Source organism: Phyllostomus hastatus, unplaced genomic scaffold (assembly GCF_019186645.2).
Source record: "Phyllostomus hastatus isolate PE091 unplaced genomic scaffold, TTU_PhHast_1.1 phas_contig_308, whole genome shotgun sequence".
NCBI classification, from domain to species: Eukaryota; Metazoa; Chordata; class Mammalia; order Chiroptera; family Phyllostomidae; genus Phyllostomus; species Phyllostomus hastatus.
Window position 1 is genome coordinate 1,678,594 of NW_025333848.1, and position 72,089 is coordinate 1,750,682.

Consider the following 72,089-nt stretch of genomic DNA (forward strand, 5'->3'; position numbering starts at 1 on the left):
CACCCACTCCTTCACCATCACACAAGGACCTCGCCCAAACTCACTTTTTGACCCAGATCCCGGTGTCTGTTGCTCTTCTCTTAGGGTATCAGGAGGGAAAACAGACTGCTTCACCTTGGCAGAAAAGGTTTTCTTTTTTGTACAACGCCCCTGAGATTTCTACTTCTGGGGCATATAGTGGTTGCTGAAGGAACTGGTTCCTGAGATGGGTGTCTGCAGCTCATGACAGCAGCCTTGAGTGAGCCCTGGGTGGATGGTTCAACCTGCCCCTCACCAGCTGTGAGAGGGGTGGGTTCTTCTCTCTTTGGCCTTTCAATGTGTTCAGGGCCTGAATTTTCAATAGAAGAAGTTATCAATTGCATGCCTACATCCCAGTGGTCCAACAAACAGAGAACACACCCTGAGGCTTCTAGAGTGACTGGTCATGATGTTTCCCCACAGTATATCCTCCTGCAAACATTCCAGCCTATTTCTTAGGAAGTTCTGTCTTTGCCCATGCTACCAGCTCGAACTCTCACTGTGTGTCTGGCATGCACCCTTCCTGATAGGCTGGCCACTGCTTCTTCACCATCACAAAAGGACATCGCCTCAAGTCTAACCTTTCCACCCAGAATCCAGTTTCTCTTGGTCTTCTGATATGGCATAAAGAGGGGAAGCAGCCTGTTCCACCTTGGCCAGAAAGATCTCTTTTCTTTGCACAATACCACTGAAACTTAGACCTGTGCAGAATATCATGGTTGGTCAAGGGTTCTGATTCTTCTGATGAGTGTCTGCAATTCATGACAGCAGTCTTCAGTGAGCCCTGGGGAGATGGTTCACCCAGCCACTCACCAGTTGTGATGGTGCTGGGTTCTTCACTCCTCGACCTTTTAATGTGTTCAGGGGCTGCAGTTGCAAGAGGACAAGTTATTGTTTTCATGACTACATCCCAATGGCCCAGCAAAAAGAGAACACTCCTCAAGTCTTCCTAGCAGTTGCTAGTGATATTACCCCCCAGCACACACCTCAGGTATACAGCAGATTTCTCGGCTGAGGTCTGCTCTTTGCCCCTGTTCACTGGCTCGAGATCTTGCTGTGTGTCTGTCACGGACTCTTCCCGATAAGCTGGTCACCCACTCCTTTACCATCACACAAGGACCTCGCCCGAACTCAAACTTTTGAACTGGGATCCCCATGTCTATTGCTCTTCTCTTAGCACGTCAGGAGGGGAAACAGACTGCTCCACCTTGGCAGAAAAGGTCTTCATTTTTACATGAAGCCTCCATGATTTCAACGTCTGGAGCATATCGTGGTCGGTCAAGTATCCTGGTTCCTGAGTTGAGTTTCCCCAGCTCATGACAGCAGCCTTGAATGAGCCCTGGGGAGATGGTGCACCCTGCCCCTTACCAGCAGTGAGGGGGCTGGGTTCTTCACTCTTCAGCCTTTCAATGTTGCCAGGGGCTGTATTTCAAGAGGAGAAGTTATCACTTGCATACCTACATCCCCATGGCCCCACAAAGTGAAAACTCAATCAGAGCCTTCATAGAGGCTGCTAGTGATATTACACCCTGAGGACACTGCACACAGTCCAGCAGATTTCTTAGGCTGAGGTCTGTCTTCGCCCCAGCCTACCAGCTCACACTCTTGCTGTGTGTCTGGCACCTATACTTCTTGTTAAGCTGGCCGCCCACTCCACCATTCCACAAAGAACTCGCCCCAACTCTAACCTTTCAAGCTGAACTCCTGTCTCTCTTTCTTACCTGTTATGACATCAGGAAGGGAAACAGCCTGCTCTACCTTGGCCAAAGAGTTCTTATTTTTTGCGTGATGACCCTGAGACTTCAACTCTAGGGCTCACTGTGGTCAGTCAAAGGTCCTGGATCCCCAGTTGGTTGTCTGTAGCCCATGACCACAGCCTTGAGTAAGCCCAAACTGGATGGTGCATCCTGCCCCTCACCAGTGGTGAGAGGGCTGAGTTCTTCACTCTTCAGCCATTCAAAGTGTCCAGGGGCTGCAGTTGTGAGAGGAGAAGTTATCACTTGCATGCTTACGTCCTAATGGCCACAGAAACATGGAGAGATTCAGAGCCTTCCAGAGATGCTGTTTAGAAGCCCCATCTCAGGTGTCCTTTAGGTAGGAGGTGTAGTAGTTAATTGTTTCTAGGCATTCTTTGGTTTTTGGCCCTGTATGTTAGTGTTCATTTTTTCTCCGACCTGTTCTCCTCACCACAACTCACCTGCTATACTCCTGTGCACCCCTACCTCTCCCACCTTTATACCCTTTGACTCTGTCTCTTTGGATTCAAGGTCATCAGCCCCCTCCCTTTTTTTTTCCTGTAAGCAAGTTGCTCCATTGTGGGACTGTAACCCTCCTTCTGTGGAGCCTGGGCAGTTTCAGGCAACATGTTCTTTTTTGTCCATGAAAGGGCCCTGGGACCCCAGAGTACTGGGTGGTGACAGGGATTTCAGGGTCACCTTGGGTGTTCTTGGTTTGGAGCTCTTTGCTCTCGATGGAGGAGCTGGGCCCTGCTTCTTCCTCCATTGCCTCTTTCTGTAGATCTGTGGTTGAAGTCTGTAATGACAGTGACTGGTAGCCAGCTGGGAGGCCTGTAGTGCTATCCTGCCCTAGTCGCTGCTGCTTCTTCCCACCGCACTTTCTGCTTCAGCTCAGGCCCAGCCCTGTGTTTGCACACACCTCCACCAGGAAAGTTAGATTTACCACCAGGGCTCAAGATAGACCTCGTGCAGAGGACCCCATCCATACTCCACATCCACCCCGCCTGGCTTGACCTGGTGTGTGAGCATGAGCAGCCCACCAGTGTTCTCATCAGCTCCTGCTTGGGGCAGGCTTACCCACATGAACCTCCTTAAACACACACACACAAGTAAGTGTCTTAGGGCTGCTCAGGTGTGATCTGAGTGGTGGTCTCGCCTGAACAAAACCACCTTGGTCCTCCCTCTGTTACCTTTTTATTGCACCTTGAAAAGGCCACATGCGTCTGGTGTGAGCCCTCCATCAGCTTCATCCATTTTTCTCCTCACTGCCTCTTCTTGTGAGGCCATGGCTTCGGGACATCCCCAAACAGCAGTAGAACATCCTTGCTGTTAAAACATCCCTAACCAAGTGACCAGGGTAGGGGCAGCTTTAGAACGTGGCTGCCTGGTTACCAGGGTCACAAGTTCTGGTGGGCTCTGTCATGAGGTCACTGCTCAGGTTCCTTACCCGGAGCATCTCCTCAGACAAGAGCAGTGATTTCACTTCCTAATTACCAGTGACCTTACTACACCGGTCAGGAACATTCTAATACTGCCCCTATCCAGCTCTCTTGGCTAGAGACATTTATACCATAGGCTGTCTTCTTGCTGCCTGCCCACCTCCCAGGCTGCTGGAGGTTCAGCAGCTGGTTGAGGAACACCCCGGCCCTGTCTCTATCAGTGACAGGCAGGAGCATCAGAGCACCAAGGGCCAGAGCAGGCCAGAAGTGACTGTATCCACCTGGGGGTCTGGGAAACCAAGGCCCCTGGATGGACAGAGGAGGATTCCTCCTCCGAAGGCACCCAGGATCTCTAGGCAGCTCATGCTTTCCAACTGCAACCTGGAACATGGTGCCCCTGTTAAATGAACTGAACCAGATGACCTGGAACCCAAGGAGGCGGAGCCCAAGAGTGAAAAGGGGGGAAGTGGAATTGGGTGGGAGAGGGGAGGAAGGTTGATGTGTGCTTATGGGGATGGGTCAGTGCCAGACACTTAGGGAGCATCTGTAGAGGTTGATCAGGAGCAAAGACTGGCCTCAGAGCACCCATCTGCTGGACTGCTGGTGGGGAGGTCATCGTGGGGCGGGTGTTGGGCTGCGGCTGCTCTGGAAGGCTCTGGCTGTGTTCTGTCTGTGGGGGCACATGGAAATGCAGGCACATGGGTGATCTTTCCTCCTCTTGCAACTTCAGCATGAGCCCAGGAGACAGAGCTGGATCCTGCTTTAACACCTGTTGTATATGCCGAGGAGCTGGCTGGCAGGGGGATGCTGCAGACCTGGAGGGTGTGCACCTCCAGAGGTCATGCCACCTCTAGCAGCTGCTCTAGTCATAGCTCTGGAGCCCAGGTCCACCTGTGCAGCACCTCCTGACCTGACTGAGGCCCCCCCCAGCCCTGCCTGAAGACCCATCCCTCAAACCTGCTCTGGTTCCTGCCCCAGAGGAGCGGCTGCCTCTGGAGAATGCAGCAGGGTCACCTCTAGAGCTCTTGTTGACCGTGCTATCTCTCTCCCATCAGAAGAATTTGTTTTACTTTCATTCTTTAACTTTTGTCTTTGATTTTTCTTTTATTGCTATGTTTTATTTTTCCTCCATGGCATGATTCAGTGTTTTATTTCATTATTATTCTTTGGGGGGTTGGGGACTACATTTTTCCTTCTTTCTCCTTCTATCCTTCATTTTTCCAGGGTGTGGTTCATTTTATGTTATAAATAAAATTTATTGTTTATATTCTAAATTGTGCCATTCCTGAGCACGGTGGTACCTTCATGATGCTGTGCCAGTGTCACCGCTGTCTAGTTGCAGGGTGTTCTATCTCCCCAAAAGGAAACACTGCATCAAAAGTGCTCACTCCCTGCTCCTCCTGCCCCTGGCAACCCCCGATCTGCTTCCTGCCTCCGCTCCTTTACCTGTTCTGGACATTTCCTATAAATGGAATCTTACATTAGGTGCCTTTTTGTGTCTGCCCACCTATGTGTGTTGTTTATATCTGAAATAGCATTTTTGTTATTTGAAAAGGAAGTCCCAGAGACATTAGAGATCAGATGTAAAAACAAAAATGAAGATTCTTTGGTAATATGTGCATAGTGTCCAGGTAAAGACCTCTTTGCTAATTGTGTCTACAATCCAATTAAAAAATGGGCAAAGGTCTTGAACAGACACTTCTCCAAAGAGGACACACAGAGGGCCCAGAGACATATGAAAGGATACTCAGCACCACTAGCCATCAGAGAGATGCAAATCACAATGAGACACCACTGCACACCAGTCAAAATGTCCATCATAAACAAATCAACAAACAACAAGAGTTGGAGAGGATGTAAAGAAAAGAGAACCCCAGTGTGCTGTTGGTGGGATTGCAGACTGGTGCAGCCACTGTGGAAAACAGTATGGAATTTCCTCAGAAAACTAAAAATGGAACTGCCTTTTGACCTGGCAATTCCACTGCTGGGATTATACCCTAAGAACACCGAAACACCAATTCAAAAGAACCTATGCACCCCACTGTTCATAGCAGCACTAAGCAAGTCCTTGGAGCTCTGTGACTTCATCATTTATCACCTGAAAGGGAAAGGAATAATGAGAATATAAATCAGACATGCTAGTTGCATCTTTAAAAAATAAATATATTTAGCTGCTAATATCTTTGGAATGTATAGGTTAATGTTGTTAGGATCCTTCACTTCTAACTTTAATTCTAAAATGCTAAAGATTCTGCTACTATAATGAAGATTTTTAAAAAGATTTTTTAATTGTTATTCTATTACTGTTGTCCCAATTTTTCCCCATTTGCCCTCTTCTGCCCATCCCAACCCTCACTCCCACAGTCAAGTCCCACACCATTGTCCATGTCCATGGGTCATTCATACGTGTCCTTTGACTAGTTTCTTTCCCTTCTTTCCACTATTATCCCCACCCTTCTCCCCTCTGGTCACTGTCAGTCTACCCCATGTTTCCATGCCCGTGGTTCTATTTTGCTCATTAGTTTATTTTATTCATTAGATTCCTCTTACAGGTGAGATCATATGGTATTTGTCTTTCACCTACTGGTTATTTCACTTAGCATAATATTCTCCAGTTCCATCCATGCTGTCACAGAAGGTAGGAGTTCCTGCTTTCTTTTTCCTGTGTAGTATTCCTTTGTGTAAATACCATAGTTTTTTGTTTCACTCAACTACTGACGGGAACTTTGGCTGTCTCCAGCACTTGGCTATTGTAAATAAAGTTGCTATAAACATAGGGATATTACACTGGGAAAACAAACAAACTGACCAGAAACCCCACATTTTCAATCACTTTATACATGCCCAAACTGAAACTTCTAAAAACAATCTGTGTTGTATCTAGTGTGATAACAGTATCTAGAAGTATCAATATCTACATCACTGGAGACATGCCTCAATGATCATTGCATACTAGTCTCCCCAGGAAAATACAGGCTCCCTTTTTCTCCTGTGGGGGAAGGTGAATCTGAGAGCAGATTGAGCTCTGATGCATGCTTTTATCTGTGGTTTGGATGGAGGCTTGAGTTGGCCTTAGGGGTATAGCCTATACACCTTTATTAGAGGGTCTGATTAACACATTTAAGTTTACTTATACATAGGCATATGGAGATAAAGCAAAAAATGGGATTTATGTAACCAATTTAAGAGACAAGCAAGAAAAATTGCAGAGTCTGGGAATAGCCAGTTGTGTTTTCTTTTCCCTGCGTAAACAGATTGACTGGAAGGTAATAGGGAGGCCATGATGGGAAGTCTGCCCTTGAGCAGGCTGACCGACTGGCAAAACAATTCCAGTGATTTATGGACAGTCCAAGACACACTGAGAGTTCATCTGTGGAAAGTATTTTGCATGCTGTCTCTGAGTAATGTTGGCCAGTGTTCTATTGGCACCTTCACCCTGGCAAAGCCAGAATTACACTGTTTCCTACCTCAGAATTTCCCTTGATTTTCAGAGTTTGGAAAGGGTATTGTGAAAGTGGCATTATCTGAGTTGAAACCTGAGGGATGATAGAATTTTAAACACCAAATAAACAGTATAAGAGCATATTCTGTCTTTGAGCAAAAATAGAAATAATGAGATTATGAATCATGGAGAATGTTAAAAATTCTAAGGGGGTATAATAAGAGTGAATCTGGAAAGATAGGTTGACATTTTTATCGAAAGCATCACACAGGAGCTTAAGCAGTTTGATCATTATCCTCTACAATATGAAAGCCATTGTTAAGTTTTTGAATAGGGAAGATCATGTGACTTGTAAGACGCTTGGCTGTCAGGAGAGGATGAATAAGAGAAGTGAGATGTAGAAGACAGGGAGGCCGTTATGGCCGCTGAGCAACCCCACAGACAGTACTTGAACTTCTTTCCTAAAAGCTGTTATAGGCAAAGTTATGGGAAAAAGTCAGGCTAAATTTAACACCTCTCTTTTTTATCGCAGCTCCTTAGTACTCATCCTTTAATTGCTAATGTTGCCCTTTAGTTATTGCAGTCCTTGTTTGACCAATGATATCAATGGTCCAAGTATCTAGACCTTTTTTTTTAATTTATTTTCAGAGAGAAGGGAAAGGAGGGAGAAAAACATTGATAGGTCACTTCTTGCACACCCCCAACTGGGGACCTGGCTCACAACCCAGGCATGTGCCCTGACTGGGAATCAAACCAGCAACCTTTCAGTTCATAGACTGGTGCCAAATCCTCTGAACCCCACCAGCCAAAGATAGACCTCTCCTGAGTCCTCATTTGTATATCAAAGTTGTCTGCACAGGATTTCTCCTATACTCCCCTGTTGCATAAGAATTTGCTCCCCGCTGTGATGTTCACACTAATTAGTATAGGTGGTAATGCTGAGTACTGCCCTTTTCCCTCTCCCAAATGATTCATACATTCAAACTCAGAGAATACCAAAGTAGATAAATGCAAATCCAATTCAAAGGGGACAAAAGTTCATTGAAAATCAAATAAGTGTTAAGTAACATTACCAATCAAATGCCTACAGTGCACCATTAAATTCCCCAAACTGTGCTCTCTTTTATCAGCATTGGAGGCTGAACTATAGAGAAGCAATGTACTGTGCAGGGAGCTGACTGTTGGAGCTGGTTTTATACTCAACTTCCTTGAACTTCAAATACCAAAAGGGAAAACATGTTGCTCTTATTTTTAAATTTAATTTTTATTCTTTTTAAATCAAATGAATACGGAGCACCTTCCCACCACACACTCTTACAAAAACTGCTTTTTAGATGACTTTGTAAAATTTACATTTCTCCAACTACCATGCATATGCTGCTATTCTTGATTTTTATTTTCAGTTTGCAGCATCAACTATTAACTTGCCATTATAAAAATGAATATTTAGCCATTTTTAATTACAATGATTCCTACCTTTACTACTGTGGAAAACGGAAAAAAAATCTTTTCCTCCTCTGGTTCTTTTGGCTGGCTTAAGTAATCAAATAAATAGGACGCAGATTGACAAGAGAAAAGTTAAATTTAATTTGTTGTGCATGGGAATCCCACATACACAAGAGAGTTAGAATCCTTGCATACATGAGAGGTTCAGAGAAAGAAAGGAGGCTTGAGGTATGTGAGACTTCCTGAGCTAGGATTGAGATAGCTGTCTTGGGGGCTTCACAGGATGATAAGGTCATTGCAGGAAGATAAGAAGAGAAGATATTCAGTTAATAGTAGTTTGTCCTGATGTACAGATAGGTCAAAAAAGTTCTGTCTGATATTCTTTTATGGATAAGGTCTAGTTCAAATTCTCCCATGGAGTCAAAGCAGGGGGCGGGGGGAGGAATTTCTCTTGAGTTTAAGCTTTTTATTTTTTTAAATTGAATTTACTGAAGTAACATTGATTGGCAAAACCATGCAGGTTTCCAATGTACAACTCAATAAAGCATCATCTGCACACTGCGTTGTGTGCCCACTGTCCCAAGCAGTCTCTTTCCGTGCCCATCCTCCCTTCCCCCTTTGCTCTCCTCCAACTAGCCCACACCTGCCTTTTCCTCTGGCTATCGCCACACTCTTGTCTGTGTCCATGTGTTACATATATATGTTATTTGGTTACTCCCTTCACTTCTTTCATCCATCCCTCCACCCCTTCCCTTGACAGCTCTCTGTTTGTTCCTTGTAACCATGCCACTGTTTCTATTTTGTTTGTCAGTTTATTTTGTTCCTTAGATTGCACATATACGTGAGAATATATGGTATTTGTCTTTCTCTGACAGACTTATTTCACTTAGCATAATAATCTTTAGGTCCATCCATGCTGTTGCAAAAGGTAAGATTTTCTTCTTTTTTATGTCCATGTAGTATTTCATTGGGTAAATGTACCACAGCTTTTTCATCCATTCTTCTACTGATGGGCACTTGGGCAGTTCCCAAATCTTGGCTATTGCAATTAACACTGCAATGAACATTGGGGTGCATATATTCTTTCCAATTGGTGGTTTGAGATTCTTAGGATATATTCCCAAAAGTGGGGTTGCTGGGTCAAAAGGCAGTTTCATTTTTAATTTTTTGAGTAAACTCCATAGTCTGCCATAATGGCTGTAACAGCCTGCATCCCCACCAACAATGGATGAGGGTTCCCTTTTCTTTACCTCCTTGCTAGCACTAGGTTGTTTGTTAACTTAGTGGTGATAGCCCTTCTGGAAGGTGTGAAGTGATATCTCACTGTGGTTTTAATTTGCATCTCTCTGATAATTAGTGGAGTCAAGCATCTTTTCATATGTCTATTGGCCACCTGTATGTCCTCTCTGGAGAAATGTCTATTTAGGTCCTTTTTCATTTTTAATTGGATTGCTTGTCTTCCTGGTGTTGAGTTGTATAAGTCCTTTATATATCACCTTTAGCTCAAAGTAATCTGCATACCACTGTGGCATAACTTGGGGTGGCTTCTTCTGAACCCCTAAAATACCATGATACATCTGAACCTTTCTTGTGCCCTCCTAGCTTCTAAATATTACGATTTTGATTAATGAGTATAATGGGAAGCAGGGTAATGGGGTAAAATTTTGGTATTTTCCCTTACTACTTGTCCAAGAATAGTGTAGTCACTTAATCATTCTATGCTTCAATTTCTTGTTGTAAAATGGGGACAAAATGAGTAAATATACATTACACTATTTTATGTGAGGATTATGGGGGTTAATATACCAAACTATTCATAAAGCTTGTAAATTAAAACAGTAAGAACTATCAACCACTTACACTATATCGGAGATTATCCTCATCGTGTGTTAAATCCTGTTTCCTACGTCCCATGTCTTTTCCTTTCTTAGTTTACGTTCTTATTTTCCAGGTGTTTTCTGAAAACAGATGCACAAGAAATGAATTTTTGGAGTTTCCATGTCTAAGGAATGTCTTGTGTTACCCTCTTACTTTAAATGATAGTTTGGCTTCTCACAAAATTCTAAGAAGAAACATTTCCTCTTAAGATTTCTAAGGCATAACTAGCTGTTACAAATAAAATCTGACCTCCCTTCCCCATTTTCTGAATTCTCTGTCTCTGAGACTCCTAGAATTTGAATGCTCAACCTCTAATTTACATCCTTTGCCCCCTTTCCATCTCTTTGTCTTACTGTTTTGCTTCCTAGGAAACGTCCTCACCTTGTTTCTAATGTTTCTACTGACTATTCCCCAAAGACTACAGAGAATTTATCACCATTGAGTGATATTGACACATGAAAGAAAAGAAATGACATGTGAAATATGATTACATTATATTTAGTCTGGCTTCAGGGGGCTAGCGCACGCTCTGTCTCTCTTCTGGAAACGATGAACACAAAAATCAAAGACTAAGAATGGGTTTGCCCTGGCTGGTGTGACTTAGTGTATTGAATGTTGGCCCCAAAACCAAAAGGTCACCAGTTTGATTCCTGGTCAGGGCACATGCCTGGGTTGTGGGCCAGGTCCCCAGCTGGCAGCATGCAAGAGGCAAGCAATTGATACATCTCTTGCACATCGATTGATGTTTTTCTCCCTCTCTTCCTCTCTCCCTTCCCCTCTCTCTCTCAAAAAAAATAAATGAATACTTTTTTAAAAATGAAGAGTGAGTTTGAGTAGTAGCAGTGGTTTTAAAACATGCTCACAAATTCTCTAATATTCCTCCCATCTGTGGGTTGGGGCCAAGATCCATTCACCTACTGAAGGACATTTGGATTGCTTTTAAGTTTGGGCACCTATAAATGAATGTGCTTAAAACATCCATATGCAGGTTTTTATGTGGACAGGAGTATCCAAGCTCTTTTGGGCAAATATGAAAGAGGATGATTGCTTGTAAGAGTATGTTTTCTAAGAAACCATGCAAGTGTCTTCCAAACTGGCTCTACCATTTTCCATTTCCATCAGCAATGAATAAGAGTTCCTGAAATGTGAGCTTTTTAATATTTTCTTTTTTAATTTGGTTATAAAAGGAATGTTGAAATATTTTATCTGATGGAATGTAGTAATTTATAAAGTTGTCTTCTGTACAATATTTTAAATTTTATGTTGAAAATGATAGCAAACTTTAGAAGTTGACAGATTGGGTATTTTGAAGAGACCTGAGGCAGAAAGATTAACTGAAATTTAATCTCCAAATGATTTTTCGTGTATAAATTGTCACTGTGCTTAGGTGTTTTTTAAAATAAAAGTTAAAACCAGCATTTTAACTAGCTAGGATTTATTTCCAGTAGATTTGATCAGAAAACAACAGTCTTAAAATACCAATCTCCATTGTAATTACTTTTCTCAACTGGTTGTAAAGTACCCTTTTGAAAGATTTTGCTATATTTGGGTCAAAGCTAAAATAAGCTAAAATTTTAAAATTGAAAATAAGGACTAAAAACATGTAAATATACAATGTGATAAAGTAACTATTGGATTGCCACACATAAAAAGAATTGAAAGGTGCCATCAAGAGGTATGGCTATGCAATTCATTTTTCTTGTTTCAATAATGTGACTTACTTTCTTTTATTTTGTGGTTTATTTTTAAAATCAGAGAACCTGGAAACTTGATACAAGGTAGGTGCCTGGGGCTGCTCTTTGTCTCACATAGTTTTCAGAACTTCCTAAACTTATTCTGGGCAAAGCAGCCCTTATTCACCCCTCTTTAATCTTTCACAATTTCTACTGCTCCTCCCCAGTAAAACCCTGAAATCACTGTCATTAACAGTGGTTGGAAAGGCCTTAGACCATTTGCTTCTTGGTGAGGTAAGGGGACGGCCAGAGGGCAGCAACCCTGGACCCTGGCCCACCACCCTTTCCGGGGGCGCTTTCTGTTCACACTGGGGACACGACCAGTAGTCCTATTCGTCAGGTTAATTTTTGCGTAAGAAAAAAGAATGTGTGGGAAACACTACTGAATTAATCACTTAAATCTCTTGATCTTTTCCATAAGACAGGCCCAACTTCTGAGGTAATAGGAGAAAGTGCATCATTTCTATATTTGAGTATGCTCCAAGCCCTTAGTAGTCATGACAGACACCCATTCTCTGAACCTTGATTACATCTGATGCCCTTCACCTAACAGTCCCTTCGAATTCCTGAGTCACGTTTTGTTTCTGTTCCTGCTCTAGGAGCAAATTGCAGCACAGACCCAAACAAAATGACGCCCACGAGGTGAAGGAGGGGTCACGGTCGAATGAATCCAGACTAGTTTCCAAAGTGCCAGGCGGTTGCAATTGAAGGAGCAAAGGCCAAAATACAAGCATGGGTCATTTCTGCACTGGCCTGACACCCCTGGACCCTCAATCCCTCTTTCCCCAGATTCCAGATCCCAGGCAGCTGGAAAAACCTCGATTTTCTCCTCCTAAGTTTGTTTTTGGGCGAAACCAAGAAAAAGCGATGGAGAGGGAAGAAAACATCTTTAGAACATATGTTTTGTTTTAAAACCATCTTTAACGTTCCATTTTTCATAACATAAGACGTAAAAACTGTTTCCGTTTGCAATGAACTCTAATGAGCGAAAAGGTTAGATAGGAAAAAATCACACTGAAACCCACAAGGTGCCTGCCCCCCGGGTCCCCCAAGGTCCGGAATGCTGGGGGCGGGGCGAAGGGTGGGGCGTCGTGACATCACCACATCGACGCACCGCCCTGTTGTTTTTGTGTTCCCAGCTCCTGGGAAAAGCCACCGGAAATTCTTTACCTGGACACCCTCAACCTGCGGACGGTGGGACTGGAGATCCCTTCCGAAAGCTCTGCCGAGCTGCGTGGCGTCGGGAGCTTCTGTCTCCGTAGCGAGTCTGATACCCGTTGAAATTTGGTGGAGGGAAGCGAGGCGGGAGAGACGCAATCATCAGCGAGGAAGGCAGGCCCCGTCCGGGGATCTTAGGAACCCTGCGGTCCATCATGAAGTTCCAGTATAAGGAGGACCATCCCTTTGAGTATCGGAAAAAAGAAGGAGAAAAGATCCGGAAGAAATATCCGGACAGGGTTCCTGTGAGTTTCAGGGGAGCGGGAAGGGGGAGGGCAAAGGGGAATGTGGGAAGGTGGGGGAGTCGTGATGGCTGCCTTAAGGCACAGAAGGTCGCTGGTCCCTAAAATTACTTAACCCAGGGCGTCCTCCACTGCGAGGAGGACCACTGCAATGGACGTTCTGACTGCGGGCCTTTTAAAACGCATACACTCAGGGCCCGTACCCATCTTTGGAGCTGACCGCATCCTTAGAGCGAAGCCTACGTTTGAATGACTCAGCAGTATTCAGAAGCTCTGTGGGTTGGGAGGTGCTTAAAATGTGGCCCTTGTGTACATTTGCTCCCTTAAAGACTCAGAAAAATTATTTTGGGAATAATCCGTGGTTCGCCCCCATAGATTTATGCCTCAGCTGGTTCTTCCTTAATTAAGTTGACTTTGGTCCTCACTGGACCAAAGCATTGGGTTTGGGTGGCTAAGATTCGGAAACCAGCTTTTACTTATTTATTTACTTATTTATTTATATGTTAAATTGTGTGAAGATAGGAGGGGGGATGGGGAGTGCCACAGGACAGGCCTGGCCTGGAAAACAAGGTCACGTTCTCTGCGCCACAGCCGGATTGCCTCATTCTTGGCTCCCAGGGCGAGTGTGGGGCAGCCAGCTCCGCTACTTATTCTGATCAGATTGTAATTGGACACAATCAGGAAGGCCTGAGGCGTGTTTCTCTGCTTTTTGGACCCTGGTTAATGTAATAAAACTCGTCCAGTCACTGAGGAGGAATTGAGAGGGTATCTTTCTGCATCCGGGCTTTTTTCCTGTCACCCCTCCCCCGCCACTTGCCTGGTTTTCCTCTCACGTAGGCTGCACAGCAGGATGGGGAGGCAGAAGACTTTTGTGTTAGAGGGAACAGTAATCGTTGGATTTTGGAGCTGAAAGAACATCATCAGGCAGGGAGGGACATTAAGATAAAGGGATTGCGATGTTATGATGTGCTTTCTTTACCAGCAGGTGCTCTTGGGCCTCCTCTCCAATCCTTATCTAATTGTCCTGGTCTCATAGCTACCAGAGCAATCTGGGCCTTAAGCCAGCAGCAGAAACCGCGAGCGGTCCTTTTCCTCTAAGAAAGAGGAGACACGAGGGCCATTTATTCTCTGGAAATTGTGCACAAAAAGGGGTCCTTCACTAGTTACTCTGCTGGTCTCTCAACATTGGATGACTGCTTTAAAAGTTTCTCCCAATTCTAGTGGTGTTATACTTTCTGATAATAACATATAAGTGTGACAATTAACTTTTATTGGTGGTTTACCATGTACCTGAGCATATTCTGAGTGCTCTGTAGTCACTCACTCTGTAGTCATCTTCACACCATTATAATCCACACTCTGCAGAAGAAAACTCGGGAGCACAGAGGAATGATGTTACTCCCTAAAGGCTTCACATGGTTGGTCTGCGGAGACCTTGGATTGCAGCCCTGCTGTTGGGTCCTTCATGATATATTTCCCAGTTTCTAATACAATTCTATTAGAATGAAGTGTATACTCTGTACCTCACACCATGAGGTATTGGAAATAGAGAAATAATCTGTTGCTTCTATCAAGAGTTCGCAGAGTAGTATGAGACTCTGTTCCAGCAACTCTGTATAAATTACAAACTCTGAAATGTCCCTGTTAATCTAGTTAAAACTCCTATGTTTCCTTAAAATCAAGCCCATCACATTTCCCTTTGCAACCACCCAGAACATTTCAGGTAATTCTCCCTATTCTCTTCCTGCTAGGTTTAGTCTTAAATGATTTACAAAATTGTATAATGTGTAAACTCAGGACCATCACTCAGAGCTTGTCCCTCCAGTTAAGTGTTAACTAGTGTTAAGCCTCCCAACTGCTCCTTAGGTACTCAGCCTGTGACCTTCTTTGTAGTTGTGACGCAGAAAGAGGAGCTCTGCTCTCTGAATTCTGAGATTTGATTCCAGTTTTGCGCAGGACACTTAATCTCGCTGAAGTGTTCTGTTTACACAAAAGGTTGGAGTAAATGATTTCCAGTGCCCCTTCCAGCTGGACTGACCGTTGGCAGTGTGAAATTAGTCACGCACTGACTGCTCACGTAGCTCAAGCTTAGCGCCAACAGTGTCTCCAGAGCTGCCACACCTGGACAGGTGTGCTTGTGCTTTGAGGGAGGAGGGTTTCATGTGTTCTTGAAATGATCTTAATAGCTACAGTGTATTGAAAACCTGCAACATTGCAGGAAACTCTTAGGCAAGGCAAGGGGTTGTCTATTTTTTTTAAATTCGTGAATGGCTCCAAGGGGTATTAGCCACATTTCACTTCACAGATGAGAAAAACAGGACCAAACAGGCAAAGCCTCTGGCCCAGGGCCCACTATAAGTGAGTTGGGATTCTTTGAAACAGATACTTTCTGGTAAACCAGTGGTTTATCCTTCTCCTTCCTCCTCCAAGTCTTTCCCACCCAGTCTCGCCCCTTCCTCCACACTGCGCCATGGATGTCTCCTTTGCAGTTGGTTTTATTGCTCTTTTTCTGCTCCCTTCTTGTGGTTCCTTCATGTACTGACCAGAGCTGGAAATTCCAGGCTTCAAAGTTCCTGCTGGACACAGTGCTATATGTCCTGTTTAGCTTTGAATTTATTACCATGCTGCCTCCTGGCCCTCCTCATTGTTGGACCTTCATCGGTCTCTCCCTGATGCTCTTCCTACTTTTTCTTTTTAATTTCTGATTCACATGTCACTACTCTAGTTTTTTTTTTTAAGATTTTATTTACTTATTTTTAGAGAGAGAAGGGAGGGAGATAGAGAGAGAGAAACATCAATCTGCAGTTGCTGGGCATCATGGCCTGCAACCCAGGCATGTACCCTGACTGGGAATCGAACCTGCGACACTTAGTTTTTATTTTTAATCGTAAGTGTTATCTTGCTCTTCTAAATGGAATAGTATTCTTTTTCTCTGTATATATAAACTAAACTTTCCACTATTTTAATTGGTCCCCTTAAATTTAAAAGCTTCAGATCCCTCCCTCTAAGCCAGTTCTTATGTTTAGATACTTCTACATAATTTACAGGCATTTCACATAGAATTTTACGGATTATTCTAGTTCACCGTATCAGTACCATAACTTTCTAAAGGAGGTGTTGAAAAGTTACCATCTTTTACTCATTGGAATGCTGAAGCTCAGAGAGGTTGAGTGACCTGTTGAAGATCACACAGCTACTAGGGAAACTTGTCCAGTGTTTATATCTGCTTCTTTAACTTTCCATACCTCCCATACCCTCTGTCTAGGATGATGATATTTTCTAAATGAAAAATCTAAAGCTCATGGGTTTATAATAGAATTTTAAATATTTAAATTGTAAACATGTAATATAATGCACATAGTTTATAAATCTGTAAATACTGAATATATTTTTGTAATGTTATTTAAATATTTTAAATTATAAATGTTTTCTATTTTATAAGTTTACATGCATAAAAAGTCTTTAATTTTTACATTGCTTTATTTTTTCTTTTCATTACACAAATATATGATCTTTCTAAACCTTTAAGTGTTATAGAAATATTTAAAGTGTTGAAAATCCCTTGAAATTCTAACATACTCTTGATAAATAGGTTATTGTACTGATATTATATTGCAGAATATCATACTAAAGAAGTACTTTACTACTTTTTTATGTAAAGTGTCTTAACAATTTTTTGTGGTCATTCTCAAAAATGTTGACAAAATACAAAGTTTAAACTCTGTTTTCTGTAGCTTTAATAAATGGCATTTGCAAGATAGGAAACTGATAGGGACTCTGGGCCATTCGGGAACGTCCAGACAATCTTAACGCTCTAATTAAATATCAGAAAACATGTACCCTAGTGTATACTTTACAAGTAACTTATAAATACTTAAAATCAAGGTTCTTTTTCCTTTTCATCACATGCCCGCTCCATTGTTACTGTAGTAATAAAACTACAGCCTTTCTAAGAAAGCCCATTTCCCCCATACACTTGTAAGGGGGGAGGGAGAATAAGAAATGGAACAGTGTTATTGGCATTCGTCACACTCACTTCAAATAGGGTAATTGTAGGGTGCGGAAGGGAAAATACTAGGTTAGATTCTGTAGTTTTCACTCCCTACTCTCTGCCCCCTCCCAGGTGATCGTGGAGAAGGCTCCTAAGGCCAGGGTGCCTGACCTGGACAAGAGGAAGTACCTAGTGCCCTCTGACCTCACGGGTAATGCTCTCCTTCCCCTTGACCCTTCCTCCCATGGCAAAGCATTCCCAGTCCTTCTTGCAAACATGAGGTTGTGAGACTGAGGAAGGGGGGTTGAAGAAAGGGAGTTGTGCTTCCCAGAGAATTAGGTGATTCAAAAACGGTGGAATAACTCTTCCCCGTCACTGCTTCCCTCAAGTATTTCCATCATAGAGCCTCGTGTGACTTAAACATTGAAAGAGAAGATCAAATGTCTGTTAGTGAAACCACTTAAAATCAGCTTTGTCACTGATGTCAGTTTATTCCAAAAGAAAACCCAGACCGGTTTCTTGGTGGAGGATCACATTTTAGAGATTCCCAAGTGAATAACTTTTTTCCTCAAGCTACGTTTTCTTTGTTTTTGCGTTTTTGTTTGTGTTTTGTTAATGTTTTATAGATACTGTTTGAAATTGCTGAAGATATATTCATTCTTCACCTTGATCCTTAGTGGAATCACTGCATCCATGAGAAACTAGAAAGTTTTCTAGATGTATTTGCTTCAGAGTTCCTGGATTTAAATATCAACCTTCTAGAACTTTTTCAGTCTTCTTGGTAAAAGGGAAAGCTGTGAACTCCACTCATCATCCCTACATTGAGTGATGGTACTAAGGTTGATTACTGGAGTCCAGAAGACCTCTTCCCACGGCTAGTTTGTCTTGAGATGGAAGTGTGTTTCAAATCACATTAGATGGGGATGGGAATGTTTCAGTCTGGACATACATGGCATTCCCTCAGAGCCGTCCTCAGGCTTGAGTGGGTATGCTAACATTAGGTCTGAAACTGAGTAAAGCATGGGAAGTGTCTGTTTTCTGAGGAATAAGCTCCTCAGCAGCATGTTGGGAAATGCAAGACTTCTTTGAGTTTCACTTTATTTCTACAGCTATAGGACAGTACTGGGTTCTGTCCAGATAGTATGTAAAGCTGGTACTTTGAAGGGATGAGGTATAGGAGAATTCTTTTCTGGGTGTTACCCTTCTCCTAATCCCTTGTGTTGTTCCCTGTTGCCGTTTCTAAAACCTTCTTCCTTCATCTAGTTGGCCAGTTCTACTTCTTAATCCGGAAGAGGATCCACCTGAGACCTGAGGACGCCTTATTCTTCTTTGTCAACAACACCATCCCTCCCACCAGCGCCACCATGGGCCAGCTGTATGAGGTAATGGTCTCGGTCACCACAATACCGACAGGTCGGCTGTTCTTCAGCTCTTGTTCCAGTGCCTTTTGATAACGTGCCCGGGAAGTGGAGCAGGAGGTGTTGTCTGTCAGGATCCACTTACCCGTGGCCGTGTGAGGCTCTGAGAGATTAGATACCACTTGTCCTTTAGGAATGGAGCAGCTACTGGATTCAGTGCCTTTGAATTATTTTTTCAGTCTTGCCTTGGTCGAGTATTTTAATACGAAGTTATCTTTATTGAAAGCAGGAAATAGCTTCTGATTGTGAAAATTTCAAGTAAACTGAAATTTATAATTGAGGCAAAAATCTTTAAATTGTCTTCAAAGATAAACTCAGCTGGAAAGATTATGTTATGTGATTTTGTTTGGCTTAACTGGTAAATTGTCAGACTCTATTACGAAAAAACTATAGTAAAGGACTTCATCATGTTGTATCACCTAAGAGTGTAGCTGTGTTATTCCTTCAAGGATTTCACACAAGATGCTGCTGCCTTCTTGTGCTTCATTAGTGAGTGCAAAAACTTCTAATGCTGCTAACCTAATTTTTATTCCATAGCATATATACCCTGTTGGCATATATTTCATTATGTGTGTTTTGTTGTATCTCTGTCCCCCTTGCTAGAACGAGCTTTTAAAGGTAAGGACTATGCCCTAGTCTTGGTTGTATCCCTGATACCTACGTGTATGATATTCTCCATGAAGGTTTTTGTGCATTCAGGGTTGAATCGCACCAGTTCTAAATACTCATTGTTCTTCCTTTTATTGGGTTCTATAATAAATACACCTTCCATACTTACTTTAGAAGGTTATGTGAAGATCACAGTCCTGGAGATAAAGAATGTGATTATGTTTGTAACCTGTCCTCTTCTCTCTTGCCCTAGGACAACCACGAGGAAGACTATTTTCTGTATGTGGCCTACAGTGATGAGAGTGTCTATGGGAAGTGAGTGGCGGAAGTCCAGCAGATGGGAGCACCTGGACTCGGGGGTAGGGGGAGGGGGTGTGTGTGGGACTTGGGGGAGAGAAGGGGGGGCTCCCACGACGGAGGAGACAGAAGGTGAAGACATCTGGAAACACTACACCGCACACACCGTCACCATATTTTCACCTGCTCAATTGATATTTTTTGCTGCTTCCTCGGCCCAGGGAGAAAGCATGTCAGAACAGAGCTATTGGATTAGCTTTGCTTGAGGAATGGAGATGATGTAATTTCACAGCATTGCTGCAAATTTTTGTGTAATTTTTTTTTTTAATAGAAGAGTCAGGAAGTGAGCAGGTTGGGGCCAGAGATGATTGTGGACCAGCATCAACTTCCGGCTCTTCCCTTCTCTTTGGGCAGAGATTCTCTTTTTGACATTTGCACAAGTTAGCTAGAAGAAGAGGATGGGAATGTTTTAGGACTACTGGTAGTGGACCATTCCTGGGGACCAAAGGAGACACATTGTAATGAAAACATTGTGTCCCGTCTCTCCTGTTGTCACACCTCTTCTTCTCCACACCTCCTCCTTTCCACTCCCCATCCCAGTCATAACCTCACACACAAACGTCACAGTACCGCCCCAGTGGTGGTGGTAGACATCTGACAGAAACTTAGATAGAGCTCTCTTACTTTAGGAAATTAGGGGCCAGGCGTGAAGGATACGTGATTATGAAGATAGTTTGGATAGCATTTAACTGGAACTGATGAAGTATTGAACATCTCTGCCTAACCTGCTGTCTCTCTGGTGCCCCTTATTCCATACCTACCGTGGAGTTTAATGAGCCTCAGCCATTTCCAATTACAGACTCAAGGGATGTCCTCCCTCCCTGCTGTCCCTTCAGTCTCACATGCACAGAAACGCTAAGTGATGGCCAGCTGCCTCCCTCTGTGGGTTTTCATTTACTGCAGCTGCTAGTTAGAAAAGTTTGAGGGGATGACTTTTAGTAATTTGTGGGATTCTGTTGATTCTGATTATTTTCACTGTAGGGGTTATGGGTGGGGGTGGGGAGCAGGAATTGCACTTGGACGTAACATATCAGTTCATCTCTGCTAATGAAACGGGTCCTTCCGCTGGGGGGGAATCTGTGTTGATTCTGTCAGCTGCAGGCTCTTGTTTAATGAAGTTTATACTGTCAGGCCAAGGAAATAAAGTAATTGCATACCTTAAAAACCCGCCATGAGTTCAGGACTGTTGTCTTGATTTAGTGTGTATTAGAATGGATGACAGATGGAACCTCTGAGCAGAAAGTTTTGAGTGACTGGTAGAATGTTTGCTCGTACGTGGTTGGACATACACGTGTCTACTGACCAGAAGTTACATCCACAGGTGAATGTGGACATGGGGCAGTGTGTCTGGTGCATAGGTGGTGTGTGTGTGTGATTCCCCCCTGAAGGTCACTGCTTTATCACTGCTTTGTGTGATTTTCAGAGGGGAAGGTGGTAGACCACCTACATCAGAATTGTGGGGGTGGAATTGGGGTTTGCTTCTTACATGTGTAGATGTCTCCAGCTTTAGCCCACTCAGAATCTCAGCGTATGTGCCTGTGTTTTCAATCTCATGAGTCTGTTGCATACTGAAGGTGGAGAGGTGCTACTTTGTATAGTTGGTTTTGCTCGAAATCCCAACCAAACATACTCCTTCCACACCTTGGTCAGCAGGAGAGACACCTACGTAAGCCTCGTAGAGTCACACAAGCTCGGTGTCTTCTGACCATTTGAGTCCTTCAGTCAGTTATGGACATATTCTATCCACATTGTCTCCACATCTAAAGCAGGAGAGATACCTAAGTAAGGCTCCTAGGGTCAGACAAGATTGGCATCTTCTGACTATTTCAGTCCTTGAGTCAGTCAGGAATCATTATGTGGGTAGGAAGTTGGGGTGCAAGTTATGAGACAATGAAAAACAGATTAGTAGAAACTGCACTAAACTCTTGACCCTTTAATCTCTTGCATCTATATCCTCAAGTGGCGTCTATCTCTGTAGAGTATTATGGAGAACATTAGAGTCTCTGGAAAGGAAGTAGTGATTACTAAAGATCAGGGCGGGATTCCACCCATCACCGAACCATGCCCAGAGTACTGACTGAGAAAGATCAGGATTAAGAGGGATGGAAGAAGCCCAGCAAGCACCAGAGGAAGGAAATTAAGCTCTAAGGGCCCTGGCCAGGTAGCTCGGTTGGTTAGAGCATCCTTCTGATACACCAAGATTGTGAGTTCAGTTCACCTGTCAGGATACATATAGGAGTCAACCAATGAATGTATAACTGCATAAAACAAATCCATGTTTCTTCCCTTTCTCTGAAATTAATGCCTTAAAACTAATTTTGATATTGACATTAAAGCACTGAAAATGGACATTTGTCATTACTGACAAAAATACTGAGGTGTTGCTTCTGATAAGCCAAATGGAAAATTAAGATACATTTTGAAGCCAATAAACTTAGTCACTGCTTAGGAATGAGATGGGATGAATGTTCAAAATAAACACATGTCTGATCCCAGTCCTCCAGACACATGCGCAGCAGTCCCTGTAGTGCAAGGGTTTGCAGGTTATCGCTAAACCAGAGAGGGACTTTGAATGCACAGCCTCTGTTTCCCTAGGAGGCCTTCACTCATTTCAGTCTGACCTGTCTCTAGATTTTTCTGTTGGAAAAATCTGTCCTTGAATGGGATATTACATATCATGTTAGACCAGGTCTCTGATGTTACAAATCCACTAAGTTCAAATAACTTGGCTAAGTTTGGAGGCAAAGGCGGGCTGGGTATTTCAGCGGTCTCATATGGACACGATGCTTTCTTGGACATCAGTATCTCAGCGCCACTCCCATGTTTCCTGCCAGTTGAGTTTTAAAGCTTCGTGGAGCCCTCTGGCCATTGCGAGTCAAGTCTCCGGTGAAAGCAGTTTAGGAAATGTCTTCACTAATCTGAGTCCCATGTTTCTGTGTAAGGCTGCTGACATCCTAATACTTTTTTCTGGGAATCCAGCTCGAATGATGTGTCAAAAGGTCCCATTTTTCCCTGTAGAATCAGTATGACGACATTACTGTCAGATGAGTGAGTTCCAGCTTTTACCATATATTTTGGGAGAAAGAATTCATGTCTATTTGTAGGGTAAAACATGCATCTAGCTTTGCCAAGAAGAGTCTCAATTTATGCCTATTGTACAGATTAATTGATTGATGCTTCCTTATTTCACTGTTACAAGTTTCCCGATGGACAAACATATTATGTAGTTACTCTCTTTGTATTTAGTATAAAATGGAAGTTTATTCCCACCATAGAGAAAGACAGACAGACAGACAAGCACACACTGCCTATGTCATCCAGGTACCTCCTGCCCCAGTACTGCTGTTAACCCAGTGTGGGTGGAAACCAGAAAAAGAATGCCACCCTTGAATAGCAGTTTGCCATTTTTGCCCCAATGCAGAATTGTTTTCTTTCTATAAAGTATGGTGCACTTTAAAGTTTATCAATTATTGTGAAATCAGAGATTAAGATTGCAAAAGAACAAACAGATGGGGCTTAACTAATGAAGAGCGGTGATTTGGCAGACAGGTGCACCGCCTGGCGCAGCTTCGGGGGTGCCATGGGGCTTCCCAGTGGGAACGGTGCTCCCCAGTGTGTGCACAGGCCTCTGGCTGTTGCAGTGCCCTTTTGGTTAAATATTGTCAGTTGCTGTGGAAATGCTACATTTAGTAAGTACATGTTGTATCTGTCATTAATCACCAAATGTGTACTAGGAGTGGTATAATTTTGAGATAGTGTGTGTGGGCTGGGGCATGCCGCACACTTGCCCATGGATACAGCACCAAGTCGGCTGCTACAATAAACAAATGCATCATTTCTGGAAAATAAACTAGTTAACAAATTGGTTTCAGCCAGTTTTTACTCTCTGTATAAAGACATGTAATCAACTATTTCTAGCTGTGTTTTCTTTCAGATATAATTTTACTCTGAGAGATTTGAACAAGCTCCAAACATTCATCTTCATTTCTTTATTGTTTTGTTTCATGTTCGTTGTGATAAACCACCAGTTATTTTCAGGAACTGGCCCCATTTCGTCCCGGAGTGGCTCTGAGTCCATGCCGTCACTTCAGTGCAGCCTGAGAATTCTGTCCTGCCGCCCACCTCCCCACCCACCGCTTTGTTTACCCGGCTGTCCCAGTGCTCCCTCTGCAATTTGGTCGACTCTGCCTGTGGCATATTATCCCGTGGATGACTCATGGCTGCAGAGCTTGCTTTTCTCAGCTATTTGGATAGACAGTTAAAAACAAACCCCCAAACCAAAAGCACACGTTACAGTCCTGTGTCAAAAACAGAGATGGTAGTAGTGTCAGTCTAACTGCTTTTTTGAATTGTAGGGCCACTTAAAAATATTTTGCTCTTTGTTCTAGAGTTATGGATGGGCATGTTGATACTTTGTAAATCTATACAACCAGATTATTTCCAAAGTTTGAAGTAACAGGAAGTAGTCAGATGACATTTGGACATGCTGTCGTGCAGGTGTGCGTGTATTTCAACAGTGACTAACAAATGACAGAAGGCATTCTGGTGTGTATTCAACACTGGGTCGTCTGTCTTGATGGTTGTATTTTCAACACAGCAGTATATTGATTCAAGGTCCTATGACTTTGGATCAGAGCTGTTCAGGACTTAAGACTTGCATGAAGTGACCCCAAGCTCCTGGATGGATGGTTGAAACATCTGTTTTTGCACTAACAGGCTCAGCGTTGTTCACATCTTTCAACAAAAGCATGATGATTGCTTCCTACTTGGTATCCAAAGAATAAAAGTAACAACAAGCCAATATTAAATAGGGTGTTGACATTGGCTAGCTTCCTACCTCTAAGTCTTGGCTCAGCTGTCATCTCAAGCCTACCCTGAGGACCCTGTGTAGTATTCCAACACCCTCCCCCACTCTCAGCCCCGCCACTCATTCCTACCTTGCTCTGCTCTGTCCTTGATGCTTAGCACTGATCACCTAACATTTTAAGTTTGTTGTCTGTGTCTCACTGGGTTTGTAAGCTCCGCAAAGGCAGAAACTTTGTGTTGTTCACTGGTTGACACAAACTAGTTAGAACAGTGCCTGACGTATATTTAATAGAGGATGCTCAAAATATAGTGAAAGAGTAGCAGCTACTGGTAGGGCTGAAAATTTCAGTTCAAGGGTTTGGTAATTCAGTTAAGAACTACATTTTTTCTCCTCTGGAGCACTCCCATGCCTCTTCTCAGGCCTGAATGTTTTACTTCCTCCTAAACTGTAAGGTTCCCTGTGAGACTTGGAACCTGGGAAGCAGCTGAAAAAAAAAAAAAGGACCAAAAGGAAAAAAACAACAACTACATTTTCTATGAAAGCACAAGCTATAAAAGGACCATTAAAGAAACTTTGAGAAGCCCTTAAACTTACTAGAAGGAAGATCTGGAGGCAGGAAATAGGGTTCAAATACCAACTCTGCCACTTAATTAGCTCTGAGAGATGGGCCAGTTTATTTTTTGTATAAATGTAATCCCAAATTCCCTTCCTGTCAGATACAATCATTACACCATAGGTTGACATGACTGAAATAAACCCTTTGCAAACCACAACATTGCATATCAGGAAGACATTTTATTTAAAACAAATGGCAATCAGGCTAGTTGGCAGGAATAATCTAGATTTTCATTTTTGGTTCACTGGTAACTCTGCAGGATATTAATTGGCAAGTGCAGGAAATTACATGAGTCAGAGAAAATGGAATATGTTGAGCTGGGTGTCTCTAAAGATAGTTGCGGACTTGACGAGAAACACGGCTGAGAGGGCCGTTTTCCTCCCCTTCAGCTCTCTTTGAAGACCGATTTTCCTGAAGCTGCCATTTATTTCCAAAGATGGCACTGCTGGTATTTTGCGCATCAGCAGGTAGAACTTGGAGGTGGGACCAAGAAGCTAGAACAATTTTCAGCACTATCAGGCTGGAGTTAATATGTACTTTTTAAAAACTTGTTTTAGTTTTTTTGTTAATTATAAAATGCCCAAGTATTAATTATATTAATTGTCCTCTACACACATTAACAAACAGAGTTCCCCTTCCTTTATACCACCCAAAGCAGAATGAAGTATAAAGCTGCCTTGCAAAGAGGATGCCCTTGGCTCAGGTGTCTGCAGCCCAAACTGCTCCGTGACCGGAAGCACTTTTCCCTCCTGAGGCTCCGCCCAGTGCTGCGGTTGACTGGTTCTGGGGTGGCAAGTGAGGCGTCACCTCTGCCTTTTTTAAGTCAACTTTCTAATCCCCAGATGACAGATCCCTGAAGGACCCACAGTTCTCATACACAAATGAGCAAGAAGGTGAAATAAAGGTGAATGCAAGGGCAGGAAAGAGAACAAATGTTTCTTGGCCAATTATGTGTATTTGTATAAATCACTGTGCTAGATTCTCTTAAAAAATGGAATGTATTGGGGTGATAATCTGTTTCCAAAACCATACAAGTTTCAAGTGTACAACTCAACGAAACCTCATCTGTGCACTACATTCTGAGCCCGTTGCCCCATTCTCTCCCATTCCCATGTTCCCCACTTGGCCCTCCTCCACCTACCCTCCACCCCCTTCCCTTCTGGCTAACCCACACTGTTGCCTGTGTCTATGTGTTTCGTACATATGTTCTTTGGCTGATCCCTTCACCTTTCATGTAGTCCCCCTCCCCTCTGACAGCTGTCAGTCTCTTCCTTGTATCTACGCCTCTGTTTCTATTTTGTCAGCTTATTTTTTTCATCAGATTCCACATATCAGTGAAAACATAAGGTATTTGTTTTTCTCTGACAGGCTTAGTTCACTTAGTATAATACTCTCCAGGCCCAGTCATGCTGTTGCAAAGGGTAAAATTTCTTCTTTTATGGCCAAGTAGTATTCCATTGTGTAAATGTACTACAGCCTTTTTATCCACTCACCTACTGATGGGCACTTAGGCTGTTTCCAGATCTTGGCTATTGTAAATAATTCTGCAATGAACATAAGGGTTCATACATTCTTTTGAATTAGTTTTTTGGGTGTCTTTGGATATATATGTAAATTAAAACCAAAATGAGATATCACCTCACACCTGCCAGAATGGCCATCATCAATAAATCAAACAAGTGCTGGCAAGGGTGTGGAGAAAGAGGGAAGCCATGTGCACTGTTGGGAATGCAGACTGGTGCAGCCGCTGTGGAAACATGTTGGGAACCGCCCTGCCTGGTATCAGAAGCTGTAACCCCCGCCAAGGCTAAGGCTGAAGGAATGACCTTGAACTTTAAGCCAGCAAGGAGACAAAAGCTTATCTCCCTGGCAGATAAGCACCGCTTCTGCTCCTTTTACTTCACCCTGCCTGGCCCCTAATGCTTGGTTGGTTAGCCAATGACAGGTAAGATTCCCCAAGGTGGGAACGATCTAAGACAGGCACGATCACATGGGAGTCCCCCAAGGAAGGACTTTGGGGACTACAGCAAAAGAGGGTGATGGACCCTCACCCCTCGGCTTTGACATAGCCTGAGTCCTCATTGTCTGGGAGAGAATTTCCTTATCTCTTGGTTGCCTTACTTCCCTTGCTCCACCTAAGCCTAAAACAATGACAGAGTGGTGCTGCCCTGTGCTAGAAAGGGCAGGTTCCCCGGGTGATCAGGCCTAAGAAGGAATATGTAAAATCCTGTGAAATCTGCTTTGTTTAGAATGCTCTCAATTGAATGATAAGCGTCCAAGGAATTAGTAAGTTTGTTCCTTAAAGATTACAGCTATCTGACCCTGACTCAAAATAGGCCCTCAGAGTTCCTTGTTATCTATTGTTCGATCCTTACTTCCTGGCAATGAGTAATGAGCTTTACCTGAATTCTTATGCAAATGAACCCAATAAAAGCCTGCTCGGGCAGGGGAACGAGGCGCTCTCCCCTAGGGAGGGTGGCCATGGCGCTCTCCACTACAGAGAGTGGCCATTCCATCCCTATTTCCCCACAGGACCTGGTTATCTCTGTGTATGTTTTTCTCGTGCTTCGACGAGCCATCCACAGCATTCCTTGGTCACTGCAGGCCGGTGGTCATGACAGAAACAGTATGGAGTTTCATCAATGAATTCAAAATGGAACTGCCTTTTGACTCTGCTTCATTCTCAACATCGTCTTGCTGAATCTTGGAAAATAGTTGAATATTTTGATTCAATTTGGTTGCTAACTAGGGAGAAGTCAGGCTAATTTTTTTCAAGATGAAATGGCTAATGTTGAGCTTCATGTAGTTACATTCAAGCCCAGGTCCAGCTGCACACTTCATGCGTGGGTCTTCTCCACGGTCAACGCTGATTAGGGCCTTTCGGGATTCCATGTGAAATTTTGATCAAAGACGGAAGCTATAAAATAGTTCAGTTTCTGTTTGTAACAGTCCCTCGTCCTATAACTGAGTTGTTTGTGCCTGCTGTTTGCAAACACACCAGGCGCTTCTCCACTTCAGTCCCTCTCCTTTCATTGCTTTGTTTGCAGTGCCCTTCCCCGTCATCCTCCCTGCCCACTGACCTCCCTCCAGGAGTAGCACCTGTGTGAGGATTACCGTAGGTATGAGAACGAGGAACTGTAAAACAACAGAGACTTTTAAAAAAGATATTTATTTCATTCTAATGTGAAAATGTTCAGGTTTGGTACAATGATGGCTTTGCTTCCGGAGGCCCAGGCCATTCCTACCATGTGCTCCACATCAGTGGGGTGTGTACCTCGTCCTTAAGTCAAGGGCACCTTCTGTTCTGTAATTTGCGGAGGAAGAGATCCACAGGAGGAGAGCACACAAGTCAGCTCTGTCTCTCTTTTTTCCTTCCACTTTAAGTCCAGCTCTCTCTTATGGAAGATTCCTTTAGGCATAGGACCGTTCCCTGTATCTTACTGGCCACAACTTAGTCACCCGGCTACACCTATTTACAAAGAAAATTGGAAATTTTTTTCTGTAACCTAGGTGGCATCTGCCTGGCTCAAAACTTTATACTGTGGACCCAGAGGATGAAGGATACTCTTCTACAAACCAGCTCCTAATAACTCCTTTAACACACTTGGAAAATTTGGCAACGTAGTTCTCAGTAGAAGTATTATATCCTGTATCTCTGTACTTCTGCTAAAACATCCATACATTTTATTGTGCTACTTTTTGTACTGTTTATTGTACTTTAACAATATCTTGCTTACCAAATTGTATTTTCAGTCCCTCAAGGCCTGGGACCATATTTTAAGTGTCTCTGTGCCCCTGGTGGCCAATAAGTGACTAGGAACAAATGATCGTTAAGTGAAGGAATGAAGAAATAAGCATATGGATGCTTACACTACAAAATGAGATTTGGGTATTGATTAAGACTAACTGGGACTTTAAGAAAACATAATCGGCTGGGAGGGTCTATGGAGGAGCTGAGGCTTAGGGAAGTTCTACTTACACAATCGTGACAGCCCTACTTGTGAGAACCCTCCATTCAAGAACCCTGCAGGAAGAACCCTATTTTTATAATAAAGCTCAATTGTCCTAACCTTCCCTTGACTTCCTTTCCCTTATGTAAATACCCCTCTGTCTTGGCACAGGCCCGAGGACGCACGGGCTTGGAATGCCTGCATGCACTGGGTTGCAACCTTCCTTTTTCCTGAAAGTCACCTTCTTGGTGACAAAACGCCTAGTTAGTATTTTTTAGTAGACAGTAATTACTCTAAAAACATATCCACCTGAGCTCTTTAGCTTACGCTAGACATTTCTGGAATTAATTGCTTAACCGAGCAATTAAGAATCCCTTAATCTCATTAATGACATGATTTTTAGTAAAGTTATATGGGAAATACTACTATAAGATAAATTTAGAATGTGGTATTTGTAATGCAGTTTACAATTTAATGAGTGTGTTTAATGTACTAATTACATAGTAATGAAACATTAACATCCTTAAATTCCCAGGGTCAGTTTTATTACCAGGGATAAGACAAGACTTGAGTTTTTAAAGAATATAAGGCTAATTGCCCTGCTCTTTTTTTCTACCTCAACCAAAACAAGTCACCACGGACCTAAGACAGGTGGGTATTCAGTAAAGCTGGTCGTGTGAATCTCCGTCTGGATCCTTTGTTTTGCTTCTAAAGAGTTTGTGATAGAGGATAAGTGATTTGCACAATGCTCCCAGTTATAAATTTTCAACCTGTTTTGGAATGTTAATTGCTGGTATATTTATAATTTGTGAGCATATTTGTAAAAGTTCTCTCTCTCTCTCTTTTTTTTAAAAATTTTTTTAAAAGATTTTATTTATTTTTAGAGAGGGAAGGGAGGGAGATAGAGAGAGAGAGAGAGAAACATCAATGTGCGGTTGCTGGGGGTTATAGCCTGCAACCCAGGCATGTACCCTGGCTGGGACTCGAACCTGAGACACTTTGGTTCCCAGCCCGCGCTCAATCCACTGAGCTATGCCAGCCAGGGCTTCTTTTTTTTGTAGAGAGTAAAGTTGCTATTAACTATCCACGAGAGGAGCGGGGCATGGCGTGGAGAGATGCACCAGCCTTAAAGAGCAGAGCGGGGCGGTGAGGTCTCACTGGATTAAACAAGTGTGGGGGTTTTGCTGTTACGCGGCCCCTGGGCTGTCAGGGCACTGTAACAGGAGGCTGCTGTTTGTTCCAGTGTTTTCTCCCTGCGGGCGGTGAGTTCTGTTCTTGCTTCCAGTCATTTCCAGTCTGATTGCTGGCTGTGAAGGTGGTTGAGGAGGAGGCTGCCCGCAGAGTCTGGAGAGATGGAGAAGGATCCGAGTCCTCTCCCCAAACCTCACAGAGACAGGGTTTGAGGGTTAACTGGGTCGAGCTTCTGCTGCCCACTGGACCCCTGTTCACAAGTCTCAGGAGGCCAGAGGAGAGGGGGAAGCAGAGAATGTCCTCCATACGGGCCACCAAAATGTTAGGGTGGTTGGCGACATGGGCTGCGAGAGGATTCACAAAGAGAAGAAAGTATACAGAGTCAAGTTTTTATTCACCCATCAAGAAAGGAGAGGGACACCGTGTGGAGAGATGTGCCAGCCTAAAAGTTCTTTTTCGAAGGTAGTTATATTTATACTCTTTTAGAAAGCTACCATAGAGACTAGCACAAGTTACTAAAAATTCAGATGGTTGGAAGAATTTTAAGTGTTCGAAAGAGTCTTACAAGTATTTATTATCTTAGGAGCTGAGTCTTGAGAGATGTGGTCAAGATGGCCTGTGGTTTCCCAGAAACCAGTTTTTTCTGCTCCCACAGTAGTAACTAAGCAGGCGACCGTCCAAAATAAAGACTCGAGTTTCCTGCTGTACTTGAAGCTCTGTGACAATACACCAGTCACTTCACCGCTGTGAATTCCAGCTTCCTTATTGGCACATTAGAAACAATGCCTGCGTCTCGGAATTACATCATTTTGTACATAAATATTAGAGTGTGTATTAATCCTAAAATACTGTAACTTTTCTCTCCTTTGTTGTTTTGATTTCTGTAAGTCCTGGATTATGTTTAATGCATTTTTCTGTCTCAGTGCCTAGCTCTAGTACATTTTCACTGAATCTAAGACAATTGTGCAGTACAATACAGCAATAAAGATTAAAGCAGACTGGGCATTTTTCACACCTGGCATATTAAATACAAATCTCAAAACCGCCAGCAGGCGAGGCATCCTTGAAGACAAAATTGAACCTTCAAGGTCGACTAGAACAGAGTATAACTCGATTCATGACTTCCTCATTGTTTTTTACTGGCTTCTCCATGTGGCTTCAAGGATTTTCACTCTGCTCTTTGCTCTCTATTCTGTAGCTTCATGGGTCTCTTAGTTCCTCCAACTCACCGAGACTTTTATAAACTTAAGACTTTCTGAAGATTTATCTAGAATATCCACCCCTCTCTATTAGTCAAGCTTCTCTAAAATAACAGAACCAATAAGCTTATATAGAGAGACTTGTATACACAGAGGTGGGCAGAAATAGATTTGTAGTTGTTTATGTGGGAAAGATGCAGGTTATGATTACTATGATAGTTTTATCAACTCAAGAAGGTCACTCAAATCTGTAAACCTACTTTTACCCGCCCCTGTGATTTCTGTAGAAGATAGAAGATAGATTTCTACTTACTACTCTAGACTTACTAAAGTGAATTTCTGGGGATAAATACAGAAAACTGCATTTCAGCAAGGTTCATCTATGCAGATTGAATCTTGAGAGCAACTGGTAAAGTGTTGTACTTGACAAAAATGAGAGAAATTCACATTAAGTATAACAATAAGTCTATAATACAAAATATCTAGGCCTAAAAAGAAATGAAGGTCAGGAGAATGTCATTTGGGATATATTTTGGAGAGCAACTTTATTGGGACCTATGCAAGGAAAAAAATTAAAATGATCCTTTGAATTTGGTAATCACCTAATCATTCTTTTAAAATTTGATAATATTGGTGCGTTTCGATCATTCAAGGTTTGACAGGTTCATGGCTTTTGTGCAGATGGAAGATTATTCACGGAGCCTTTGGGACGTCTGGCATGCCTTTATCCCCAGGTGGGCAAGCCACGCATGCTGCAAGCTGCATGTCCCCCTGCATGTCTGGCCTTTGCTCCCCAGTGTGGAACCCAGCAGGGAGCCCCCACTGCCTTAAGTACTAGAGGCAAACAAAACAGCTTCAAGCCAGAAAATTATGTAACAACATCATTCTGCACATGGGAGCCCACTCCATCTTATGGGAACAGTTTATCGGGCCCAATCTCAATCAAAGCTATGAGAACACTGCTTCCCTTAGTTACCCAGACACCTGGCCTACAATCAGTGTCTTATAATCTTCATATGACTGCCATAATGTGGATTTTGTTTGTTTATTCTTGAACAAGATAACCTGAGTCTTCATAAACTGTGCCCACTCAAAGTCATCATCTATCCTACTGATTGAGGTTCAGCTATGTGGTGTCCCTAATACTGGCTGCACAGTAGTACCAGTGGCCAGCTTTTAAAAACCACAGCATCGCTCTGGGAAGGGCATGGGGGAGGGTCTGAGCATCTTTACATCTCACAATCCTCTCAGATGATTTCTGTAGCCAGGGTTGAGAAGCTTCTCTACTGGGTGCTCATTGGTTCCAGTTCTGTAAACAGGAACTTCTCTCCTGAATTCACTTCATTTTTCCTACTAAGTAACAGACCTAGAATAATTCTTGCCAGATCTGGTTCCTTCTTCATCAATACTTGCGGGGCTATGGAATCTGAAACAATCCCAGTCAGTGAATTAGATTTCTGCTAGATCGGCTTCTTGAACATATTTAAGAAAATAACCACCTGTCTTCTGCCCACAATGACTTTGATTCTGTTTTGATCTGGCTGAAAGGCTTTGATGAGCTAACTTAGAAGACTGCCCCCAAACTCGACTCTTCCCTCCCACTCCATCACAGCTAGATCACTGCAACAATTTATGTTCATTGCACTGATGGCCACAAGGTGGCAGTCAAGATCCACTTAATAACTCAAGGCTGCTTTGCAAGTGGCTGCAACTATCGTTTTCTCTTTTGTGGCTAATAAAGGAGTGTGTTACCTTTTTGTAAACAAAGACCACAGACTCTTAGTACTAGCCGAGTAGCTGTAATTATAAAAGATCATCTTCATTGACTGTCAACTTTTAAAAAATCTTTTAAAGGATGCAGATGCATTACACATTTTAAATTGTTTTTCTGACTTTTAGTGTCTCAGAATCTAGATAATTTACTAACACTCTATCTCAGACCATGGAAATCATTCTGTTCAGAAAAATGAAAAGTGATGCATATTTAAGAATAAAAATAAAAGCATATTTAAAAGAAAATAATAAAACATAGATCTGTTTCCTCATTCGTTTTGTTTGAGTTACCTAAGAGGTAAAAAAAAAGGGGGGGAGGGTTGAGGGGAGACCAAATAAAAATTTATAAAAAGGAAAATGCAAAATACTTTATGCTTGATATCAATTTTTACATCTCTGAGAGTGTTTGCTTGTATAAAAGGTGAAGTTGGTTGATAGACTATCACTGCAGTTCAAAAAGCAGGTATCAATGATACATTCCTTTAAATATCTCTGAGACCTGACTGTTCTCACTGCCTCAGTCCATAGATTGTTAATGAAGAACTTCCTTTGTGCAGGTGGATAAAGGGGGCCGAAGTGGGAAAAGGAAAAGGAAATGAACCCTATTTTTATTTTGTCAAATTTGGTCTACTCCTTGTTTGTTTAGGAGGTTAAGCTTTTAAATAAGTATGATAAAGACTAGAACTACCTTTTGGTATTGCTTTCAAAAAGATAAAAGTAAATAATAAAAAATTAAAATAAAATAATTTCTGCAGCTACAAAATATACACTTCAGTGACGTTGTTTATAATGGTCAGGTCCACTAAAGAGATTCCATTTATACAATAGTCCTCTCTTTATCTCTGCAGCCTCCTGCATGGCACATCGGCTGCTCTCACTAATTCATTTTGACCCGCACTGGTCCTCTCTCTGCTTCTGGACCTGTGCTAAGCACCTTCCTGTCCGATGACTGTGCATTACTGGTGTGTTCTGCTGAACTGCTTCTCTCTTAGGCCTTGATGTCCAACTCATTCTTAGACTTTGTCTCAGCTTAACTATTACAGTTTCAGTTCATCCAGTTAGATATTGCAGGTTCCCTCCATTATTGCTCTGAGTCTCAAATGATTTTTTGTTTCATTTATAACACTGATTGTAACTTGTAGTTTTTATTTGCTTTTTGTATTTAGATTTTGTAATTTCTTTCATTAGGAAGAATATAGTCTCCATGAAGCCAAAGACCATGCCTATTTTTCATTCACTCAATAATTGTGTCACATAAATATTTAATCTGTGCCTGCTATGTGTCAAGTACTATGCAATTGGGCACACAATAAATATTTGTTAAATAAATAATATCATCTGTTTCAAAGAAACTCCCCCCTTTAAAAGTTTCTGTACATACAGATGCACCTCGGCTTAGGTAGCAAGGCTTGCTTTCCCCTCTGAGTGTGAGCCTCGCCAGGCCCACCCCCAGAAGACCTAGGCAGTTGGCCAGTACCTGCTCCACTGTAACCCTGTGCTACTGAAAGGAGGTCCTAAAAGATGCCAATATGTCCCAGGAGATGTGATAAGACTCTGTGGAGTGTGCTACTCAGGTGTTGGAGAAATATAGCACAGAGAAAGCTATTGCGTCTCACATTAAAAAGGGCTTTGACAAGAAGTACAACCCACCCAGCACTGCACCACAGGAAGAAACTTTGGTAGTTAGGTGACACAGGAAACCAAACACCTCATCTGCTTCTGCCTGAGCCAAATAGCCATTCTTCTGTTCCAGTCTGATTGAAAGGGGACTGTATCTCAGCCCCAGTGATCCATCCAAAAATAAGGATTGCAGCTTAAATTCCAAATACCAGATATGAAATCTTCAGTCTTATCTAAAGGAACACCTTGATCTTGAAACTTTATCATGTTGTTTTACACAGGGCATTCTCTGTACTCATTCGTTGTGGTTATAAAACAATTAGCAAAACAGTTTACATTTGTATTTATTTTTTATTCCATACCTCTCTGTTCCATGATTTTCCGCTCAAAATTCATTCCTTTCCCTCCAAAATAAATCTGTTGGAGAAAGAAAAATTCTACATGTAAACTGAGAAGCAAATAATAGATGTTTACACTCTTGAATTTATCCAAAGTAGATAGTTTCATATGAATTTCAATAAGAAAAAAATTTTGTAGCTAAACATTTTAAGTAAAAAATATGTGTGAAAAAACAAGAACATCCACTGAACTAATGATTTATATATGTGGACCACATGTCACAGAACCAGAAACATTTTAGCATGAAACCAAAATAATACAGCATACGATGTTCGTTTAAAGAATGGTGAGTTGAAATTTCATGAATGATAAAAAACCCAGCCCACCCAGGGTCTAAATTACAGGGAGTGTTCAACCTTAACATTTGATTATAGTGACCTTTCCTTTCATGTGAGTTGTGTGAGTCTGATCTGACCAAGGATAATAATGGGGGTTAAAGATTGTGTTTGCAGTCCCTAGGCCTGAAATGTTTTTCAGTACATCCACCCACTCTGGCCTTCAAAACTTTGAAAGTTAAGTCTTAGACACTCACCTAGTTATCAGTATAAAGTTCAAGAAGCTCAGAAATTCTGGAAGACCTGATTATGGGGATGAACCATCACCCAAGCTGTTCCTGTTATCCTATTATTATTTTTGCTGTAGCTAAACACTTACCTGTTTTTGCTTGATTCTTAATTTAACAAGATACAGATATTGATTCCGTATCATAGGACTAGAGTAAGCTTCTACCGGGACAATGCACAAGTATAAAGAAGTGTACAAATATATTTTATTTAGTGAAAACATCTATTGCATAACAGGCAAGCTTGGTACTAAAAGTAGGCACCTATGTAACTTATCTCTAGAAAAAAGAATTCTAAGAGGACAGGTACCATGAAGATGACAGAAAAATGGCTTTGTCCAGGCAAAAGGCTTTAAAGTTATGATCCGCTTTCTGAGGCTGTTACCAATTCAGTTTACTTCTTGTCTATTTGGTGTAATCACAAGTTCTGATGTTGATGGTTGATCCACTATCTCTTTCCCCTTCCTGCATTACTGTCTGCAACTTCTGTAATAAAACTTTTAATGTTGTCGATTTCAAGTGAATTAATATGCTCCTACTAAAACTATGAAACCACACAGTCAGGTAAGCATAATACTGTGTGTATTTCTTACGCATCATCTGTCCACACTAGGCAGTGACCATTGAGGGCTCTGTGCAAGTACCTAACATCAGGCACGTACATGCAGTTAGATAGCCTCCGACACAGCACTTACACAGGGTCAGAGAAGACTGCTTAAGTGCTGGCGCATATGCCAGCTGGGCCCAACCTCTGCTGTGATGGCCACTGACTGGCACAGCTGAGTTGGTGCGTGCAGGTTCTGAAGCCAGGCTGCCAACGTTCAGGTCCTAGCTCACCCAGCTACTAGCTCTTAAACTTTGGGCAAAATATATATTCTCCGTACATTTAGGTGGTGTGTCTGAGAAATGGAGATAACTTCATTAGGGTGGTTGTGAGGATTAAATACTTAACACACGAAAAGTGCTTGAAACTTGGAAATAAACAATAAATACCACTTTTTATTTTATATATTTATTTCATTTTCAATTGGGTCTCTTTGCTACCTCTACTTGTTTTTTTGTACAATGTTCTGCTTAATGCTAAATGTCTTGCCTTCACCATAGTAATCTACTTTAGGAGAAGATGACCACCAGTGGGCCATCAACATGTTCTGGGATGCTTGTTTGTACTTTCTAAAGGTCTTTTTGCTCTTCTACATTTATTGTTTAGTTTCATGTCATGATCTTATTTCTTATCACAACTAGCTCACTAGAATAACTCCTCAGTCATGTTCTCCATACCCAGGGACTTACGGAGAGAAAAGTATTTTTATATTCTTTAACTTTCTGTTACGGAAAAAATTTTAACATCACACGGTGTGGAGACAATAGTTTATTGGATGGCCCTGTGCCCACTGCCCAGCTTTAACGAACATCAGTTCTCCTATACAGATGAGTTTGAAATCCCAGGTATTGTAAGAGTTCTATGGACTCTTCAGTGTAAATCTCTGCAAGGCAAATTCATTTTTATAACCCAGTCTCTATGTCAACAATCTTTTCTTGGTATCATTGGCTATTTTATCAGTGTTCACATTTCCCAGATGATTTTATATTTTTAAAGCAGATTAAATAAGAATTCAGTAATGTGACTGGTTGATACACCCTTGCCTTTGTTGTGGTGATTGCTGTTTATATTGCTGAGTAAATTCAACTGTTTGTCTTTAGAGTTTTTCTAAAGTCCTGTGTTGCTGATAGTGCTTCTTTCTGTGTTGTTGTTGTATATATTCTTCTGTTTTTTTTCTATTTCTTGTATATTGATAGTAAGAGAAATACTTGATAACAGATTGTAGTTATTTTGGGGAATAAAGCTCTACTATTTTATAGTAAGGATTGTGTAATGGCATTCAGATATATTTAGTACCTCATACTTCATTTTTATAATTTAAGCAGTAATTGATCATTAACTATATCCATTAACTCATTGTGCATGGCAAATGGTGATATTTTAATTAAAACATTCTCTTTTCATTTACTGATCAAAATAATATTTGCTAACTTTACCCCATCAATGATTAAGTTAATCTATGCTATAGTTTATACAGAAAACAGTTTGCTGGAGAAATACTTGACTCTTTTCTTTACTAGTTTTTGAACTAGTGAGTAACCTCAATAGGGGAGGAGATTCTAGTTTCATAAAACAAAATAAAAAATAATTTTAGACTTACAGAAAAAGTTGTAAGAATGGTGTAAAGAATTAGTGGAGAATTTTAACCCAGATCCCTCAAATGTTAACTGAGCAGAATTAAACAGGCCAGGAAGACCATTCAAACAACTGCAACAAGGGAGAGATACTGAGTTCAGCTCTGGAAAAGAAGGGTGGAAGAGTTTTCAAGAGCTGGGGTGAGCCAGTGAAAAAGTACTTAGAACGTTAGGAGAGGGTTGGTCGATGTGATGAGGCTATCCGTGACCACACGAGAAATCAACTTGCTCCATACACTTTTGAAAATGGATTTTACACTTGATTATTATTCAAAACTCCAACTTATTGTAAAACACGGTGACTCTGAGACAGCTACTTAGGCCCACCTGCGTGAATGTGCTACAAAGAACTTGGCTTTAAAATCTCAGTTAACGAATTTTAATTTCTTTATGTTGTTCTCTTACATAGGATCTTTATTAAAATGAAGCATAAACAATTAGCAGTTATTTCAGTTTAACTTATCAGAGGCTTTAGAGTTAAAACAGTGCTGGTGACAAGCTGGAGCTTGTTTCTCGCAGCCTTGTATGCTTCCGTGGCTTGTACACATTCTGACACAGCAAGCGATGCGGCTCCTGGCCGGCAGGGCCCGTGTGTGTTGTGCCTGCTGTGAACAAATTCACATGGACTACTGAAGTCCTGCGGGGAAAAAGGGACGGCATGGCCACTCTCTGAGAGAGAGAGGGAGGGCCCCGGTCCCTCCCTGGACAGGCTTTTATTGCTTTTCTGGGTACATTAAATGGGGGATGGTCCTCATTTACTAAGCACAGGTTTGCTGCAGGTGGTTGCCTTTTACAGATAACAAAGGAAAGAATGCTGCTAACTACTTCAAAGAGAAGGATATTGCAGACCAAAGGGAAAGGTGGTTGAACCAGTTATACTCCATACTTGGGAGGTTTAGCACATATTTTAGGAAGTTACAGTAAGCACTTGCTGCCTCAATTCAGGGTGAAGGAGTTTAAGAGAAAGCAAGTCTCATCGCAGTCTAGGTACAATGCAGGCCTGATTCCCCATGGGAGAACCTATCCATGGGTGTGGGTCCTGTGTGCCACTCACTTCCCACTGGTTTACCATGTGAAGGCTGAACTACATTTCCATGCCACGTGAAATGGCTCCTTATAAGTAAGCACCATTCTTTGTTTATTCCACAAGACTTGGTCTAAAAGTACATACAACAAGTAAGAATGTATGCTTTACCATTGTCCCTATTTTACTATCACAGAAATGACCTAATAGTAACAGAAGAATTATACAAGCTATTCAGACTTTTTCCACCCCAGCATACCTAGTTTACTGTATACTTTTCTTCTCTAAATACTTTATTTTCCAGATGGTCATTCTAAAGAAAAAAGTAGCAATTTTTTTGGAGGGGGTATAATTTAAAAAAATGTTTTATTTATTTATTTTTAGAGAGGGGAAGGGAGGGAGAAAGAGAGGGAGAGAAACATCAGTATGTGGTTGCCTACTGAGCACCCCCTGCTGGGGGCCTGGCCTGCAATCCAGTCATGTGCCTTGACCAGGAATCGAACTGGCAACACTTAGATTTGCAGGCCCGTGCTCAATCTGCTGAAATACACCAGCCAGGGGGCAGGGTTTAGCTTTTCATTTTGGTGTATATCTCTGTGGAATTTTTTAAAGTGAGGTTACTTAAAATGTTAACTCATTCCTGCAAATTTGTCAGTAATAAGTGGGAGGTACTCTCATAGATAGAGAGGAAACTATTCTGACTACCCTGAGTGCTATAAAATTCAGGAGCCTGGTTGTCAACAGACTCTGAAGAGAAGTAGATACTTCATTTTTTTTCATAGTTTACTAGCTTTTTTTCTGAGATGCCAATTTTCTCTCTATTTCAGGGATTATACATTTAGCATATAAGATCTTTTCTAAACATATTTGAAAAGAGGGTAGCCAATTACCCTTTTATAGACTATGGGGTCCCTAGAAAAGTAAGTTATTATCCACTGTTACCCCAACACATTTCATTTAAAAAGAATATATAACAGGGAGCACCCATTTTTAGTTCTATTTCTTTAAATAGTATAACTCTATCCTGTTTTTAACTTTATTTTTAAATATACTTTTACTTGCTCTTTTTGAAAGCATTCACTGGTGATCTGTATATACAGGTTCAGTTTGAAGCATAATATGTAGACAGCAGTTCCACTGGGGAAGACATTCAGATGATCTTTGTTGGAAATTATTCAAAGTGGAGTCCAGCCTCAGTGGGGAAGGTGGTTGTATTTATGAGGAGTGCCTTCCAAGAGCACCGTAAGGAAAGTGTCTGCATACATGCCATGAATCTACCACCATTGACACAGTTTGAAGTCTTTATTGAAGGGAATAACAGAACTTGGATGCAGTGAAAAAAGGAAAACAGGAGAGAGGCAACAACCCCATTGTAAAGGAGAACTAAACAAAAAAGAAGACCTGTATTCTTTATGCTTGCTAGAGTCTAATAGCATGGCTTCAAGAGCTGTTGTGAAATTTGATTCTGGAAGGATTTTGTAATCATTTTTTCTTCTCTGTAAGGTACATCCAAGAGAAAGAAATGTAAACCTGCTGGTACAAGCAGCCCTGACTGTTTCCAAAGAAGCAATATTCATACAACTGGGTTCGATATGACATATTGTTCTGGGGTCAGCATAGCATCATGGTTAAGTTCATGGTCTCTAGAGAAAGTCTGTCTTGGCTTAAATCTTGGTGCTAATTCTTCCTAGCTATACAACCTTTGAAACATTTCTCATCCTCTCTGGGCCTTAGCTTCTTTATTATTGCTATGGCAATAATGGTAGCACTGTCTCATAGGATATTGGGACAGTACCTGCTTTAATACATGTAATCACTAAAGTGCTGGTGCTAGAAATATCAGAAGCAATCAATAAACATTAACCGAATCTCAGGTGCCAATCGTGAGTTGATTTCCTCTAGTTTGTACATCCTACGTGATTTTCTCCCCCATTTATTTACCCAGGTCTGAAATTTTTACAGATTGTATATTTACATCTGTACATAAATATATTTAAAATTAAAAAAAATTACACAATCATTTGAAGTCCCTATTTCAATATTTTCTGTTTGATTAAGAGATTTCCAATGATAAAATGTTGAGCTTTACATGATTGAATGAACACAAGGTGTTAAAAAGTCTCTATTTGTCATTATCTTCTGTATAAGAAAATAGAGGAATGAATAGCGTGCCATGCACTTCCAATCCTTCCTTGCTATTTGTCCTGCTTGGTAAGACTGGAACTCAGTGCTTCAGAAGCATTTTCTTGCTGCCAAGATTATATTTTCAGCAGAAATAATATATCAGTTTTCTTTAAAGAAGGAGAAGTTACCTGGAAAAACAAAAATACCATATGGTTTAGCTTATATGTGGAATCTAAAAAAACCTAAACAAACAAAAAAGCAAAACAGAAACAGACTCAGATGCAGACAACAACTGAATGGTTGCCAGGTGGAGGAAGGTGGGAGGATGGGTGAAAAAAGGGGAGGGGAACAAGAGGTGTACACTTGCCCTTATAAAATAAATAAGCCATGGGGATGTAATGTCTAGCACTGGAAATAAAGTCAATAATATTGCAATAACTTGGTATGGTGACAGATGGTTACTAACATTATGGTGATCACACCACAAGGTGTATAAATGTGGGATCATTTTGTTGTACACCGGAAACTCATGTAATATCGTATGTGAACTCTACTTGAATAAAATATGTTTTGAAAAGTACATGCATGAAGATAACCTATCACCCATGGTTACTCAGTGTATTATAGTTTTTAAATTATTGTTTTTAATTATCTTCCATAACTTCAAGGGAAGTTCTGATACATGAAAATTTTTCTGCTAAGTACACCATAGTTATACAACTTTGATCTCATACCTGTTAGTTGTATATATGCATCTAGATTTCAATAGCTTCCATGTGACGCAAGATTCCCATTGTAACTCAATACATACCTCTGTTTTACTTGAGCATTTTTAACGTGCAGTCGCATTTTGCAGACAGCTTTCCTGTGCCTTTAGCATTCTTTCTAGATACTGAACTGAAAGTCATAAAATTTGCAAATGAAAATGTATTTTAAGACTATTCTTTCTTTTAAAAATTTGACACTAAAAATGAAATTGAAATCTAAAATTTCTTAAATACCATTTATCCATCACTTTTATTATTAACTGAGGAATACATTATAAATTTTTCATTTGTATGTAAGTGATATTAAACTTTTACTGATGATGGATGGATGTTTATGAATTAATAACTGATGTTTTAATAACTTCAAGTTTTCACATTTGATTGATGCCATTCTAAGCAACTAGTAGACATGGAAAAGTCAGGACTAAATGACCTAAGTTATCTTTGCCACAAACACTTTTGACATAGGACGGGTTCAATCAATCACAAAGTATTCTATCAATGTGATGCTTCATGCACCTATTCTCTTCTTCACAATGCAACAAAATATCCCCTTTTCAGACTTTATTATTTTTATATCGAGCTATTATAATATTCTACAGGCTGACTGTCTCTAGGTCTCACTTGCCAACCTTTTCTTCAAAATGCCTCTAGAGTGAACACCTCCAATGCACAGCTTGAATAATGCCACCCTTTCGTCACCTTCAGAGACTCTCCGTTGTTTACAGGCTGAAATTCAAGCTCATTAAAATTAAAAGATTACAAAATTATACCATTTTTCTTAATAGCTCTATGTGTATCTTCAAATATGAAACTGTTAACTCACATCGTTTCACACAAATGTGTCACTTTATTTTGAAGGACCTGGAACTCCAGATGGCACAATTTGAATTTTCAAATAAAGGGTGAACGGAATGTTCCTAGCTTGAATTTATTTTAATCTGAATGGTCTGTGGTTACTTCCAGGGGATTTTGGAGACTCCACAGATTGTGGAGAATAATCTGTCTATGTGCTTGCTTTTTCGAGATCTGATCCCAGTCCAATTACAAAGTCATGTAATTTGTTGTTGGACAAAGGATTTCAATTTGGTCAAGGGAGGACCTCTCACTGTGCCATTTATTCTCTGGACTAGATTACTCAAAGTGCATTGCTGGACTCATGGGAATACATGAAAAAAATATTGCTGCATCATTCCTTTACCAGACCACTTAGAGTACTAAAGGTGAGAATTTTTCTTATGGTAATTCAATGAAACCAAAATAAGGTATTATCACCAACTTTCCATTCCCTCAAACTTTCAGTCTTCCAAATTTGTTCCATAAACTGGAGTATTTCATATATTAAACATATTCTCCTACAATGGATGCTGCTAGTCACTGATCTGATGTTAGTTGAATATGGACTTAGAACTTTTCTGTCATGGAAAATGTATGTGTCGTATGCCATTGAGTTGGCTCTGATCCCTGGCAGCCCTATGAAAGAGCTGCCCACAGCGGTCTGTCCTCAAAATGAGAAGCCAAATAATCAAGTTAAATCCTAAGGCATCGTTGGATAAGCAAGCCATGCTTGACAAAAATTATTTCCCCCAAATATTCTTGTTTGTTTACAGAATTTCCCCTCCTTTTCTGTCACTTTTTTTTATCCCTAGTTCATTTATTATCTGGCCATAATATCCAGGAAGATCTTCCACATAAGATTAGCTTATTTGACACAGGGTAATACTTCTGTTGGTCCAACTGCTTCTCTTTTTTCTCCTGCTTATCAAGACAAAGTTTATTGTCTTGCATTAGATGGGTTGTAATGTGGAGATAGAGAAGTATAATAATTCACTGAGCTGAGATAATCAGTGACAGATACCACAGGTCACTCCTAGATTCATTTCACAGAACATCAAGTGCCAAGGAAGAAAACAATATTAAAGTATCTGATTTTTTTCTTAATGTTGGTAAGAAGCAGGGTTGAGAAAATAGTCTGTTTGGGAACATCATGTGCTAAGTATTTTTTTAAACTAAGAAGAAATGTCAATAACAAGATTAAAATATGGATCTAGATATTAGGTATCTAGATATTAGGTGTTAATATATAACTCTCTGGTATATAATAAAACTCTGTTAACTTTCTAGATTTCTTATTAAAGTTTTTTTAATTTTGATTAGTTTTTTAGTATATTTTCTTGAAATATCTGGATAAGAAAGCACACCATCTGTGAACAATTTCAGTGTTTAATTTTTGATATTTATGTTATAACTAAATAGATTTTCTTCCATTATAGGTTTTCTTTGACTAGGCCATACAAAGAAACGTTGAGTAATATTAATCATCCTTGTCTTCCTGATTATATTGAAAATGATTCTAATTATTCACTGTAAGAAATAATATTTGTTGAAAGTTGTCATAAATACTCTTAATCAAGTTAAATGTTTTCGTAAAAATTTTTAAGTATATTTTGGAGTATACTTTGCCATATTGATTATATATTGATTATGATATTACAGTTGTCCTATTTTTTTCTCCCCTTTCCCCCCTCTGCTTGGTATCCTCATTCCCTCCAGTATTCTGCACACCCTGACCCCGACTCATGTCCATGGATCGTACATAGAAGTTCATGGGTTTCTCCAATTCCTATACTATTCTTACCTTTCCCCTATCTATTTTGTACCTACCAATTATGCTTCTTATTCCCTGTACCTTTTCCCCCATTCTCCTCGCTCTCCCACCCCACTGATAACCTTCCAAGTGCTCCCCATTTCTGTGATTCTGTTCCTGTTCTAGTTGTTTGCTTAGTTTGATTTTGTTTTTAGGTTCAGTTGCTGCTAGTTGTGAGTTTGTTGTTATTTTACTGTTCATAGTTTTGATCATCTTCCTTTTCTTAAATAAGTCCCTTTAACATTTCATGTAATAAGGGCTGGGTGATGATGAACTCCTTTAACTTGACCTTATCTGGGAAGCACTTTATCTGCCCTTTCATTTTAAATAATAGCTTTGCTGGATAGAGTAATTTTGGGTGTAGGTCCTTGCTTTTCATGACTTTGCATACTTCTTTCTGATCCCTTCTTGCCTGTAAGGTTTATTTTGAGAAATCAGCTGACAGTCTTATGGGCACTCCTTTGTAGGTAACTGTCTCCTTTTCTCTTGCTGCTTTTAAGATTATCTCCTTATCTTTAATCTTGGGTAATGTAATTATGATGTGTCTCAGTGTATTTCCCCTCTTTGGGTCCAATTTCTTTGGGTCTCTCTGAGCTTCCTGGTCTTGCATGTCTATTTCCTTCACCAGATGAAGGAAGTTTTCTTTCATTATTTGTTCAAACTAAGTTTTCTATTTCTTGTTCTTCCTTTTCTCTTTCTGGCACCCCTATGATTTGGATGTTGGAATGTTTAAAGTTGTCCCAGAAGTTCCTAAGCCTCTCTTCATTTTTTTGGAATTCTTGTTTCTTCATTCTATTCCAGTTGGATGTTTATTTCTTCCTTCTGTTCCAAATCATTGATTTGAGTCCTGGTTTACTTCCCTTCGCTGTTGGTTTCCTGTATATTTTTCTTTATTTCACTTTCCATAGCCTTCACTTCTTCCTATAGTTTGCATTCATACTCAATCATTTCTGTGAGCATTTTGATCATCAGTGTTTTGAACTCTGCATCTGAAAGGTTGGCTATCTCTTCATCACTCAGTTCTATTTTTTGGAGTTTTGATCTGTTCTTTCATTTGGGCCATATTTTTGTCTTGGCACACCTGTTACATTATAAGGGGCAGAGCCATAGGTATTCGCCAGGGTGGGGCAACCCACTTTGCTGTGCTGTGGTGCTGTATGTGGAGGAGGGATCGGAGAGGGAACAGTGCCTCCTGTTCAGCTTTTGCCCCACTTTCAGTTACTTCTCCCACTTCTCACAAGTGAGTTGCACCCTTCCTGGCACTACCCTGGTACTGATTCCTTGGTGGGTGGGCTTGTGTACATTCTAGGACCCTGTGGGTCCCTAGGGTAGAATCTGCTATGAGACTGGCAGGTTCTCTTGCTTTGCAACTCCTTCAGGTTTTAACACCCAGAGGTTTTGAGGCTTTATTCCCAATGCTGAAACCCTGGCTTGCGTAATCTGTCTCACTCCCCAGTTGTTCCTTCTAGTTTATCCACATGTGAATGTGGGACCACCCAGTCTGCCAGCCAGCACTTAACTTGCTTGGCTCACCAGCCATCACCTTGCCACACATCCTGTCTGCCCCAGCGGCTCTCTCTATCCCTTTGACCACTTTGGATGAATGTTTCTTCTTTAATTCCTCAGTTGTCAGACTTTCACACAGTTTGATTTTCTGGCAGTTCTGGTTGTTTTTTTTTGTTTTCAAATGGATTGTAATCCTTATTTTGGTTGTGTGAAGAAGTGAAGCATATCTAACTATGCCTCCATCCTGGCTGGAAGTTAAATGTTTTCTTTTACTTGTTATTTATTTTTCTCTTCTATGATATATTGACAAATCTCCTGATAAATGTCCAAACCCCTTTGTGATTTTAACCAGAGTTTGGTCATCATGTAGCATTCTTTTAGTACAATGGTGTATTACGTTACCTCTTTTATGAAATATTTTTGCTTTATGTTTTAAGGAATATTGTCTTTAAATGTTTTCCTTTATAAGGAGATAATTGTTATAATGCTATTCTCATCTTACTGATTTTCATGAGAATCTTCCATATTTTGCTAGCTACTAACAGTTTATATAAGGGTCAATTTTTGCTATGAGGACATGTTAAAGTTCATCCTTAAAAATTATCAGTCATGTATCTATTTGGGTATACATTACTGATTAATTAATTTATTTTTTCTATATAATATAATTATTTTATTCAACTTTATGTTGTTTTGAACCTCTCTTTATCATCATATGTGTTGTAGGAAATTATATGTTTAAACAAGTTTTTAATTTATTAAACATTTTATATTAAAATTATACATTAAATTATTACTATTAAAATTCTATATTCTGAAATAATTCATTTTAAGATTATAATCACTTTAGGTCTAATTATGCCTTTTGCATGAATTTATACTCTTTATGTTTTGTGTATTTGCTTTTTCTGCCTTATGAATCTTATCTTACTTTCTATGTTTGAAGAAGTTTTTTCTATTTCTGATTTGCTAACATTATGAAGTATTTTATGGACTGATTCTTTTAAAGGCTATCTATTTTTTAAATAACATTAAGATATATTGAGTTCAATCCAGGTATAGACTCAGTCTAACATTCTGATCACTGGGTTTTGCTTTTTGATGAATGCATTGCCCCCCATCTCTCCAGCTTTTCTTTCCTTTGTTAAACTCTCCTTCTAAAATTACTTGACTTGATGCCCTAACAGTTAATTTTTCATTGTTCCACCAATAAATTCTATAAATATTTTCATGTTTTATTACATCTCAGATTGGTAAATATAATGACAATAACAATGTGATAAAATATACAATGCTGGAATTATTTCCCATTTTTTATCAAAACACTTAGCTATCCACTGATTTCTTCACCAAGATCATGTGGGCCAATGCTATTACTGAAAATTCAAAAATTGAATAGATAAAATTATTCTTATGTAATTAAGATACCAAATGCCACAAAAATTATTAGAATAAATTTGAAAGGCATTTAAAAATTATATTCTAGTAATTTGAAACAAATTAATTAAGTAGCTCTGAAATGTACTTACCTTTAGCTATCATAATCGCAGCTATGACCAGAACAATTAAATAAAGGCCGGCAAATACCACTGTGGCAAGGGCCCAGGGAGACTCTGTTGGGAGGAGAAGCGGGGTGCTAATGTGAGCAGTGGAAACAAGGCACAGGAGCTGAGATTAGAAAAACTGTGGCCAGAAATATTCAACCCATTTGAACTGGACTGAAATCTAAGTTTATGGGAGCAACACGCTGTGGGAAAATATACTCCAGCTTGTGAGGGGAACCCTTAACAATTATTTTGCAGACTTGGCTACAGCCAGAGAAGATGTAACTATTTTTGTTTTTTTTTTTTTTTTTAATCTATGGATGGCTTGTTTGTGAACTAACAAATGGTGCCATTAAAGATATCTTTCAAATACTACAAAAGAACACTGCAAAAATCTTATCATAAACTTATCACCCTCTCCAAATTTTTAATAAAATAATTCCTTCCATCTTGTTGCAGAATTATGTACAAGTAAAACACTTATAGTAGCAATTGGCCCAAACAAATATTCTGTGACAGTTTTGATATAAATCCATTTACCATGAAATACCTCAAAGTTCCATGTTGTTTTAGAGATACGGAAGCATTAAATAGATACACCTTTTGTTAAGTCTAAAATACCAAGCTGGGAAATTACATGTTTTTTGTTCTGTGGCTCTGGCACATCATTCTAAGTCCCCGTGGGACTCAGTGGTTCATTGTTCATCCTCATTTGTCCTTAACACAGCACTTTAGATCAGCATGACAGTTAAATAATACTATTGCTACAAGAGATGAATTTTGACTCAGAGATTAGTCTAAGAGTATTTCTTTGTTATGGCTAGTTCATTAAATATTCAAACAAACAAACAAAAAGGGATCTGACCCTGACCAGCGTGTTTCCAGTTTGAGTCCCATTTAGGAAACATGTCCGGGTTGTGGCCCCTTCCCCTTTAGGGTGCGTGGGAGAGGCAACCGGCCCACAGGCAACTGATGGGTGTTTCTCTCCCTCTCTTTCTCCCTCCCTTCCCCTCTCTCTAAAAATAAATAAAACTTTAGGAAAAAAGGAATCTAAAGTTTAAAATGTATTTTTACCTTTTGTCTTCAAATTCCTAGTTACATTTTCTTTCTGAATATTTGAAGAATGATGAATTCTGAGTTCTGAGTATGTCACACTTTCCTCACAAAACTCTAGAAAATATATGGTAAAAATGCATTCAATAACTATAATTAATATATACACATATAAGTATATAATGAAAGTCATGTTAAGAATAAACAAAAATTATTCCATTTTATGCTTATAGAGTTTTAATATTGAGCCAATCATGTCATTACTTTGTAAAATGTAGCAAGTTTTTAAAAATCATTTTTAGTTTCTCCATCTATAAAATAAGAATAACAACTGAATTCATAGATATATTGTGAAGGTTAAGTTATTGTCTATAAAGTCAATAGCATAGTGCTTAAGACAATAATTATGCAATGTTATTTTTTAGCACTGCTAATAATAGTAGTATGCAATAGAAATTGTAAAACTATAGTGGCGAATAGCATCAGAAGCAACATTGATTGCAGAAGCAAGAGTGGAAATATAAAAATTATTTTAAATGTCTATCTTTGTTTCCTCTATAAATGAATTTAACCTCAATTCAAGGAGCATGGGAAAAAAATAACCAAATTCTTATTAGGTAGATAAATTCTCTTGGCAACACACTGCATGTACTTCTTCAGTGAAAGTGAAGCAGAAGTCATAGCCACCACAGCAATAACATTTTTCCAAAAACTGTGAAATTGAAGCCCAATTGTAAATATTTATGCACCAAAAAAATGTTCTGAAATTTAAATCCCATTCACTTAATGAAAGCAAATGTTAAATGCATATGTGAAGACAAAAGATTTTCAACTCCTAAGAGTATCTGGCCATCAACTTTGTAATATTTTCTCATCAAGTGTAGGTATTACTTATTAGTAATAACAGTATCTGATTTTACCTGTGTTTATTTCGAGAGATTCCTCTGACAAAGGATGAAGGTCAAGACTGGAGCTCACCAGCGCCGGCGCCTTCAGTTGCTCCATGGTCTAGGTCAGACTGCATGGATCGGCCGGTGTGCAGAGGGCCCGGGTGAGGCAGGAGCAGAAAGGCAGGTCTCAATGCTGCCACATCAGACAGGATGTTTACTCTGAGTATAATATGTAAACTGCCTTTTCCACTTAAGAAAATAAAAAGCAACATAACTTATTGCCTAGATATTAAATTTGTTAGTCTTCTATGTATAAGGAAACACTTGTTTATTTTTTGTTATACTCTAAAATTATATTAATCATAATTTCTCCTGTCTTGTTTTTTCAAATACAGTGAATAAAGCATGAAGACTGAAATATTTTATGTAAATAAGTGATATATTTAAATGATTGTAACAGATACTAATGATTAGAAGTATTTTTGTGGTTTTAAATATCCATACCCATTTTGAATAATTCAAACAATATTAGAACATATCCTATAGGAGATGAGAAAATGATATACCCTGTTCCCTCAATATAACTACTGTTAACATAATTATTTATAACTTTTATTAATTACTCAAGTGATCAATGGATGTTTTCTTTAGAAAAGTAAAAGAAACAATTTACCTATCAATAAATTAGATGATGAAATAAATCATAATGTGTTCTTAAAAAATATATATATAGTCATTAAATATAGAGGAGAGAGTTCTGCAAGTGATATGGATAATTTTCCATGATGTATTAAGTGGGAAAAAGGTACAAGTTATTGAATAATATAATTTTATATTATATTTGTAGAAAAAATGTTGTCATGCATGCACTTGTAATATAATATGCACTGAAGCTGATATTTTAAGATTTCAATTTAATACTATTTAAGTGACTAGTGGTAAATTTTCATTTCACATGTAGTTTTCTATTCTGTATAACTATTTTTAGTGGTCATAATTTATGAAGTGTATATACATAAAATTCTGTCTTCCTTCTAATGTATGCTCTGAGATATACACACCACAGAGACCACAGGGCCCCTGCCCTCGCCTTTGATCAATAGAAATGAATGTTGATAGAATAGGAATAAACTTCAAAATAAAAGTATGTAATTTGACTGAGAGACCATAGGGTGTTCTTGGGGCTCATATTGTTTTGGAAGAGGGTAAAGATACTGGTCAGTTTCAGACAATGGAAATTTTAGTACATATGCATTAAATAGAGTATAAATATTAAAGGGTGGGAAGTACAATTTCAAAAATTTTAGAAAAAAAAATAAATTAAGAAAAATAAATAAATCCAAAATAAGCAAAAAAGGGGTCTGGGGAACCCAAGAATAGGTATGACAAACAGAAAGCACAAAATTATGATGCTGATTAAAAAATAAAATATATCAACAGTAAACGCTAACCTTCTAAATGCTCCAGTAAAAAAGACAAAAATTATCACCTGGGTTTTTTAAAAAATTAAACATTGTGTGTTACTTATCAAAATAACATCTAATAGATAAAGTTATGCAATGATTGAAATAAAAGATTAAAATATGTAGGATAATGCAAGTATATGAAATTAAAGCAATCATATGTCTTACTATTTGATGAAATACATTTTAATGTAAAATGTAATATTTAAGGTGAATTTCTTTACAATAATAAAGGTCTCAATTCAATAGCAATGTTTCAAAATTACTTTAAAATATAGTAAGGATAAGTGGTATATATGTAGAAGGAGCAATAAACAAAACTCACTCTTTTGGGGAAATTTTAACACAGCTCTGATACATCAAGCAGGCCTAAAAATCAAATGCTTAAGTAATGACCATTTCCCTAGTGCTGATTTTGGAAATTTATTATTGTTCTTGATGTTATTTGGCTTTTTATCAAATGTATACTTTTCTTTCTTTTATCCTGATTAATGTTAGACCTCATAAATTTGCGGGTTGATGTCTTATTATCATTGGAAAAGTCTCCATTATTCATTTAACAGAGAACACTTCTGCCCCTTTATCTCTTCACTTTTTCTGGAATGCTTCCTTTAGGTATTTATGTAAGTTTCTTTGTGTTTAATTTCTTTTTTATAATTTTTTTTGTCTTTATGTACTATATTTTTCAGAGAAGTTTCAGAAATGTCAGTTTTTATAGTGTCACTAACTTAATTACTTTATAAATGTCTAAATTATTGTTATTCTATTACAGTTGTCCCAATTTTTCACCCTTCGCCTTCCGCCACCTTGTCCGCTACCCCACTCCCACAGTCAGTCCCCACACCACGGCCCAGGTCATTCATGCACATTCTTTGAATAGTCCATTCCCCTTCTTTTCCAATTAATTAATTCTCTCTTTATTTCTAAGTAGATGGTGAATGTATCCAATACTGTATTTTTTAATTGAATGCATTGGGGTGACATTGGTTAATAAAATTATATAAGTTTCAGGGTACAATTCTATAATACATCACCTGTACATTGTATTGTGTGTTTAACACCCCAAGTTAAGTTTCTTTCCATCACCATTTATTCTGCCTTGAACCTCTCCTACCTCCACCCACACCCTTTTCCCTCTGGAAATCATCATATTGTTGTCTGTGTTTACTGTTTTTTCTTAATCTCTTTACCTTTTTCACCCAGCCTCCCAGGCCCCTCTCCTCTGACAGGAGCCAGTCTGTTCTCTGTATCTGTGAGTCTGTTTGAACTGCCTTATGACCCAGCGATTCTGCTTCTGGGAATACGAAGTCTGTCCAGAAGTTATCCAGCCATGTAAGATGAAACATAGACATTTATTGAAGAAGATACAAGAAACATTGTATGCAGGACAATGACACCTCAGTTCCCTTCAAAGTAGGCATCCTGGGACCTCACACAGTTCTCCCAATTGCCATCAGCTGCCCCATTGTATTTTCCTGAATCTCATCAATGGACCAAAATCTCTTCTCTTTCAAAGGTGATTTTAGTTTTGGGAAAAGCCAAAAGTCGCAGGGTGCCAAATCTGGGCTGTAGGGAGGCTAAGTCACCTGGGTGATTTGATGTTTCACCAAAAAGCTCTGCACAAGATGTGATGCATGAGCAGGCACATTGTTGTGGTGAAGCTGCCAGTCACCAGCTGCCCACAGCCAGGGCTTTCTGAATCATCCAAATAGTTTCTGTGGAGGAATGTTCAAGCTTAATGCAAAATTTGATGCATATTTATTATTCTACTTGCTCAGTCATTTTGAATGCAATGACCACATAGTACACATACTCACTCAATGTAGACACCATTGTAGACACGAAGTCATCATTATTCACATGTGCTCATTCCAGTCCTTGGGCTGCAAGGTTACATTGATGTTGTGCAAATCATTCTCATTATACTAATGATGGCTGGGTTTTTTCCAGATACACCTCACCTGAAACGTTAATTAGAAATAATATATGCACTCCTATGTGTACTGCAGCACTATTTATAATAGGGAGGATGAGGAAGCAGCCCAAGTGCCCATCAGTAGATAAGCAGATAAAAAAGCTGTGGTACATTTATACAATGGAATACCATTTGGCCATAAAAAGAAAGAAATCTTAACCTTTTCGGGCAGCACAGGGAGACCTGGAGAGTATTTTGCTATATGAAATAAGCCAATCAGAGAAAGACAAATAAAATACCATATGACTTTACTTATATATGAAATCTAATGACCAAAATAAACTAACAAACAAAATCTTTAGTTTTTTTAAAAATTCCGTTTAGTATGATTTCAAATATACTTGGTCATTTAAAACAGTTTCTTGTTCTTGGTCGAATGCCCAACTCAAACCTCAGTAGGGCCCGGACCCTGCTCAGGCCAGTGCGGCCATTGGGTGTTGAGCACAGTTGCAGAACAGTGGTCCAGCCTGAGCCAGGTTCCATCAGGCAGCTTGTCCCCCTGCAGGTCAAGTGCAGATGCTGGGAGGAGAGGACTTATACGTCTGACCGAGGATACCAGTCCATTTTCCCTGTATAATCTTGTTATACCTGAGGAAGATTTTCAGAGTTTACAACTCCAGCAAGTTCTTTTGGTAGACATCCTAGTTTTTCCACAAACATTTATAGATCTCCTTCAGTAGTGTACTCAAGAACAAGCCAAAGAGATTCCAAGGACTTTGCTACAGTTAGTTTCTCTAGTTGCTGTTTCATATGGCTCTCCTGCCCTTTCAAATGTGGTAGAAACAAATCCTTTTAAGCCTCTTACACACCTCTCACTAAAACTTCTACTTGGAAATATGTGGAAATAAAGAAGTTTCCTCCAGGCTGTTTGAAATGTAGCAAGGAAGAAAAATGATCACTGATGCAATCACTAGAGGAAGTTACTAGACAATTGGAATGCACACAAAAGACATTATCAGAAGAAATCCAAGCACTGGATAAGCAGCACTGTCAATACACATTGTCAGGAAATTGGCTGAGGAGAAGGAAAAGGCCTTGCAGGGCAGGTTCAGCACCAACAGCAGCATAAGCAGCAGAAAAAAGATTTAGAAATCCTCCCTCAGCGCAACATCCAGCAGCTGCCCAGCAGGCTGTGGAGTTAGACCCGCTAACGAAGACCTCACCAAAAGGAGATACAAAGGGGACTCCACCGCCAGGGAACTCAGAGCAAAGCTGTCTGGAGTCGGAGAGGAGCTCCAGCGGGCTAAGCAAGGAGTCCTGTCTTTGTGAAGAGAGAATTCTACTCCAGATGCCAAATACCGCAAAAAGAAAAAACCTATTAATCAGCTTCAAACAAAAGTGGTTTAGAACAGGAAAGCAAGGATAAGGACCAACTTGTTTTAAGACCAAGAGAAGCATTTGACACAATCCAGGAACAAAAGGTGGTTTTAGAAGAAAATGGTGAGAAAAATCAGGTACAACTAGGAAAACCTGAAAGTACCATAAGATCATGACCAGCAAAACTTCTTGAGGCAAAGAAATTTTCACAAAGTTACAAGGGGATCTGAAAACTTTGGGTAAATTGAAACTGAAGAATACAGGTACCATTCTGCAAGAGAAACTTTTGGCTGAAAAGGAAGAAAAATTACAAAAGGAACCAAAGGAATTACAAGGTGATTAACAGTCTCTAGAAATAAAGAGCAAGAAGCACACAAATTACAAGAATAATTAGAAGCTACAGTTTAAAAACTTGAAGAAAGCAACAGCTTCTAATAAATAATGAAAGTTTAATAACATGGTTAAATAAGGAACTAAATGAAAATCAGCTGGTGAGAAAGAAGGACACGCTGGGGCCCTCTGCCACTCCGCCTGCGCATTCTAGTAGCAGCCCGGTCAGAAGTGGACTCTCTCCAAACCCTAACCTGGTGGATGGCAGAGCGACTTACCTGTCTTGTGGGACTGGTTATCTTGTCTCCTCTGCATGAGTGGGACTCATGGGGACAGACAATGGGGGAAAAGGAGGGACAACTGAAACTGAACAACAATAAATTGAAAGAGAAAAGGAAACATACTTCAACATAATAAAGTGTATATTATGACAAGCCCACAGCTAGCATCATACTTAATTGTGAAAGTTTGAAAGCTTTTTCTCTAAGGTCAGGAACAAGATAAAGGTGCTCACTATATATATATACACACACACATGCACAATGTAATAGTGAGTCTTTTTTTAAGATTTTATTTATTTATTTTTAGAGAGGGAAGGGAGGGAGAAAGAGAGAAAGAGAAACATCAACGTGCGGTTGCTGGGGGTCATGGCCTGCAACCCAGGCATGTACCCTGTCTGGGAATTGAACCTGTGACACTTTGGTTTGCAGCCCATGCTCAATCCACTGAGCTACGCCAGCCAGGGCTGTAATATTGAGTCTTAAAGAATAAGGAAATCCTGCTAATTGGGATGCCCTGGATGAAACTTGAGGGCATTGTGCTAAGTGAAATAAATCAGAGTAAGACAAGTACTGCATGAACTCACATGCATGTGGAATCTCAAACAACAGACAAACTTACAGAAACAGAGATCATATTTGTTGCCAGAAGTGGGTGTGGTGGAAGAGGAAAGTGGATGAGGGTGGTCACAAGGTACAGGCATTCAGGTGTAAGATAAATTCTGGGGATGTAATGTACAACATAATGAACATGGTTGATTACAGTTATTAATACTGTATTGCATTTTAGATATTGCTAAGAGAGCAGATCTTAAAAGTCCTCGTCACAAGGAAAATAATGTGTAACTGCATGAGGTGATGGATGTTAACTTATTTGTGGTGATCATTTTGCAATATATGTGTATCTTAAGTCATGTTGTTTTCCCTAAATTTGCACAGTGTTATATATCAATTATATCTCAATAAACTGGAAAAAACAACAAAAAAATACAATCACAATACAATCTTGGCCTGGTAATCTTTTTAACCAGAGAGACAGATGGTGTTAATGCAGCCTGAACATTTATGTGAAGTCTGACTTCAGGGAAGCTGTTTCAGGAAGAACATTTTTCTTTCAATAATCTGAGGGAAGCTGATTTAGTTCAAGTTTGCCCTTATCCTAAGACAGTAATTAGGTTCCAGATTTAGAAAAGAAATGCCTGTTTGGAAAAAATGAAGGTAGTTAATCAGTGTTGACTGAAGAGTCTCATGTTAGGAAATTGTGTTAAAATTAACTGAATGTAGGTGAAAGTTGATGAAAGCAGAAGAATGCTTCTCAGTCTTATTCTTCAGAATTCCCTGTGGTGCCTACCCGAAATTCAGATGCCCATGATCTACCACAGAAACTGAAGCAGTAAGTGTGAGGTGAGGTAGAGCAATCTGTAGCATAAGCAAGTGTGTTAAGTGGTAACCCAGGTGGGTGTTTTACTGACCACTCCTCAAGAGAGCTAGGGAGAGAGAGAAGGGAATTGTCCAAAGATCCCTGCAGAATTGTTAACTCTCATCCTAACTCCCTTGGTAACTTCTATGACACGCAACTCTTTGGTTTTACACAGTTCAAACTAATTTAGATATTTTTGTACTAAAAAAAAGGATGTTTCTCTAACCACCACCTTAGCTCTGGCAGTGGGTACATCCAATCCAGATCACCACAGACCCTGCCAAGCACCCCTGAGCCAAAACACGGGCCCTTTGGCTTTGACAGAAGTATAGTTTGACTAATCAAAATATGCTCCATAAAAATATTTAATATTATGCTTTTAGATTTTTAACTGAATTTTATATGCACTCTTCCATATCTTCTTTTTGTTAAATGATGTCAATTGGAAGTGTTTGCTGCCAAATTTACAATATTAATATAAGAAAATGTCTTTTTATCCATAGTAAACCAAAACCAAATAAAAATAAAAAATAGAAAAAATGTAAATTAAACAACACAAAACAACATTTCTCTGCATAATTATACTAAATACCTACTTGCTGTGGATTCCTGCATGTGTGAAAAATGAGAATATTCAAATATTCAGAGTCCATTTAATATCAGTGGTTTTAGTTTGAAAGATATATAAGTATATATCCTCCTCCCCCCAAAATTTCTCTTTATGGAATTTTTTAAAACAGAAATCAAATAAAATACTCTGTTTATAAATTATTTCTTATTAAATCATATATAATAAGGCTCTGTTTGTTACAGTCACCCATGTCATCTTTGTATCTTATCTTGTGGAGAAAAGGTACATCCTAGAATTAGCTGATGGAGTTTGGCAGTTTCCATAGTGGGAAAACAAAGTTGGCACAATCTCATAGGTGCAGACCTATGGGCCAATTCAATGCACTACTGTTGTTGCTTCTATATTTGAGTGCATAGTCGGAATTGAGGTATCACATGCTGGTACTTCTCCAACCCACCTGTGCCAGAATTATTCCCTGGATTGGAAGAGGCCCATGGAGAAAAGTGCTAGAGGGACAAACTCCCTCGCATCTGCCACTATTGTGTGTGTGTGTGTGTGTGTGTGTGTGTGTGTGTGGAGGGGTGTCAGGATTTATAGGAAAGGTCTCTACCCATCAATGTCTAAAGCATTCACTACATAGGTAATGCTTTATTAGTTGGAAAGTCAGAAGCCTTGGTCTCACCAGGCCAGGCTAACAATGGTATTATGCCTCAGCCAGCAAGAATTTGCTCTGCAAGTAATTTCTTGGCACAACACGGGCTGATTGACAATACTTGGTTTCTCTAGAAGTCATAGAAACACTGCTGCCTCTTCACCTTCATTCCCACCTCCCACAAAGAAGCTTAGAATCTTCCTGGGTGTTGGAGAACGTATTTGGTGCTCTATTTGATGAGTTACCCTGCAAATCAGATTACTTTGAGTGGTTGCTGGTAATAGTCTGGCAAGCTGGAGCATGCTTTCCGCCTCATGACTTCAATAACCCTTGGGAATACTACTTTCTACAACTGATAATTTTACTGAATGGAGTTTTTTAGCAAAGCAAGGAAGCCTCCGCCTTAAGGTGCCCCTTAAGGATATAAATTGTTTTCCTCCTTAACAGGGTTACCTTTTACATTTCATTTGAAAAACAGTTCCTGATGGGATCTAAATCAAGTTTTCTTATAAAAATGGAACACTAACAAGAGGGCCTTGTGACTCCTTGGCCTGACGTTTCAATTTTGGGTGACACAACCTGAAATCAACAACAGTGTGAGGAAGACACACAAGGTTTCTTGGTCTGACGAAATAGTTGCATTCAAGAGTGGGGATGGCCTTGTTCCGGCAGGGCCTTCTCTTTACCTGAAAATGTGGCACCTGTCCCCTTTTTGGAAATCTTATCCCCAACTTCATCATCTGAAGAAAAATGATGGGGCCCAGGGGTCTCTTGAATTACAGAGGTCCCCCACATGTGTAGGTCTGGTTTGCTGATAACTTGACTGTTTGAAACCTGATGCAGATGCTGCTGCTTTGGTGCAATGCCAACTATGCAGAACCAAAACTCCACGTGGTCACCACCCTCAGTTGGGAGAACTCAAACTCATCCTCAGAGCTTTAGCCAAATTTCTGTGGTTAGACCTCATTACTTTTTTTTTCTTAAAATTATTGACTGAGAGATAGATTTTTGCCAGTGGCCCACCTGCAGTGCCTGGATTTGGAAACCTACCCCTACAGATGTAAGATGTTCCTCCGCTGGGCCAAAAACTAGAAGGAATTTACAGCTACTGATTTAACTATGTCTCTCACGTAGTTGTCTGCATTCTCTGATGAGAGTGATCAGAATCAAGTTGTTGACAGAGTCTACACTGTCTGCTTGATGTCACTGCTACCCAGATCCATCATCCTAATGGATGTGACAATACAGTGCCATCACAGGCTGGCACAAAATATAGGACTCCTTCTGATTCAGAGGCTGTCACTGCACACCACACTTGTGACCCCTGTCCACAGTTTTCTGGTGGAGACCACAATGCACAGGGCATTACCCCACCCATTCCTGGCAGATTCACTACATCAGACATTTGACCTCCTCTTGGAATCATCAGTGGTGCCTCAGCACTTTCCTAGCAGTAGTGTTACCATTCCAATCTGATTAACTGGCTCTGGCCAGAACATTTTGGCTCATAAAAAAGATTAGTGTCTGAAAGATTTCAGCTTTCCAGACCATTTTCAGTCTGACAATGTTGCACATTTTATTGTAAAATCACTCAAATGGCTAATATTCTAGGTATTTGATGGATCTTCATGTTTCCTGCCATCTTGGTCTTGGTATTATTGAGCTTTGCTATGGTGTCCTCAAAAACACACAGAAGAAATGTCTAACTTTACCTAGCTCACTTACTCGTTTTATTTATTTATTTATTTATTTATTTATTTATTATTTATTTATAATTTGTATTGAATTTATCGGGGTGACTTTGGTTAATAAAATTATATAGGTTTCAGATGTATAGTTCCTTAACACATCATCTGTATATTGTATTGGGTGTTTACCACCCAAAGTCAGGTTTCCTTCCATCACTATTTGCTCCCTCTTTACTCTCTTCTACCTGCCCCTAGCCCCTTTCCCCTCTGGTAATTACCATACTGTTGTTGTCTGTGTCTGTGAATTTTTCTTGTGTTTGTGCTTAACCCCTTCACTTTTCCCACCTAGCGCCCCAACGCCCCTCCCCTCTGACAGCTGTCAGTCTGTTCTCTGTGTCTGTGAGTCTGTTTCTATTTTGTTCATTAGATTCCACATCTAAGTGAAATCATATGGTATTTGTCTTTCTCTGACTGGCTTCCTCTTGTCCATACAATATATATATACTACATAAATAGTGTGTGTGTGTGTGTGTGTGTGTGTGTAAAACAATCCCTGAGCCAGTGCTGTCTTGATTTCTCTTCATTTTCGGACACTGTTGCTTCTCTCTTGTGTCCCACACAGAGAGAGACTCATGATAACCATAGATTTAAAGACCCTCACTACTCTGTGTAAAATAATTCATTACTTTTAAATTATATTCTTTCTGAAATTGCCACTTAAGCATAGAGTTTTTGCTATGGAATGCTATGAATGAATTGTTTCTTTCAACACATACTGCAAATCATGGTACATTCACTGACTATTTCAGAATTATTTTTACCATGGCCCAGCTTCCCACTTCTCATATGAATGCCTGAATGGGTTTTCTGAAGACTTTCTCACCCCATCATGTTTTATATTTTAAGAAGCTAAAGATTAAAAAAATCTGTTTTATTTATATAGGCTGTGTGACAGGGGTTCATATGTGCACTTACTTGCCCATAATTCCTGTTTATAAAATATATTACTTAAAAGCATCTGATTGAGAAATAAAAATCTTCAAGAAATACGTATTTGGAACAGGATTGTAATATTTACATACACACATGAATGACTCACATCAGTGATATTTTTCATCCTCATCTTATGTCTTATTTTCATTTCTCCAGCCTCACATTATTCCACAGCATCTGTTTCTGTTAGCTTTGATGCTGTGTGTCCCAATGACAGATGGCACTAATGTGACAGTTAAAGAGCTCCTGATCCCCACATCCAAGTTTGTAAGTCTCAATTCTTATTTCATTCTCTTCTGTTTAGCTAAACCTACTGCTTCTTGGCAAATTACACAGGTTTTGCTTCCAGTATCTTCTGCAGTAGAATCTAATTTTTTAATCAGGAAGTTAATACTCCGTTGCTATCACCACCCACCTCCTTTTAGATCCCCAAGAATTTTGACAATAACATTGAGCGGTCTAGGTGTTAAATGCCATTTCAAGTGTCAGCAACACTGTGGTTGGAAATTTACTACATATAGCAGTGTATAGTGAGTAGAAATATCAACAACGCCTTTACATACCCTTGTGTTGACCAGATGCATGATACTTGAACTAAAAATAACCACTGGATTAAATGCAGAAGAAAATCTAGTATTCATTCTGAAAAAAAAAAAAGCAGCATGGGCCATATCAAAACTGAGATGGTTTGTTTGTTTATTTAGTACTTATGTGACAAATATATTTTTAACAGCCAATATTCTAGAAAACTGCTGCAGAGAACTTTATGGAACTCATTTTTTAAAATTTCTTCATAAATAAAATAAATCAAACACATTTTTAAGCTGCATAGACTCTAGGTGATGCTGTGGAGGACATCAGGACAATGATCACATTGTGATCCACTATTCAGTGTCGGAAGATGCCAAGAGTTCATAGGAGGGATTCTACTCACTGCCAGGACCCGGAGAATTAAATACTTAGTCTGATTTCTCCTTAGCCCAGCTTCCAATCTCCTGCCAATGTCTCCCAATGGCAGACACCAGCCAGAGCCAGAGGGCCAGGAAGCCTGGGTGATGCAGTCATTTGAATTTAGCTCCCAGGGCTGCAGAATGCAGCCATGAAGCATGGGGGATGGATGTGGGTATGACTTTATGAATAAAAGTCACTGGGATCGTGCCCACTGGAGCAGCCTGTGGTGACAGAGTAGTGAGAGTTCCACTGGGAACACATCGCATGTCTGAGATACTGGGATAACCTAGTCTGAGTGGTTCTTGTAAGTTAAAAGGGGCCCATGGTGGGCAGGTGTGGGGATAATCTGCGGACTCCTGAGGCTCGGCTTGAGTAAGGACAAGCAGCTGGAAGTCTGTGTCAGCCCTGGCAAACCAGGCGGCGTCAGAAAGAAGGCTTTCTGAGACCGGACTCCTGGCTTGTATTACTCCCCCAGGCTAGTAGGATAAGAGCCATTATCTCATACCAGGAGTTGAGTTTTGGGAAAATGAGTCTTGGGAAAAGAACAAAGATATAAGTGTACTCTACAAATATGTAAACTTGTTAGGAGCTGTTTTGAATAGGTGCAGCTGTGCTAAAATTCAATATACTTAAGAATACTTGCCAGATATATTTTTATAAATATCACTGCTAATAAAGCCTGAGCATGCATTTGCTCTTGATCACCTGCATTTGCATCCCCTGCGTCCCTGATTTGCGCGAGCTCCGCCGCTCGGACACTCACCCGGGGTTCACGACACAGCGACGTCGACCACAGGCAGGCAGCAACCTAGGGGAATCCTGGATTCTGTGGTAAGCCACAGACTAATGGCCCCCCAAAATGCCCAGGACGCAAATACTAGAAATGGTAAATAGTACCTTTGGGGCAAAAAAGGACTTTGCCTAAGAGACAAATGTAAGAATCTCAAGATAATGAGAGTAGGTTGGAATTTCCAGGTGAGCTTGAAACATAGTCCAATGAGAAGTTTGAATTGCTGACATGACACATTCTTGTGACAGAATATGACTAAAAAACTGAATTATCAGAGAATTTCATACATTATTGTAGGTGCAAGGAAAGCAGGTAAAAAACAAAACTGCATTGTGGTTTAAAGGGAAATACAGAGAAACATTGATCTTAAATTGATGTAAGTAGTGTCTGAATTATTTTAATTGTTTTGGTTATATGAATATGAATAGGATTTTGGAATCCTGAGTGATAGTGATTACCACACAAATATAATTTCTTTTACCTGAATTCTCTTAAAATATCAATAATCTATAATCTCTTCTAGTTTTAATCTTTCTGGTTATCTAATATTCCTGTTGATTTGAGAATCAAGTCCTGTGATGATTATGTGTCACTATTCTGTTCACTGTATTTATTAAAATATAATTATCTGATTACTTTAACATTGCCTATAATCAAAATTCAGTATAACTTTTGTTATATTGCCTATAACAAATCCTGGTAAATCTCAACATTATATAATAAGCAAATACATTCTCCATCAATATCAAATAATATCATATAAATTACGAGTATCAAATACAAATATACTTAATATAATGTTTCCATGTAGCAATATTGTGTCATTTTATGTTTTGAATTTCAGTTGTTTGTCCCATAAACAAACCTTGATTTCTTTATCTATTGTAGAAAATATTGTAGATTTTATGGAATGATGTGGGTACACATTGAAAAAGGGTGATCCCAGAAGCAGTCATGGGCATGACTTGGAGTAAACCCTGAGTGAAATGAAAGAACCAGCCTCTAAAACCTTTGGGTGTCGGGGAAGCTGTACAAATAGTCCAAGGCTGTGGGATGTAAGGCTGAGAGATACTGCAGGGAAAAAGAAAACACTCATGTAAATACAACTCCAGTATCACAGACTAGTCAATGCTTTATGATCCTCACGCTGTTTTTCTTTGCATTTGACTAGCTCTTCTCTTTTCTCTTCCTGACTTCGTGGGTGAAAGCTGTCTTGATTCTGAACTTAGTCTCATTTCCTGTGGTCATGTTTGTCCAAATGATAATGACACAGATAATGACAGCTGAAGTGATAATCTCCACCCACACCCATGGTGCATACCTCATTTTTGGTCTGTCTTCGTCTTAAGTTTTACTGTGTCCTTTGACCAGGTAAACAGTGTTGCTATAGTTTCTCGTTCTTTTTATCACACATGCTACTTTCTCTGCCCAATACTCACTCACTTATCCCCAAAATCGTAGGGTCACATCAAGGCTAGTGTAGGTGTTAAATGTTATTTCAAGTAGTGACAAGTCTGTGGTTGGAAATATTTTGTGTTTGCAGTGCACCTTTCACGGACAAGGGGTGCACTGAGCTGATAATGAGGTCTGAACAAGAGGGCCAGGGCCGTATCGGAATCCAGACATGATTTCCAGTAAGTTTAACCTTCACATGTACTGTAGTTAATGGTCTCTGACCCATGAGACCATGAATGTATATATCAACACATGATATATGTGTATATCATAAAATTATATACACAGGGTGTGTCCAGAAGGTATTCAGCCATGCAATATGAACAACAAAGACATTTACTGAAGAAGATACAAGAATAATTGTACATAGGACAATGACACCTCAGCTGTCTACAAAGCAGGCACTTTGGGACCTCACACAGTTCTCTCAGTTACCATCAGCTGTCTTGTATTTTCCTCAATCTCATTGATGGTCTGAAGTCCCTTCCCTTTCAAAGGTGATTTTAGTTTGGGGGAAAAGCCAGAAGTCGCAGGGTGCCAAATCTGGGCCTGAGACACCTGGGTGATTTGATGTTTCACAAAAACCTCTGTATCAAATGTGATGCATGAGTAGGCACATTGTTGTGATGAAACTGCCAATCACCAGTTGCCCACAGCTGCAGCCTTCTGAATCATCTGAATAGTTTCTGTGGAGGAATGATCAAGCTTCACACAAAATTTGTTGCAGATTTCTTGCTCTACTTGCTCAGTTATTTTGAATGCAACATCCACACAATGAACATGCTCACTCAATGGTGTCTACTGCCCCCTAGTACAGTGAAGTCATCATTGTTCACACATGTGCATTCCAGTCCACTCTCCTGACTGCCAGGTTATATCCATGTCTCACAAACCATTCTCCTTATATTAACAATGGCTCAACTTTTTCCAGCCTGACTTTGTATTTACATGATATCATGTATGTATATTATGCATGATATATATATAAAATAAACATTGTAAGAATGTATTACGTGTTAAAAACTTTATATGATAATATATTATTCACACAAATCCTAAGAATAAACATTTTAATGTATAAATAATTCATTAATGAATTGTTTTTTCCACACCTTAGAGTTCAAGGACCTCATCAGTGTTTTTATATATCAAAGCTTAGATTTGGAGCTGAAAAATATTCAAAATGATGTAAATTGATACATGAGAAGAAATGTATAATAAACCCTAACTTGTTACCCTAAAAGTTTTAATGTAACCCTTTGATGTGTTTCTTTGATATTTTATAATGCATATCTTTTGTATCTGAGGTAAAACAAATTTTTACAGTTGAACTTTTTCATTTATTACTTTTGTTAGTGATAGCCTACTGGCTGGCCTGGTGGATATGGTTTAGGTTCGATGCTTCCTGATGTCCTCAACTTCTTTATAAACCCATGTGTTGGGATTGCATACCTATGGCACTGTCTGCAGAGGTTTTCGCCATGCCCAGCCAACCATGCCTCCTGTGGGATGGCCAGAGTCTGAGGCACCATGTGCATTCTACTGTCCCCGAGGTTCCTTGTGTTGTGTCACATACTCTTTGTGGTGTTATTGCTGAAGAGTTAGTGCCCGACTTGGAACAGAAACTACTCTTTTCTGAGCAATGGGCTTTTGGAAGTGAAATAAGTATTTTTTGTTTGTTTGTTTGCTTGTTTGTTTTCATCGTCTTTGGAAATGGGAGGCATTCCTTGCAGAGAAGAGCTCAGCAGAATGGGATGGTCAGTGAGAGGTGACCGTGGGAATTATATCTTGCAACTACAGAATTATGGACCAGAAGCTCCCTGAAAAATAGAAATTTGCAATAATAAATTTATTTGAAATCTCAGCTGTTGAAGCAGTCAGAAGAGCCAATGCCATGTCCACAAGAGCACAGATTGGTCATTCTAAAATGAAGTCATAGGGGAGGAACTAAAACAAAGGAGACCCTGAAAATTTATTTCAGGACTCCCATTGGTGCCTGACTCAAGATGCCATGTCCTTAACAGGAGAGGGGCCCTGGTAGCTCCAGTTCTGGTGGACGTCAGAATCTGAACTCAGTGCATTGATGTCCTTGCCAGCTGGTGGATACATTTAAGAGTGGCAGCCACTAAAGATATTGCTTGCATTTCACAACATACTTCCCAAGCTCACCCAGATGGGTGAGTTGTGCACACAACTGTATGGACACTAATTTAGAAACACTTTTATCCTTCAAGATTGCATGTAGTGTTCACACCAGGAAGACAACTCTTCCCTTATTTGCTCATGTTTGCCCATGACACACTGTATTTCAGCCCTGAAAGTGGAGAACACTGGCCCAGTTCTTATCCATTTGCAGCTACTCTCCTGTGTCTCCCGGAATTTCCTTTAGCACCAGAATAGTGACTCCTAGGTTCTTGTCAAGCTCTTCAATTAGGTCAAAGGAATGACAGTCTAGGCTATCCAGAGAGGCATTTTAGACCTCTGTCAGAAGTTTGTCAAATACCTAATCTTGAGAACCAGAAAGGGGCTTAAAATGTGAATAAATTTTCCTCTCTTTGTATTTCAGATATGGACAGGCTGCCCTAAGCCATCCTTTACTACTCTCGTAGGCAGTGCTCCTCAACGAAACCTTACCATCCTTACTGCTACTAACTTTTATTGTTATAAATACGTTTGTCAGTCTATTTAGTTTAATGTGAAGTAGAAATTGACGAGTTTAAAAAGATATCAATTGTAGTTCACCCTTCCCCCAAGATTATTCCTTTTCATTTTTTTGTAGCTGATATTTTGTTACTAGTAAAGCTTCAGAAATTTGTTAGGTATATTTGCTGTCAAAAAGTTTGAGAACAGAGGTTGGATACTGTTTACTAGAGATAGGTTAATCTGTTTTGGAAACTAACTAAAAATGCACTTTAAAATCTCCAATAATAACATATTTCAGGACACTTAAATGAATTGCAGCCACTCTTTCTTGGTTCAGCTGGATGTAGTATAGAGAGGTATTACCACCAAAGGGTCTGTGTGCTGGGGAGTTGCCCCCTCAGCCAAGATGGTGGCAGGGGAGGTTTTTAGACTGAGCATATGAAAAGCTAGCAAGATTACTGGAGAGAAGAAGCCCTCCCTCACCATACCATATGGGGTGGGACCAGGGGAAGGCAGGAGTCTGCTGCTCTCCCAGATTGCACACCACCGCCAAAAGCCCTTTTTCTTTTTACACCATCTGCCTTATGAGGCTGGCTTTTGTGGTGTTGAAGCAGCTGAACCTCTGTTTTTGTTCAGTTACAGAGGCATGTTTAGGATTGGAGTATACAATTCCTAGTGACAGTGTGAGGTCTATTTCAGTAAAAGAGTCAAATGAATTTTGCATCAGCTGCGAAGCCCGAGAGCACATGGTGCTTCTGTCTCAGCTCCTTGGTTCTCTTTTTCACGGTGAGGCTTTCCAAGTCCTCCTGATGTTTTCACATTTCTCCTTCTCATAAACTCTTTCGCACAGGCATGGTCTTGTTGTTCGGCTCTGGCGATAAAGTAAAACTACCATAAAACAAGGAGTTTGTTTCTGTGTGTGTGTGTGTGTGTGTGTGTGTGTGTGTGTGTGACTTACTAGGCAACCAGTAATCACTTCTTTTTTCTCTTTTTTTTAGGGTTCTTATTTGAAGATTTCTTTTTCTTTTTTTCCTAGGTATCATTTCTTAAATAAATCAATTTTAATCTGAAATACTTTCAAAGCAAGTAGTGATGCTTGTTATAATAGGAGGGGAAATATCAATAATTTAATTATAAATATATGTCCAATAAGAATTTTAAAATATTGGTTCAGACACTTTAGAACATCAGCTTCACTTTTGCATTAAAATGTTCTTAACTTGTATCTATAACAATTTTATAATATTAATATAATATAAAATATGATTCTATTCTCTAGTCTCGAAGAAAGAATGAAAATCATTCAGATTAATGAATGGCAGTTTCAAAACATTTATCATGTCATTTTACAGATGCAACCAAGTAAACGCTTCCACTTGTTGAAAAATATCCTTACAGTTTTCCAACTGAATGTTTCTGATAGCCGACAATCCCTTTCTTCTCATGTCAGTCAGTGGGAAGACTGAAAATCAACTACATTTAAAAGGCCTGGGGGAAACTAAACAAAATACAAGCTATTTTTCTTCATTTTTAATTTTCCAACACTGTGATGGGGTCTAATCAGGAAAAAACTCATATGAAATAAGTAAATTATAAGGTTAGTATTTATGATATTAAAATGTTTCAGTATCCTAAGGTAACAGGATAAAATCAAATTCCTTAGCATTGACAAAGTCTTTCTCTTCCAAGACATCATGTGTATTTTCTATGTTCTATGAGGAAGCAGATTTACTGTACCTAACTCCACCATCTCAGAGCATGTTTTATATACCTCTCATGTTACTAATAAATTGTGCTATAATTTTCCATCCTTTTCACTAGACAGAACTCTTAAAATAAGAAATAAGATTTATTCATATCCTTCTAGCCCTTAGTGTCTACCTAGAATGTGGTAAACATAAAGTTACTGAACTCCAGAGGTTTGCAGCTTGGGGTGTTCACAGAAGGTAAGTGGCAGGGTAGTTTTATTTACTGCAACAAATAAAAGAGAAGGGGATGCATATACAAAGCTCTGTCTCCCAGTGAGGAGGCTTAGCCATTGCTTATATCCGTTAATTAGTCAGTTACACATTGATTTCTTTTTTGCAGTTGGCTGCATTTATGGGTATGAGCTCCTATCAAGCTCATCCTGTTTACAAATGCATCTGCAAAATACTTTGCTACATTTTAATGTTATGAAAAAATAGCATTCAGCCAGAACTGGGCAGACCTTGAGACTCTTATCCTATATAAGAATAGCGTGTTCACTTAGGGTGAGTAGTAAGTATCCTTTAACTACTATGGCCAAATTATAATGGCAACTTTGCACTTACCTCTCTGGTTAAAGTTTCTCACCTCTCCCACCACCCACACCACCCACACCTTCACAAACATTGAAACACACAAGCAGTAGAAGGAAGGTGCAAGATGTGATCTCACCCCACCATTAAATCTAACTTCAAACAAATTCAAATAAATTCTAAAAAAGACAATCCACCTTGCTGCTAATATTCTCTTCATATGAAAAATTTTATATCTGAAAGCATCATAAAATTTACAAATAGGTGTTAGTGTATATAAACAGATATTTAAAAAAGTTAAAATATGCTTCTTCAAAGACATGAAAACAAGAAAAGTAGGAAATAAAGCATATAACTAAAAGCTTGTTAAAAAACACTCAGGTTATACAAAATTATGGTAACAATGGTTTAATGATCTAAATCTGTGTTTTACCTCCCTAACAATTGGGCATCAATAAGTCAAGTGTGCATGCATTTACATAGGTATACAAACAAATGCTAAAAATTACCAAGATAAGGCAAAAAATGATCTATTCTCTTACAGTTATGCAAAACATCCCTCTACACTTTGTTCTGATTAGAGGTAGACAGAGCTTAGTGTGTCTCAGCTCAGCCACTGGCAGCTACTTAACTTTGAACATATTTCCCTGTAATCTCGTGTATCTTCAACCATGAAATTCAAGAAATATATTAATAATATAGGCTTATCAAGATTAAATAACCTAATGCAGAATATCTAACACAAAACTGGCATGTAGTGAACACCCAACATCATCTTACTATTTTTAAAGATAATGAATAAATATAATAAATTATAGACTACTTTCCTACTAAAGAATGAGAAAACATTATAAAATTTGAACAGTAATCCTTTGTTTGACTCCTTTTTGTCTCAGATTTATTTCAGGATACTGGAGCTTGCTCTTGTGTAAAGTGGTTGGCACTCACTGGGTAGCAGTTTAGTACAAGGGTTGAACAGTGAGTTCTTTATAGACGGACAGATTTTTACTGATCCGAATAATCTGTTTGGTGACTGATGTGACTTTCTCTTCTTACAGAATCCTTTTGCTTCTCTTGTCTCTTTTTCTTTATGCCCAAGTTTCATCAACAGATACTGACCTTTGAGCTTTAAAATGTAGGTGTATTTTTGCAGAAACACTGGGAAGGAGATTCAGTGCCATTTCAATGATATTTAGTAAAAAATACTTGAGCTTTAAAGTTCAAGAAGTGACCAATTTGTCAAATTTGGTGTGTTGAGAGTGAGAACCCAACGGCCTACCCAAGAGCTCACCACAGAGAAACTATTTCCAGTTACATGAGGATTGGCAAGCCACATTTGTGGCCAGCAAGTTCTTTGTAGCTCTTAGGTGAGGTTCTTAGCTTAATTTAATTCTCACACGATGGGACTTACTAATTAGGTGATGACCATTAACAGCTGAAATTAAGAAATTTTGAATCAAATTGTTCATTTTCTCCACTGTGGTTTCATATACCTCTCCTTACCATAAACCAGTAATTTTCAACCAGTGTGTGGCACACTGGCAAGAATTTTTTAAGACATGCGATATCTATTTGATTAGAGGCACTGACCTCTTTTCCCCTTACTTTGTTAAATAAAAAAAATGGTAATAGCTAACACAACAATAGCCATCTGTGTGAATGAATCAGAATTATATCTACTTTTTTGTCTGATTGACAAAATACTTAATATATTTTTTGATGTGCCAAAGAATTTTAGTAATTAGTTTATGCATGCCATTGTTAAGTAGCTGCTAGGAATAAGCAGACAGAGGGGAAATAAAGGCAGGGTCCTCACCATTACAATCTAACAATCTAACAAAGAACTTAATACAGGGGCAGGGTCTGGAAGCTAGAGGAAGTCATGTCTCGCCCATTGACTCAGCAGTCCTGAGCACAGGAGACAGGGAGACCTTGAGACTATGCTGAGAAAAGGGGCTTCTGTAGCAATCTGACAAAGATTGCCGGGTGTTCTGAACATCACAAGTGGGAACTGCACAGGAGGAAGAGGGGGGCCTATGCTGGGAAAGGGGGCCTCTGTAACAATTTCACTAAGACAAAGAGCCTTTGTTAACCGAGAAAGAAAGCCTTTGTAGCTGTACATTATTCCTAAGATTTAGAAAGGGGAGGATGAGGGGGAACCTAGAAACTAACTAAAGTATGTAACCCCTGAACCCCAATAGCATATTTAGATTAGCTAAGTACCTGCTTGTACCCTCGGCTCAAGTGTATAGAACAAACTTACTAACAAGTTTATTTCCTCTGTATGTCGGCATTTAGGCTAGCTGGGTGCTTGCTTGCAGCTTTGTACTGATGTGCTTCATAAACTTGCTATTTCATGTCAGATGCACCTCTTTGTCTCTCTTTTGAACTATTCTCTTGCGAGGGAGACAAGAACCCAAGTGCAGAAGGGAGGCCTCCTGACTGGGGTCTCTCTCTCCCCATCCGTAACACCATGAGATGAAAACTGATGAAAATTGCTGCCCCATACAATCTGTGAATGCCAATGTTTTTTCCAAAATGTGTATTACTAGTTAGATCACCATTATTCAAGTGCTTCTTTTTTATGTCATTTTTTGACATAAAAAATCTCATTTTTTAAACATCTCATTTTTTAAAGTAAATATCAGGCAGAGTGAAGTGCTGAGAAAGATCTATATACATCCAAAACTTTTGCAATTTTATGTTTCTTTCATTGAGTCTGATTATGCTATTCCTGAACCAGATTCAGAATTGGTGGCTGCTTTGGCTTTATTTCTTGTTTATTTGTTTATTTTTTTGATAGGAAGCAGTTCTCTTGGCACTTTTCATGCAAAAAGGCAAAATGTCTTTTTATTATATCTATGCTCAATACCCGCAAGTGAATTTGTAACTGTCAGTTAAAACTGTAACTAATGCTACCCATACTCATAAAAACAATAATGCAGTATCCAAATCCCATAATATAATTGCAAAGATATTGGGTAACATATCAGAGATCAATAAAAACAATATTTTGAATAAGAACTGAAAATCAGCATCTTCACCAATGGCAAATATTTCTTCCTTGATTGGAACTACAAGGTGATCATCTGTACACCTTAGGGAAGGCCAGAGCAAGAACTGTAAAGAAATATCCTAGTCAAGTCCCAGGAAAGGTCCATCAGTGGAGCTGAATGACCAATAAGAAAATGGCTACTCACTCTCAAACAATGTGGAGATCTTTGTTTCTAAGATGAGAATATTCAGATGTGGGAGATAGGTAAATGATTTCGTCATCTTCATGTTAAAGTATTGCACATAAGAGAATTTCTGTGCATTAATAAATTTCATCATCAGTAAAATAGTGAAATGCCAAAATATGTCACTAGAATTAAGTGTATCGATACACTTAACGTGTACTCATCTACTTATGAAACCTATACATTAAGCCCTACAGTGGGCATGAAATATGTGCTTAACACATGTTAAAATTCTCCTTTTCTGAACCAACTCAATAAAATAAAAATTGGTAAAAACGGGAAAAGTTTCAGTCACATACCTTGCCTTTTCTTCGGCAAGCATGCTTCCGAGTAACAAAATAATTATTGATAATTATTTTCTAGAACATACAGAGATCATGTAACAGTGGTTAGAATTACAAACACAATAAAATCACATAAAACTAGTTACATACCTGCATACACACAAACACAGCCAAGCAAGTGAGCACTCACAAAGCATAAAATCTGAATAAAGTCTATGGATGGCACTAATGTCAATGTTCTGGTTTTGATACGTTCTTCTAAGTAAGGTGTGATGATTGGGAAACTGAGTGAAGGGTACGACGGAGCTCCCTAGACTGTATTAT

General features: G+C 39.6%; 1 protein-coding gene and 2 pseudogenes across 1 annotated transcript; all 3 read left to right on the forward strand.

The window, feature by feature from the left end:
* The first annotated feature begins 12,807 nt into the window (after window positions 1-12,807).
* Window positions 12,808-20,695, forward strand: GABARAPL1 (GABA type A receptor associated protein like 1). The gene is made up of 4 exons (XM_045839745.1): window positions 12,808-13,155; window positions 17,276-17,354; window positions 18,407-18,525; window positions 19,424-20,695. Exons 1-4 carry the CDS (start codon window positions 13,066-13,068, stop codon window positions 19,487-19,489), a joined length of 354 nt encoding a protein of 117 aa, XP_045695701.1. The 5' UTR covers window positions 12,808-13,065; the 3' UTR covers window positions 19,490-20,695.
* A 9,735-nt stretch (window positions 20,696-30,430) lies between these two features.
* On the forward strand, window positions 30,431-34,825 carry LOC123819362 (annotated as a pseudogene).
* Window positions 34,826-49,569: 14,744 nt separating this feature from the next.
* LOC123819363 lies at window positions 49,570-54,839 on the forward strand (annotated as a pseudogene).
* Window positions 54,840-72,089: the final 17,250 nt, after the last annotated feature.

Excerpts from the sequence above, each read along its gene's own strand:
- GABARAPL1 (XM_045839745.1), top strand. The coding sequence starts at position 13,066 with ATGAAGTTCCAGTATAAGGAGGACCATCCCTTTGAGTATCGGAAAAAA. Across the intron at positions 13,156-17,275 it reads AATATCCGGACAGGGTTCCT|GTGATCGTGGAGAAGGCTCC; the intron begins GTGAGTTTCAGG and ends GCCCCCTCCCAG. Across the intron at positions 17,355-18,406 it reads AGTGCCCTCTGACCTCACGG|TTGGCCAGTTCTACTTCTTA; the intron begins GTAATGCTCTCC and ends TCCTTCATCTAG.